General features: G+C 31.5%; 8 protein-coding genes, 1 long non-coding RNA gene, 1 other non-coding gene and 1 pseudogene across 10 annotated transcripts in view; 8 read left to right on the forward strand and 3 right to left on the reverse strand.

Annotated features, from left to right (window-relative positions):
• LOC130812853 (non-specific lipid-transfer protein-like) overlaps positions 1 to 369 on the forward strand; it is a 1,213-nt gene extending 844 nt beyond the window's left edge. Inside the window, exon 2 of the mRNA XM_057678471.1 lies at positions 172 to 369. Within this exon, the coding sequence (XP_057534454.1) occupies positions 172 to 181 (10 nt within the window). The 3' untranslated portion in view covers positions 182 to 369. The remainder of the gene's footprint in view (positions 1 to 171) is intronic.
• A 1,100-nt stretch (positions 370 to 1,469) lies between these two features.
• Positions 1,470 to 4,240, forward strand: LOC130812855 (non-specific lipid-transfer protein-like). Its single transcript, XM_057678474.1, has 2 exons — positions 1,470 to 3,160; positions 4,022 to 4,240. The coding sequence occupies exons 1-2, from the start codon at positions 2,814 to 2,816 to the stop codon at positions 4,029 to 4,031; spliced, it is 357 nt and encodes a 118-aa protein (XP_057534457.1). The 5' UTR covers positions 1,470 to 2,813; the 3' UTR covers positions 4,032 to 4,240.
• A 1,150-nt stretch (positions 4,241 to 5,390) lies between these two features.
• On the forward strand, positions 5,391 to 7,706 carry LOC130812854 (non-specific lipid-transfer protein-like). Its single transcript, XM_057678473.1, has 2 exons — positions 5,391 to 7,218; positions 7,440 to 7,706. Exons 1-2 carry the CDS (start codon positions 6,872 to 6,874, stop codon positions 7,447 to 7,449), a joined length of 357 nt encoding a protein of 118 aa, XP_057534456.1. The 5' UTR covers positions 5,391 to 6,871; the 3' UTR covers positions 7,450 to 7,706.
• Positions 7,707 to 16,527: 8,821 nt separating this feature from the next.
• Positions 16,528 to 17,968, forward strand: LOC130813164 (non-specific lipid-transfer protein). The gene is made up of 2 exons (XM_057678923.1): positions 16,528 to 16,975; positions 17,682 to 17,968. The coding sequence occupies exons 1-2, from the start codon at positions 16,605 to 16,607 to the stop codon at positions 17,689 to 17,691; spliced, it is 381 nt and encodes a 126-aa protein (XP_057534906.1). The 5' UTR covers positions 16,528 to 16,604; the 3' UTR covers positions 17,692 to 17,968.
• Positions 17,969 to 19,759: 1,791 nt separating this feature from the next.
• Positions 19,760 to 20,577, forward strand: LOC130813269 (non-specific lipid-transfer protein-like; annotated as a pseudogene).
• Positions 20,578 to 20,808: 231 nt separating this feature from the next.
• On the reverse strand, positions 20,809 to 32,096 carry LOC130813268 (uncharacterized). The gene is made up of 8 exons (XM_057679067.1): positions 31,821 to 32,096; positions 24,029 to 24,643; positions 23,771 to 23,920; positions 23,487 to 23,621; positions 23,055 to 23,255; positions 22,649 to 22,843; positions 22,093 to 22,361; positions 20,809 to 21,865 (listed from the first exon to the last, which is right to left on the reverse strand). Coding segments are annotated over exons 1-8 (1,698 nt in total). The 5' UTR covers positions 31,953 to 32,096; the 3' UTR covers positions 20,809 to 21,864.
• On the forward strand, positions 27,999 to 30,572 carry LOC130813270 (uncharacterized). Its single transcript, XR_009042198.1, has 3 exons — positions 27,999 to 28,310; positions 29,169 to 29,244; positions 30,468 to 30,572. It is a non-coding gene; the product is annotated as an uncharacterized LOC130813270 (long non-coding RNA).
• Positions 32,097 to 36,989: 4,893 nt separating the features above from the next.
• LOC130813679 (secreted RxLR effector protein 161-like) lies at positions 36,990 to 37,442 on the forward strand. Its single transcript, XM_057679520.1, has one exon. The coding sequence runs from the start codon at positions 36,990 to 36,992 to the stop codon at positions 37,440 to 37,442; it is 453 nt and encodes a 150-aa protein (XP_057535503.1).
• Positions 37,443 to 38,918: 1,476 nt separating this feature from the next.
• LOC130813363 (trans-resveratrol di-O-methyltransferase-like) lies at positions 38,919 to 41,622 on the reverse strand. Its single transcript, XM_057679196.1, has 2 exons — positions 40,669 to 41,622; positions 38,919 to 39,858 (listed from the first exon to the last, which is right to left on the reverse strand). Exons 1-2 carry the CDS (start codon positions 41,458 to 41,460, stop codon positions 39,559 to 39,561), a joined length of 1,092 nt encoding a protein of 363 aa, XP_057535179.1. The 5' UTR covers positions 41,461 to 41,622; the 3' UTR covers positions 38,919 to 39,558.
• Positions 41,623 to 51,738: 10,116 nt separating this feature from the next.
• Positions 51,739 to 53,011, forward strand: LOC130812865 (RING-H2 finger protein ATL74-like). Its single transcript, XM_057678491.1, has one exon. The coding sequence runs from the start codon at positions 51,947 to 51,949 to the stop codon at positions 52,562 to 52,564; it is 618 nt and encodes a 205-aa protein (XP_057534474.1). The 5' UTR covers positions 51,739 to 51,946; the 3' UTR covers positions 52,565 to 53,011.
• A 17,183-nt stretch (positions 53,012 to 70,194) lies between these two features.
• TRNAS-GCU (transfer RNA serine (anticodon GCU)) lies at positions 70,195 to 70,276 on the reverse strand. The gene has a single exon. It is a non-coding gene; the product is annotated as a tRNA-Ser (tRNA).
• Positions 70,277 to 72,089: the final 1,813 nt, after the last annotated feature.

A 72,089-nucleotide genomic window follows, 5' to 3' on the forward strand; every position in this document is an offset into this window, starting at 1 on the left:
TCTTACTATTAACAAAGAAGTTAATCTGTAATTTCATACAAACTAGAAATGCAAATGATATAATGAGTTATTTTGATATAATATCATCGAAATTGAAATCAAAGAACTAAAAATATGTGGATCTATCCAGTATCTAACTTTATTCTTTCTACTAATTGTCTGATGATGCAGGGTGAACTAGCTTGATGAGGATATCTCCAAGAATAGACATGTCATTGAGGCAGTAGCAAAGACAATAAAAATCGTCGTCAGGACACTTAATGTGTTTCTTTTTCTTTATATGAATCCATATACATCTGTATCCTAAGTCCTGCTCTTATGTTCAACTATTATTATCAATCTATCATCTTCACACGAATTTGAACGTTATTTTCTACGAGTTTTCTCAATTCCATTAGTTGTGTACTCGGTTCAAAATTAAGGCAATAAATACTTCTAGGGCGAAAAACAATACAAAAAATACAATATAAATTGATAAATAATTTGATCTTAAATTCTAGATCAATTGGAAGATGATTTTAAAAATATAGAAACAAAAGAAATATTTGGAACTTCAAATGATACACAAACTTGTCAGTTACTCCTATTAACATTCAATGTTCTTCCATGGTGAAATCTAAAATGGTCCAATGAACATCAAGCAGTTTAAAACAATGCCTATGGGCTGTGACTTTGGAAAAGTTAATCATTCTCCAATTTCAACTGCAAACTCAGAAGACAAATCTCAGTCTCCCAACCACAGTAATGGACAGTTTAAGAGATGGAAACAGTGAGCCACTATTATCTACCAACGATATATGACATTACAACTAAGTTAGCCACTATCCACTGTTAGTTACTGTGCATAGCCACTGTCCAGGACATCTAACCCGACCTAAATCTAAATCGAAATGAGAGAATTTGGGTTGAGACTATTGATCCAAGTAAGTAAATGGGTCGACCCGACATGAGTTTATTAAATGGATTAGATTAATGCCAAAATTGTCAACCGGAAACAAACTCACTCGTTTAACTAAACGAGTTAGTCAAATCAATATGTACAACTAGAACTTAATTCATTTAATATTTTTTTTTATTTTTCATTGTGAATACAAAATAAACAAGTCGTTAATTAAAATTTTAAAACTAAGGCTTAAACAAACAAGTTAAGCAACCTTTTGAAATGTCTTAAGTTTGTCTATTTATATATAAACGGGTTAAGTGCGTGGGTTGAAATCAGGTTGACCTGATCCGCTATAATATTGTGATTTTTAACCCCATTAACTAAACGGGTTAGTTCAGGTCAAAGGATTGCTCATTTATATATGACCCAAACACGAACTCAACCAAACTTAATTTGTTTAACAAGCCCATATATACCCTATCAGCTTTACTCCCTCTTACAAAAGAGCTCGGAATCCATTGATACTTATTTAACTCAAAAAACTAGTTCAATCAACGTTAGAAAAAAAGACTATTCTTTGAGAAGATTTTAAACAAACAAATAATCCAAAAAAATACACTATTTTATTTGAAACTTACCGCATTATATTACTTGTCATATAAGTCTTGCTTTCGTACGCCTACAAGCTTCACTAAATTCTTAAGACATATGACCAAAGACCTACAAATATATTTAGTTAACCTGCTGCTCATAAATATAACTTCATCAATGAAATTAGGACAGCACTTGGACCAACTCAACAAGTAACACCAATATGACTAATATGATACAAAGGTGGCACGCATTGATAACCCATAGAAATTATAATTATACTATCTTTATGTACACATTCGGACAAAATTACTTTCACTTAACATGCAGATTACCCGGTTACAATAGAAGAAAAAAAAAAAAAACATTTTATAACTTGAATCACCAAATATAAGCTCTTTCTAATTCATCACTTAATTTGCATCTATCTGATATGGTAGATACAGCAAATTTTATAATGCATATACATCTAAAACTTAGTCGCAAGCTCCAAAAAATCATGATAATTTCTATAAATCATTTGATTGACTAAGGTTAACCCATTGACATAAAAAATCATGAAAAATTTTCAATAAAAAGTATATAATTCAAATGTATTTTGAACCATAATTCATAGATAAAAACGATTGTTAAAAATTTGTTAATCTGAATGTAGATGACCGAGCTCTTAGCCTCTCACTAAATGAACAATATGCAATCCCTATATATGTCATATAGTCAAATAATAGATTGTGTTCTCTATAAGAGGTTTAAACGATGTATGATGACAAATTAATTTTAAATGAAATAATAATAATATTCATCCCTACAATGTCATTAAATAGTACTTGAGTATTTATCTAAAAGTTCGTAAGGACTAGATAAAAACATGTAACACTATCTTACTATTGGAAAAACAAAAAAGTCGTTTTCAATTGACTTTTATTTAAGATAAATAAATATAATCTGAAACTTCAAAGAAAAAGTGTCGATACATCAATAAATTAACCTTGTTACTATAGACCGCATGTAGTAATTAAAGATGATCCACTAGTAAAAGTTCTATTTGTCAATCCTATTTGTATGTTTGTTGAAATAAAAGAGGTTATCCAAAGGCAAGGCTAATACTCAGTCAAATGATAAAGGACGACCTGGATCTAAACATAACAAGTAATTACCAACTATTCCCCATACACTTGCATTGCTAAAGTTACCAAGTTATCAAAAATCATACCCGCAAAACTTCTCTATATAAAGAACCAAACTAGGTAGAACGAAAACCAGCAATAGCCAGAAAAATCCTTATAACACACATCTACGTACTCTGATCCTATCCAGATTTTTTAACCAAAATCAACCCATGGCTAGCTCAGCTTTTTGCAAATTTGTGTGTGCAGTTCTTATGTGCATGGTGGTCGTTGCACCGTATGCAGAGGCAACCATTAACTGTGGCACAGTGACCAAAAATATTGCACAATGTGTTACCTACTTAAAGGGTGGCGATGAACCGTCAGAAACATGCTGTGATGGGGTTCGGACCCTCAGCAAATTAGCGTCTACCCCAGAAGACAAGAAAACTGCTTGTGGCTGCATAAAATCAGCAGCTAGCTCTGTTAAGGGTATTGATAGCCAGAAGGCAGCGTCTCTTCCTACTAAATGTGGTGTCACAATTTCCTATGCAATCAGCCCCAACACTGATTGCTCTAAGTATGGTTCTATTTCTGTTTCTCCAATTAAAACGCTTCTTTAATCAGAAAGACCACTAAGCAGTAAACAAATAATCAGTTAAATAAGAATACGCGACATTTAAATGCCTTTTAGGAAGGAAACTTGTACTTTTGGCCTTTGTCACAATGCCACTATAACTCAGTTACTTGTGTCCATATTCCCACACAAGTATGCGTCCAAACAGAAGAAATCACTAAGAAATAAGCAAATTATAATACAGTTAAACATCATACAGATTAAATCCACCACATTTAGTGGCGTTTTAGATAGAAAACTAGTATTTTAGAACTATGTTACAAGGCTACTAAAACTCAGCCGCTTGTCTCAAAGTGGCATAGGCCACAAGGCCACTCGCTCAGGTGTTTGTCTCGTATGCAGGATAAACTTCCAAAAGTTCAACTTGCCTATATTTTTGAAAGACTTCCACAAATTAGCCTAAAGCAAGTGCTAAAGTGTCCATGAGCATATGAAAGTAGATGTCCATAAGTTCAACTTGCCTAAATTTCTAAAAGACTTCAAAAATTAAGTGTTAAAAGTGTCCATAACTAGGTCATAGTATAAACGACTGAAACAAGTACATAAATTGAAATTAAGAAATCCAAGAAACATATCTTTCAGCAAGGTTTATTAAAGTGCGGCCATAATAAAGAGTAACCTATCATATATCGCAAGAGCCACATATGACATACTCCTAAGTGATATGATAAAATTCTACGAGAAAACAATGTAGTCCATCATTAAATTGTAGCTATAAGAATTGAGACATCCGATATTAGTTGACATAATTTGATATTAATTTCCACATAATTAACTCGTGTTCCATTTGTGTCATGTCTCCAGGGTGAACTAGATGGAACAGTTTCCAACTTTAATGAAGTATCCAATTATTGGCCATGAAGCTTGAAGAATAAAGAACTCGATAGACTTCTACCTACAGATAGTCATTTGTATTCTATTTAATTCGTATTTGTACCGGGTTTTTCACTCATACGTCATTACAATTATCTATATATATGTATGTATAAGCTATTTATTTGTTAAAAATGAGACTTCTTCTGATGTGTTCATGTGAAATGTACCTTAATATGTTGGACTAAGTGTAAGGCAAAAAAATTTCACCGAAACATCCGATCAACACACCTATGAAAAAATATGCATCAGAAAAAATGAATATCTATAAGTATGAGTAAATTATAGTGAAATCAATCATAAGAACTTGGCTATGCCATTAGATGGTCATTAAAATTTCCTCCTGTGATCCAAGCAAGCCCCTAAAACCAGGAGATATTACTGCATGGAGTGCGATCCTATCAGGTCATTTATTGATGCTGATCTTACATTCATTAATAATGTTCTAGTTGCCTTTGAAGTAGATATACACAATAGACGCTGATTCCAATTAAAGGACATATCCGGGATTTTGAATTTTAATTTTCAGAGGCTATTCAATGTCAAAAATTGACCATCAAAACAAATTACTAATGTTGCCCGTCATCAATTAAGATTAATGTGTTCTTCAAGCAATTCGGTTTGCAAAAAAAAAAAAAATCATTCAGAACCATAGTGCGGAAATATGACACAAACTGAAAGTGAAATGATGAATACTCTCTCAGTCCCAAACTAGTTGCAGCCTACAGGCTTGCAGCATAGTTTCATGCTCAGCAAATTAGATTTTAGAGGAAACTTAGACTTGAAGTCAAATAGTTCAAATGCAAATTTTAGGGGTTATTTTTGTTAAAATCCATAATGTTAACACATTATCGTAGTATTGAATGAAATATAGCAGATTAGGTTTTAAGGTTTAATAGGTAAAGTTTATCATATAATTATATACCGCAACTGATTTATAACAGCCCAAAAATACTTTGCAACTAATTGGGATGGAGAAAATATAACATTCGCATTCGTAAAAGCAATGACCCTTAATAGTAGTCAACCCTCACGAGCAAACACAATGTAGGGAATGCTAGCTCTCATTCAAGTTGAGCCCAATGATGGGCACACGTATCTAATTCATCATAAATTCATAACTATTCATTTACAATAAACTCTCAAAATAGAACATAAACTCAATCATTTCAAAAAGAATTATGAATATTCCAACAATGATTCATATTTAATTATTACTCTTAAAAATGATGGAAAAAAATTTCAAGACATTTTGAAAGGACCAAAGGTGATCATAAGAGGCAAATTTAAGCTGCTAAAAAGAAAAATAAAATTGAAAATGCAAATGTTGAAAGTGTACTAAAAAATTAACCTCCAGTATTCACGTATGTTAACTAGAAATAACAAAGTATTCTCTTTACTTAGAGTTATTGTGAGTTAATAGTGTAAGTTGAATTAGTATGTGAGAAGTATATAAGATGGTGAGCCATTCATTGCTAATCCAGCGGACCAGCAATGTAAACTGGGGCCATTCTAGTCTCTAAAATGTAACATTATAAAAAATTATGATGTTCCATGTGAAACAAGACATGTGATCATTGATAATTCTACCAACTTAATCTTCAGACCCACTAAACAAGTTGAGATGTTGTACACAAAAGTCTTAATGTCAACTCAAATAGAGGGCCACTTATTTAATTGAGACAATAAAATTTAGATTTGAAGTGGTTGGCAGCAATGACTTAGCTAAGTGGTAGTAATCAAGTAAAATTCTAAAATCACAAAAAGAATGTCAGAAAATCCATGGATCACTGACTCTGTAATCTAAAAAAAAATTAAAACAATGTCAAACCCCTAATCTCAACATTATAAAGCCGACTAATTCAGCCTGTAACATAAGATGTGATGGTGCTTTACATTGATTGTTACAAACAAACTACAGTTTTGATTCATTATCTGGACTTGTGATCGACAATGAAAGCAAGAGCAATAACAATAGAGTTACATCAAACAAGTAGAGAAAGTAAATACACCATTGAACTCATCTGCCATTTCATTAGTATTCATTCACTTAGCAGTAGCTTGAACTATCGCATGTATGCATGAAATACACTCTCATGTGAGATTGTCTCCTACCCTTTCACTATGCTTCATTATAAAAACACAATCATACAAAAGGACGAAATAAGCTAAGAGATAAGAGGAAAAGACTCCAATTGTGCAAATGTAACAATCTCATATGGAAATCCAAAACAGTAACCGGGGCAATCTCACAGGGACAAAGGAACTAATACTTAAAAGAAAAGAAGACTTGACAAGTGAACATCAAAATATCCATGTCACAAATGTATGAATATACAAAATATAGCAGAAGTTGTAACTTATTTAATTTCAAAATAGTTGTGGCTTTTCTCCATACGCAAACTTATACTCAAGATTTACCTGGACTCAATGAACCCGAATTGAATAAATTTTACAATTCAGCATCAATAATAAGACCTAAAATCTCAATTAATTTTGAAGTAACAAAAGCATAATGTAGGCGCTTTCTCAAATGTGCAAAACAATTCAACAGATCAAGTCACTCAAATAATAGATGTGACCCCCGCATTCAAGACTCAACTGCAAACCCCAGACCTAAGTAGTTACCATTAAGCATTACTAGCTCCCTACTCCTCGTACATTTTAATAAATAGCACAAAATGGAAGCGTTTATTCCATTCAGTGTTTTACCAAATCCTTCCCCTCTATCTCTCTCTCTATATATAAACCAATTCTAAAAGTTTGCAAACAAATTATAGCATGGCTAGTCGAGCTAACCTGAAGCTGTTATCTGCAGTTGTCATGTGCATGATGGTGGCTGCACCATATTCACAGGCTGCAATTAACTGTGGTCTGGTCTCTCAGAGCCTTGCTCCATGCCTTGCCTTCCTAGAAAATGGTAATGGACCATCAGCAGCTTGCTGCAAAGGTGTCAAAACCCTCCAATCTTTGGCTAACACTGTGCAGGATAAAAGAACTGCTTGCAGGTGCATGAAATCAGCTGCCGCAGCCATCCCTGGTATCAATCACAAGAACACAGCTGCACTTCCTAGCAAATGTGGAGTCAGAATTGGAACAGTTGCTGGTCCACAGACAGACTGCAACAAGTACAACTCCTTCTTACTTGTTTAATGGGTTTTGAGATTAAATTTAGACTGCAATCAGATAAATAGCCGACAATATCACTACTCCTGAAAAAATTTATAATACAAAACAAAATAACAACAAATTCACAAGGTCAAGGTCAAACAAGATAGCTTTACTATGCTCATAGTACAAGGCTATGAGTTTTCAACTGCTGAACATTTTTACTGTGTTTATGTTACAGGATAAACTAGAGCTGAAGCTTCAAGGAGCCAAGCACCAGAAAAATCAACCAAAATGTATTAGTGGGGTGCTTAAGTTGAGTACAATATACAAATATTTCATTAAGATTTTCTCATCGAATGAAGGCTTATACCTACTTTCTGATGATCAGGTTATCATTACGTACTTATGTATGCATGTGCCATTGTCATCATGATTTATATTATCTTCGATCATAAGCGAAGGCATTGCAATGATAATAAAAAAACTCTCTTCTTTTTTAGCTCAATTAATGATTGCCTAAGCAAGATATTCTAACAATTTTGGGCAAAACTGAAGTTATCATGATTAAAATATCATATGGGCATCTATTCAGGAATACTAACTGATGATTTAGAGGCAAAGAAAAAACATACTAATAAACCTGCCTTCAAACAGAAAAAATGTTAAATCTCCAAATGAGGCCACAAATCCCACAAGAAGCAACTTTGTTGACTCTTTTCAAGAAACTAATCAGCCGCAAAATAAAGTTCTACAGGTTGCATGTTACATTAAATGAAGTTGCAGACTGTAAAGATGGAAACTCTGTACAGGATTGAACTACGAAAAATGAAAAAAAAAATGGTGAACAGTGAATTTACTCCTTGCTGTCTCAAAAGTCAAAAAGGGATGCCAGCTTCAAGGGCTGTAAATATTCCAACACTATTATTAATATTGCTATTTCTTAATTATAACCTTGAATCTCTAAACAAAAAATTCAAGGTAGTCTTAAAAAGAGATGGATTTTAACACCCCTTACAACGTCGAACATGCTACAACTATAACATAGCTAGAATTGAAGAGTCAAGAGTGCAATCCAGGAAGATCAAAACAAAATTGATTCATCTATTATAAACATTCACCCAAGAAAGACTACAAGCTTTTTTTACTTGAACTCTTTATTTGCTATTTATTTCTTGTAAAAACTGTATGCAACAGCTTGAGTGTAAAAGATAATTAACCCAAAAAGTATTGATATTTGATCCTCAAAATTGGAACACCAAGATAAAAAAGGAAAACTTTACAAAATTTCTAATGAGGAAAACTTTACAAAATTTCTAATGAGTACAATACTGACCAACTAAAATAGGACAGTTGTATTAAATAAAATTAGGTGTGCTGTGCTTATAAACTAAATGAAGAAAAGGAAGATTACACAGCGCTGTGATGGTAAACGAAAGAGCCAAATAAAGATATTCTAAATGTTTGCTAAGTTTTATCATCACAAGGCTACATGTTGATCAAATGTGTTAATTGCCATTTTACCAATGTGAATCTAGCGGGTGTAGGAAAGATGTCATAGACATGTAACACCAGACCCTAAAGAAAATTCATTTGTTGAAAAACACTCGATGTATTTATCTCACTAAACTGAAACACTGTCAAAGATGTTTGCTCATACAATACATCCATACACTATTTTAGCTCACTAGTTTTTGCTCTCTCTTCACAATAGTTTGAGCAAGCAACTTAGCTTCACAAAGCTCTTATCCCAAGCTACCCTCACTCATCAACAAGAAAGAAATCTTCCTTGAAGATTACGCTGTTGGAAAATAGAATAAAATATCGTTAGAATTATAATAATTAGTTATTTCCTAAATCCTATATTATATCTTTTAAATTAGTTAAGAAAATAATTTTTTTATTAACAAGAAATTACTTACAACTCTCTGGCTATTAAATGTAGATCAAATACATAGGAATACAAGCAATAAAAAACCTTTCAATAAACCTGTTTTCTCTATCTAACACCCACTCTTTGGTGGTGCTTTCTTCTCCCTACACTCCAGAGCTTCTCATGTAATTAGATGAACTTCAACAAGTTCACACATGCTCTGGCTTCAAAAGGCGTTCTTAAATCCTTCAAAGGTCAAAGGAATCAATCCTAGAAGACCACAAATACATTCACACATACTAGGCCTAGAGCACGAAGACTGACGCATTGTGCTCATCTCAGCGTATCACAATTATCGTCTGAGCATTAACAATTATCATCCAAGCAGACCACCTCTGATCATGCACTAATGCACAATGCTTGCTCGAAAATATCCCCCATGTGCTTACACAAGCAGTAGACCGCTCGCCCCAGCATACTCACAGTTCATCATTCTGCCATGACGCTCGGAACTACACGCTAGAGCTGCTACATTGCTCGTCCAAGCAGTGGCTCTCCTCAAAATTCTGCCGAACACGCCGCTAAATGGACGTGTGAGCTGCTACTTGCTCATTCAAGTATAAGCCCAGAGAATGCTGCTACCATGCTTGCTAATCTAGGGTCACCATTCCTTCCAAGCTTGATCAGATGAGCTGACCAATAGCTCATCTGATCTCCTCCACTTCAGTCCTTTGGCATTTAGGATTATGAATATAATAACATGCAGAAAGATGTAAATGGCTAGAAGCATTTTAAAGGCGTATACTTTCCTAAAGAATTATAGAAACTCAACACAAATATTCTAATGATTTCTTCTCATTCTTCCACTCTCTATATAAACTATTTTCCTAAACCTCTTACCTCCATTTTTCATTAAATTCCAATTAATTTTTCCTTCATTAAATTCTCTTTCTATATTGTTCCTCTTTTTTTGCCTGACAAACAGATTTCTTTACTACTAACAAAATTCTGAAGATCTTCCCAGAGTGACAGTACCATTAAGGGGACCATTACAAGGTAGGATAGGCATGTAAAAACATAGAAAATACTCCTATCAGGTACCATACTAGCATCAAATTTTATCATGGTAATAATCATGATTCATCTCTTTACTTAAAGATGAACAGGTTTTCAAAGCCATTCAACTGCACCTTCACCAAACTAACTAATCTGCACATTTATTCTCTTCCATAGATGTTTCAATGGACTTCCACTCTCTGCTATTATCCATTAAAATGAAGCCTTTACCATGCATCATCAATGGTAAGGCTCTAACCATCGCCGTATGATACTTTCAGCTTCTCCCTTAAGAGCCAAAAGTGTTCTTTTCTGGAATTTGAGGTTTATTTACCATCATCAAATAGAATCATAAAGACATCAGGGATCCAATAAGGGCCTGTCTTGGTGAAACATAACTTAAGAATAAGGCTACTACAAAATATGACTCGAAAAGCTTGCTATACAAAAAGATTCAATCCTCAAGACAAAAATAATAGGAGACAGTGGACCGGAATCAGTTGTACATTGACATGAAGCCTACTACAGTGAAAATAATTGCAGACAATATTCTTTTTACAGTAGCAGTAGTACTCAAAAAACATTGCTAGTAGAGTAGATGAGGATATGAGTCCTTCTCGTGAACTGGTTGTGTTTTCTCTCAGCTTTTGAGGTGTTTAGGTTTATTTTCCTTCTGTTGCCTTTGTTGTTTTAGTGTTGTTGCGCCCAGGTAGTTCAATTACCAGGCCAATGTTAGGCTATAGCCTTTTCTCCATTCATAAGATTATTAAATTGTCAGGGGGAAAAAAAAAGAAAAATTATAAACTTTATAATTTCACTCCACAACTAATACTCAGTCTAATAAGTCCTCTAACTAGTCTACCGTCAGCCTTGACAAATGCACTACAGCACTAGGGCCGACAACCATTGCAATTAGATTAATTTGCTTTCACATTTTTAAAAATGGAGTTATAACGACAATGGATGTAAAGGGAAGATGCTTTAGTGTGTCGTGATAGGAAACCACTAACATCATCATCGGGCAGTTTGCTCGTCAAGGTTTAACACACTAGTGTCGAACCATCACTATTCACACAAGGAAAATAAGGGAGGAATAAATAAGGGTGTATAGATGATCATCAAAAGAGATTATCATATATAAGGAGTGAAAAAGTGAAACCCCCTTCATCAATGTAATAACCTCCCATCCCTGAAAACGAAAGTCTCAAAGAGGTTCAACAATGAAAAACAAATGAAAAATATAATGCAAAAATGAACATAAGTGTTTATGAGGTATCTTAAATACTTCCCCCTCAAATATAGTTTATTATAATGAATTCAACAATTACAAGTACAATAAACCTCCCTTATCTTGAGAACAATCTCTCAATACCACAAATACTAAAGCAAAGTAAGAACACTCTCAAGTTTCTAACAATGCAATAGCCCTCTCAACAATATGTGTGTTTTGTAGTGAATGTTACTATGAGTGATGAATCCTATTTATAGGCAAGATATTCATCACTCTTAGTATTCCCTCATAAATCACCATAAACTGTAACATCCCAATTAACACCCTAATTAACCATGACAATAAACATTACAATAAACAATAGAGTAATGCATCATATTATTGCATAGTCACTACAAATTCTGACCAAAAACAGGATCCAATGTAGTCTGTTGGACTTCCGCTCGACCGAGCCACTACCTCACTCGGTCGAGCAAGCTTCCAGTAAAGCTACTGACCTGTTCTGGACACCTTGCTCGACCGAGCTAACACCACTCGACCAGTCGAGCTAGACTTTACTCGATTGAGCGGTTGGTCGAGCCACTCACAGTCTGCTTCTTTCTTTGTTGCTTTGATCAAGCAACTCTTATCAACCGTTCCAAACCTTAAATTACCCATATCCGACACATCTTTATCGACCCTCTCTAAAGTACAAGACAAATCATGTTCGATTATATGTTTAAAGTTAACGTCATCATTAAGATTATTGGCACTTGCTTTAACAAAATTCAAGAGAATGTAAATTCTCATCTTTGGGGTTGTAACCTGCCCTCGTCACTGGAGAGTTAAGACCTCCATCATCAATAGGGGATGACTGTGGAGGGTGTGAAAGGTTTAAACCGTCTATATGATCTATTCCAATATAAATCACTTCATTTAGCATCAATTCTAGGCGAAAACCTAACCAAAGAATCATAAATTTCAAGCAATCATATGTACAAACAACTAATCATTTTATGATACTTTATGCATCATCTTTGCTCGAAACCTAATAAAATTTTCAAATAAATTTTAATTTCTGCAAGTAATTTACATTTCAAAAAACTTCTTATCACGTCAATTTTTCCTCAAACTCTAAATATGATCGATCAAAAAAAATAATCAAATGATTAAAACAATTACCGAATGAATATTGGTAAATCCTTCAATTTGATGATAAACAAATTTGCCGCAATCCTAATTTTATCGAAATTGAAATGATCCCCTACGAAAAAGTTTCACAATTTGAATATCATCTGATCAGATAATTTCTTCAGACAAGAACGAGAAAGAGCAAAACTCAGAAAAGAGAAACGAAGCGCGAAAAGTCGGATTATGCACATATATTTGTTGCATGGGTCATGGAACCTTTAAAAACAACGGGGCCAACGTTTATATACGTCCCATTCCAAACTTGGGTCGGTATTCAATTGGGAGCAAACTTAGATCACTAATTTTTTATCATATGAGATCGGTTTCATTGTAAAACAACTTTTTGAAAGATTGAGTAAAATAAACTTTTTTTTTAATAGAATCTCAAAAGAAATTTAATTTCCACAATAAACTTCAGTTAACTCCCAAAATAAGCATCATTGTGTTCGCTTCTAAATTTAGGTTTGTTAGTTGTTACTAATAGCAATTAAGAAAAAAAAATACGTTGTTCGTAACTAATAGTTGAACAAAAGAGAGACAATATTATAGCGTTAGAAGGGTAAAAAACATTAAAACATGTTTCTTCGCACAAACGTGTTATAATTTTTTTTTGTCTCTTTCAATGTTATAACATTGTCTCTCTTTCGTTCGCTGTTATAATAGCGAATAAAGAATTTTGACTTTTTTGATTACTTTTTTTGTTCGTTGTTAGTAACAATGGTCAGCGAACATACCTGACCTAAGGCTCGGACACGAAGAGGCTTAATATGGGAATCAAAATTTTCGAAGTTATTTAGGAAATTTTTTTTTTTGATGATAAGCTTATTTTTTAATCTTTTCGAATTTAATGGGTCCGCCCAAATTATTTAATAAAAAAATTCATGTACAATTGTTGATTCAAATTTCAATTTTTTTAAAATTTTTTTTACTAATAGGCCTTTTGTATTGACCAATCTTACGGCGAGACGGTCTCCTACAAGACTTAACTGTCTCATATAAGATCACTTGATGGTCTCACAGTAAGACTATCTATATTCAATTGACTGAATCATGCTTACAATATTAAAAATGATTACTTATAACCTTAAAATGATCACTTACTATGTTAAAGTTGCTAATTATAACCTTAAAAAGATCACTTTTTATTTTGTAAATAATTAATCGCTTATGAAGTATAACCAATCTTAAAAATTAAAATTATCAAATTTAACCATAAAGCGATCATTTATAATTTTGTATTTGTCATTTTATAGTATTAAAGTAATTACAAATAAAGAATGTGAGAAACTGACTATTTTTATATTTATATGATCATGTCTCATTAAACATGATCATTAATTGATAATTTAAAGCTTTGGGATATTTTCTACAACTCTATGTCATCGTCTTACTATGTAATAAGACATACATGAGTTCTTGTAGACACATCAAATAAGCTTTAAATTATCAATTAAATGACCACCAAATTGGTAAATAAATTTTTTTTTTGCCTAACTTATTTGTTGTTTTTCTAATGTTTAATTAGTTGTGTCAAATTGCAAAAAATTTTATGTTAAGTGACTTCTATGAAAAGTTTATTTACATGAAAATGAAGCTACTTTGATTAGTGTATTAATTTTTAAATTTCCAGCTCATTTTTCTCAAATAATTAATCAATATAACAAAATTTACCAAAAATTTTCATTAACAGTTGGGTTTACAGTTAACAAAAATCAATATTATCAATTAGTCAAATATAAAAAATTACATATACTTGAAAATTACATAAAAAATTATAACTAGTTGAAGCTTATTGTTCTTAAAAATTTAAAATATTTACAGTGAAATTGATCATTGAAAAAATAAAAAATTTAAAGAATGGAATATTAAGTTTTGGACGGAGTCGTACACTTATATCAAATAGCTAGAAGCTAAGTATATAATTCTATGATGTAATCCTAACCTTTAATTTTTTTTTAATCACATTTGTTTTTTGTACAATATAATTTGAGTTTTAGTATTTATATATACGTTATAAAAAGTGTTAAGTATTAAAATTTTATATATTAAACGAATATATTAAAATGTTACATAATAATTAGATTTCATCATCATATCCAATGTATCCCGCTTAAAATTATGGTCAGGGTCTGGCGAAAGAAGGACGGGGGCAACTCATACTCATAAAAGGAGAGTGCGGCTAAAGAGTCACTCGACTCGAGAAAAAATAGAAGCAGTTTCTGCAACAGCTAGGACTGAGTGAGGCTGAAGTTGACTCCGTATGTTCGCGTTCAATTTTTATGTCACATAATAATTAGATTTATACTTGAATAAATTAATGGGTGATTGGTGAAAATATTTCAAATGAAGTATAATACTAAGAGCGTTCAATCTTCAAAAGACCAAACGTAATAAGATGCTATATATAGTCCAGAAAGGTGCCTGAAATATATCTTCTTAAGATGACTGTGCAGCGTAGATTATTGAATTTCAACAAAGAAAAGCAATCTATAATTAGAAATAGTAGTATGGAAAACTTCAATTTCAATATTTTTACTTATTTGTAAAAAGTTTAATACAGTGTACAGAGCTTAGGTTTAACTATTCATAAATTCTCAATTAAAATGATGTCATAGTAACCGTACACTATTTTTATTGGCCGATCACTTATAATGTTAGAGTAATTACCTAGAGTTTTAAAGTGATTACTTTTTATAGTCTTAAAGTGACCATATTATCATCATCATCATTTCCAGTGTATCCCGTTTATAAAAAAAATGATCAGGGTTTGAGAAGGGAAAAAAACGGCAACTCATACCCATAAAGAAGAGTGCGGTCAAAGAGTTCATGGGCTTAAGAAATAATCTTCAATAAGAGTGAAGCTTGCAACTACCCTAAAGTCTACAACGTACAACACACATTTACCCTTAAAAAATAAAAAAATAAAATAAAAAATAAACATAAAAGTAAAAAGTAAAAGGAGGTAATAAGATAAAAACGAGTAAAAGAGCGATATATAAAGGCAAGAAATTATACCAACGACGTTCAGTAATCTAAGACGATACATAACTTTAAATGAATCGTGTATAATCTTAAAATGATATCATGATCAATTAGAGAAATGAGCTATTTATATGAGTTCGTCTCATGATAATACGGTCTCATATAAAATTTAATGATAACTATTTATTGCAGAGTACATGGTTTCAATCTATTGACAGATCTAAAAATTTGGCAAAGTGATAGCATAAAAATATTATGTGTACTACAATTTCAATTGAGATCGTAGTTTTTAATATGATCAAAAGACGCTATAAAAGCCAAAGTCTTTAAGCGCTTCAAACATCAATTTAGTAATTACTCTTATAAGATCACTAATTCTTCTTAGGGAAAAAAATGTAAAAATAAACAAAAATAATTTACAAGCAAAAAACTAAATCAAACTTTGAACGTGAATTTACTTCCAATGCACTACAAAAGAATAATAAAATGGCGATTATACATTTCATCGCCATATGATAGATAAATGGTCAAAAAGTAGGATGGGCGATGGGCCTTAAGGCGGTCGCCTTTTTGTTGGTCGCTAAATTAAATAAGTAGATGCGATTTCCTCGCTATTTTTCATAAACAGAATGCAAGGGCGACCACTGGCAATCAGTTCTTCCCATCGCTTTTTTCCCATTGCTATTTCTATACTTATTTGTAGTGACGTACCAAAAACCTTAAAATATTTAATAATATTTGCATTTGATATAATTAATTAGTTACCTTGAAGTCAATAAATCACTAAAATTTCTTGACAAAACATGAATTAATGGCCATCCAGACCAAAATTTCATAGGCAATAACGTTAGATAAAGAAACAAAGTTAGTTTTACGTACAACAAACCTTATATATGATCATTTATCACAATAAAATTTGCAAAATTGGACACGTAAAAGCCTACAAAATTTACACTCTTCTTTAACATTGAATTATTTCAACAACCAACCACCTCCAACACCTCTATAAAATCATACACAACTTAATCCATATAATAATTTCATAAGTTATTTAATTGATTTAAAGGAAAAAAATCTTTAAAATATTTTTAAAAATGAAAGTAAATGCAATAATGCTAAAGAAGTTAGTAAGTTTAATTGTGATTGGTATGGTAGTTTTAGCCCTAGCCGCCCCTCGGACAGTGGAGGGGGCAGTGACATGTACGGTGGTGACGAAGGCCCTAGGGCCATGCATGACGTACTTGAAAGGTACGGGAGCGACTGCACCACCGGCTAACTGTTGTGCTGGAGTTCGATCACTCAAGGCCGCAGCTCAAACCGTAGCTGATCGTAGGATGGCTTGTAATTGCATGAAAACAGCAGCACAAAAGACTAAATCTCTTAATTATAAGGTTGCTGCTAGACTTGCTTCTCAGTGTGGTGTACGCATGTCTTACTCCGTTAACCCTAATGTTAATTGCAACAGGTACTTTTCATAACACTTTCAACTGTACATTTCTACTAAAGTTGAAAATATTGAGCGAAATTCCAAAAATTGACAGTGTTCAGAAAATTTCAATTTAAAAATACTAAATGAAAGTTAGGTTCAATAGTGTTTTTTCAATAATTTTAAAATTAACAAGTTCATTATTTTACAATCAAATCTTCAAATGCCGAATAAAATTAGGAATCAATTTGATATGAAAAAATATATAAATTAACAAAATCAATTAGATTTTAACTGGGTCAAATCTAATATTTTATGGGTCCAAAGCAAAATGAAAGAAATAAGTTAGTTTTATAGAGGGTCAATTTCGATTTTTAATGGGTATTTAACAAAAGCAAAGTTATAATTTTACGAGCAGTGCACTACATCCTACATGATAATATTGTTGAATTGTATTGTTATTAGACCCCTTTCTAGCTTTGGACTCTAAGCAAATATCTAGTGTATTATATGACCCTGAAATATACTTTATTGAGGTAGGATTTTGTTGAAAATTTTCCATTTGATGTGTATTATTACAACAATTTCGCCTCCTAAATTTTTTATATGTTTTCATTATTTTGAACCATGCATACTGTAATTATAATCAAGTCAAATTGATATTCCTAAATCTTAATTAATAGTTGTGCATAATTCTATATTAAATGATATAAATAATTAATCAGGTTATTCTTGTGTTTTGCAGTGTTCAGTAAAGCCTAGTGGCTAGTGATATGTGGAAGGAACGAAGGATAAGGTAAACCTGGAATTCACAGAATAAGAAGCTCCAAATTATGGATAGTGCCATCTGAGAGTTAGCCATATTTCATATTTAACTATGCTACCTTTATGTGATTTATATTTCCATTAATAAATTGAAAAAGTGGAGAAATATAATTTTCCTCTTATTTTAATGTATTTGTATTCTCTTATTTTATTTTTCCATCAATAATATGCATAATGACAAATTACAAACTAATTGAATTGTCATAAGTCACGACTCAAGATATCAAGATATTTTAAATCAAGGCGATTAAGTCATTATACCTAGTTTGCAACTAAAAATATCATTATTTCAGTATCATTTTACGCCATATTAATATAAATAAATAAATAAAATAATTAAATATAATATATCAATTGACTTAACAGCTAATAAATCAATCATCACATTCAAATAATCAAATTAATTAATAAAGTCATTTGCTAAATAGACACAATGTATTAGTTTTCAACATAAAATGTTGTGGTGATTTGCGCTAGAGTGCCACACAAATGTAAAATCTAAAGCAAAAGAGGTACTCCAAAATATGGATCCACAATTTTCAACTATGCAACATTTACAATAATTTTCGAAAGTGGTACAAATTTGGTTCCCTAGGAAAAGGTTGAGAGATATCATGTACCAATGCCTAGTTTTCTTTTTCCTTAAAACATAGCTTTTCTTTTATTGTTTATACAATAATATTTTAACAAAAATTATAATAGTAGGTCTGAAAAAAATGACGTTTCTATCAGAGATGAATGCAAACTTGTTAATAAGTATATTGGTTAATAAGTGCATTTAACAAGTGACATCACTAAATATGTTAATAAGTGTATTTAACAAGTGACATCACTAAATTAACATTTGACATTATTAGTCTAGGTTCAAGCCTTAAAGATCAACATTTTTCAAAAACAAAACTTAATAAATTCACATCATTTGATTTTATTTTAAACCCGCTCTTGTTTTCTACCCTAATTGATTGCTTCTACTTGCGAACTTGACGAGGATTCGCATGTTGGGGGTATGTGCTAAAATGATTTACACTACATTAATGAATTAAAGATGGTGCTCACTTTATAATTCATTAAAGTCCTCCCTCCTATTGTCATATGATTTTAAGATGATATGCATCTTAATTTTTCGATGATATATTGACTTTAATAATAATTTTTTCAATATTGTATCTTCCTTTTCCATTAACATTATTATTGCAATATGACAAATATCTCGAAGTAACAAATTATGACAGATATGCTGGATGAAGTGGGCGTTATTATCTAATAAGTACTCAACAAATTATGATAGTTATCTCATCTGTTGGCACAAACATACAGCATTAACTCATTCCCATCCAAAACAATTCATGTGTCAAACATGTATCTCCGAGTTACAACAGCAAAATATAGATAAGAAAAAAAATTGCACATTTCATCGGGAATGCGTGAAAGGTTGTGGTATCACAGGCGCGCCACGTCTTGCACAATATGTATTGTAAATTTTCATGATATGTATTATGTCATTTCCATGGTAACGAAAAATTAATCATAAGAAAATTCTTTTACGCATAATTTTTCATTACCATTTAATACCACATATTTAAATGATAATGTATTGGAATGAATTTTATGAATAAAATGAGATTGTTGAAGAAGATAAGCATGAACATTAAATTTGTTAATAGCGATTCCTACTAAAATTACACTAACTTTTCATTACCATTCTCACTATTTAATACCGATTATCAAATGGGCCGTTATCACCGGCGCACCACCTCACGGTGTTACAAATCGTACATATCCCCATGTGAATTCTTAACTTGAAAGTATCCATTTTATCATAGTAATTCCAAGTTTCTGAAACTTTTTGGAAGTTAAAATATATTAATTAGAGCTTTTAAAACCAAATACATACTTTTAGAGAGGCCTCATTTTTTTTTTTTTTGCATGATAGGTAAAAACTTAATATCATCCTTCCCTGCAGCATTAAACCTGACAAATCCCAACCATCAACTGATAAGCATTCTTGGTTTCCCCCCATTTTAATCTACTTATAAACTCCATTCCACTTATGTTCAACATCTAAAAATAAACCCACCAAAATAGTAACTTAGCCTACATGCTGTCGAAAACAATAGTAAACTAACCTGAAGAAAAATGGCGGTTGTCTCACTTCTTCTCAAGCTTGCTTGTGTATCGGTGGCTATCGTCAGTGTTGGCAAATGTCACGCGTCCAACTGAAGCAGCCGTTATATCATGCAGTGGAATTAGTGACAGTCTGTCACCCTGCAAACCACACCTGACCAGCAGTAGGCTCACTCCGAGTACACCACCAGAAAAGTGTTGTGCCGGAGTCAGGTCAGTTAAGGCTATGGTACAACAAACAGGCGAGCATAGGGCTGTCTGCGAGTGTATGAAATCTCCCGCTACTGAGATGACAGGGTTTAACTACGACCATGCTGCTAAGCTGCCTGCGCAGTGTGGGGTTAGCATGTCTTACACGTTCAGCCCCAAGACTGACTGCACTAAAATTTATACTATCTGACTCTTATATTTCCATAGACTTGCATTAGAAGTTTTCTCGAAATTGTACTTACTATCTGAATATCTAACACGATTATTTCCTTTGTTTTCTTATCTTGCAGTATGACTTGAGGTTACAACCTACAAGAGAGGAGATTTATAATAATGATGGTGTAAGGGACTCCAAAGTCTAAATAAGTGTCTCCTTGTTTCATACTAGTATAATGAGACTGTTTATGTTACTTTGTAGTGGAGTTGGATATCTAATTTTGTTAATTAACCTTCAATAAATTGCAGTTTAATGAAACTTAAACGACGCCTTTGATTCTATGTTACTCAGACTCGATCATAATTTCACCTCAACACCTCAAACAACCGTGTCAGATTCTAGATACTTGATGCTTACTGACGAGGGTATGAACAATACAAAACTTCATTCTATTCCATAGCATGACTGCTAAAAATATTTCAAATCTGAGTCCATCTCAAATACATAAGAATGTTCCATTTTAATAAAATGATGATTAATTACTCATCACAGAATTTTTTAACTGGTAGCAATCAGTGTAAGCTTTAACACAAAAAAAGTACTATCACTCGATCAGATTATCAAGAAACAAGCATCCCCAGCATACTCCACAACTAGCAAAATGGAGGCAAACAGACATTCATACTTCATAGTAAGCAAAAGTGTAAAGATGGTCTCACTGACATCAAGCCCCGATAGTCCTAATTAATTTATTTCTTCATCATTTTATGAGATGTTAATGACTAGCTTGAGAGCAATTAAGCTTCATATAAATAAAATCGATAAAATCAGAGATTTTCTGATAATACTATTGATAGCATATCGACATCACAGATTGTCTATTATTCTCCATTCAGAACATTTTGGTATAAATCAGATGAGAACAGCAGAACACCTCCAATAGCTTAGGTTCTACTGTCTACAGTTTCCAATTTGTAAGGTCATTCCAAACAGTTTATGCACCTTAGAGTAAAAAATATTCTGGAGAAATACAAGAATGCTTGCTTCACTATCACTACATTACTGTAAGCATTCGCCAAAAAATGTAAAATCAATTGTACTATCAAGTAACAAGAATCCCAAGCAACACTCCACTAGTAACAAAATAGAGGGCAACGAGAATTTAAAAAACAAGTGTACAATATGGCCTAAAAAAAACTGCCAAACACCACAGATTGTGCATGAAGACGCTAAATTGTGAAACAAAGACAATACATAAATGGACGCTAAAAATTTTCACTAAACATATACATTACTACTATTATTACAGGCGTGCAGCTATTGGAGAAACAACAACTGGTCGCCTCACATTCATGTCTGAAGTTATATGTTACATAAGAGAATGTGAGAATAAGGTGATTGCTGAAAAATCTCATAATATTTTACTCTAATATTATAATAAACTTTCAAAACTATTACTTACAGAACGGCACTAGATAACTTTATCATACCGGCCAAGTGCAATCCATTCTACACTGATCCCAGGTGCTGCAATCGAAAATTGAATACTTCTACACTAATTAAACGATAAACATCGGCCAAAGCAGCTCCTACAGGAAGATAATTGATTTCATCTGCCAAAATACAATGATAAGATAATAGAATTAGACTATATTTTAGATTGAATTGATGAACTCTATCTTACCATCATATCTTGTATCCCACCCGTTAAATCAGATTTTAATGAAGCATAGATATGTTTGGATTATGACAAAATAAGACAATAGGATTACAGAAAGTGGTATTATAAGATGAGACGCCAATGGACAAAAGATCAGAAATGTCAATGGGGTTTTCTTACCAAAGCAAAACCACTTCTGAAGCATCCGTAACTCCATTGAAGTATGCATCAATAAGCCGCTCTATATTGTCCGCAGGTGGAGGAGCCCTTAAGCGTAGGTTGTCTTCTTTCAGTTCAGCCACTTCCTTTCTTAGGTTGTCTTCTAGATCTTTCAAGTTGGCCACTTCCTTTTTCAAGTCCGCCACTTGACTTTTCAATTCAGCATTTTCATTTTGAAGCTCAACCAAATGATTTGGCTTTGACTTCTCAAATTCTAAAACATCTTCTCCCTAAATATTGCACATTTATATAAGGGTGTCAAAGAAAGAAGGATAGGTAAAACCAAAATGCAGAGCTCCTGCTTTAGAGCATGGAAGGCACATCAAGATATAGAAAACACATATTTGTTATTAATAAAATGAATTATATATTGCAACCATTAGTATCACTAAGAGATTGATGTTATCTGTTCTGCTTTGATTTCTTGAATGTGTTTCTATCTTCAACGTAATATACAATTCAACCTCATACTTAAGAAGATAAATCATTAGTGAAGATAAGCTTTTGTGTATATAACCTTGACACAGTGAGAGTTCTCTTCAATCTGGTCCTCTTGCAAAACATAGGAGGAACATTCCGTATAATCTTCAGTTATCACTGACAAATCTGTTGATTGCCTAGAATCCTCCGGGATGTCAGCTTGAATATCACCCTGGCCTCTTCCCATACCTCCATGCGACTCCTTGTCCAATATTGTATGCCGGCTAATACTCTAATAAACAGCCAACAAAAAAATGAAGTAAAAAACTTCTAGAATTAGAACTCCAGACATTGCAGCTCAATGGGTCGTGCTACAAATATTAATTAGTAAGTTTATGATAGATTATCTCCAATATACTCATAACATCGCAAAAGAAAATCTTTATACAATAATCAAGTTCCAGTTTAAATAACTGACGCTTAAATGGCCTCATATTTCTAACCTTTGGTGGGAGCCCCACTGTTTTGGAACTTATTTTGGAGCTTCTCCTAGTTGATACAATCTCTTGTGCCTCGGTTTCTTCTACAAGGGTTGACACTTCAGAGGATTGCCTTGAATCCTCACGAAAATCATCCTGCGGATTATGCTGGCATATGCCCACACCTCCATTTGTTTCCTCATCCAATATACCATCTTTGAAATCCTGATCAGAAGATACAAAGATCATGTATAACCGCAAAGAAAAATACAATTACTTTGAATTTTAATTATAAAATGACTCAATTGCCAATTATAAAAAAGTATTTTTTTTCGTATATTTCTCATGTTATATCATCATCACTCATCGTTGGATTTCTTTTATTAACATATGTGGGTTCTTGCAAGCAAATAAGTTCCTCTTTGAATTGCAGCCTAGTCGAATATAAATATTAACCTTTGGTGTAATGGATGATGTTGTGGTATTTGTTCTCATTGAAAGTTTCACTTCTCCTTCCGCCTCTTCGACCAATAGCTCTCGTATGATATCAATATTCAACTCAGCTGCTATTGGCTGCAGCTTCCAGGTTACCTAAATGTACCATGTAAAATCAAAAACAGCAGCATAACACATTAAATATTCTGTGTATGTTGGGTGGTGGCTTCAGTTCATAGGACAGAATATTGTTAGTAGGATAAATTTACAACTAGCAAGCACAATACTGAAAGAACAGCACTCACTTGATTCTCTTCAAGCTCATTAAACTTAGTTGTGAACCAGTGCCTTTGACTATTACACCTACTACTTTCCCAACGGCAAGCTCGCGGAAAATTTGAAGAATAACTAAGGGAAATTGGGCGCCCAATGTCTATATGCTCGTAGGACCATATCTGATATCAAAATATTCAACATCTCTAATCATTAGACCCAACATTTCTATGTTGATGGATATGTTGATATTTGATGTAAAACTGAAATATAACTACTTGATAACTTACTTGGAGAAGAATCAAGCAACCTTCAATGCTTTTGGTCTGCTCTTCTTTTCTTTTAGATAGCCAATTAAAAAGGTCCTCCACTACTGCAACTCCCCAAGCATACTCACACACTCTATCAAGATCTTTCAGAAGGGAAAGATAGCGTGAGTCTACCTTTGCACTTGAACTTGGGAAAAGAATTGTCCCAAAGATGAACAACAAGAAAGTCCTCACAAAATCCTCATTATGAAGATCACCAAGAGACTGCAATCTTCCCTCGATTGCAGATATACTGATCTTTCTGTTACTTTGTGTGGCTCCATACTCTTCTTCCAACTTCGATAACTGTTCATCTTCGTGCAGAATCACGGGTTTACCTGCAGCACGCAACCCTAAGATTAGGGCAGCCTCAACAGAAGTGATGGTAAGCTCCCTTTCATTAAGCACAAAGACCCTTCTATCACTATCCCACCGCTCCATCCATTCAACCAAAAGGTTTTTCCGGAGGGTATGGTGATGAATACGAATCAAATATCCAAATCCTACTTTTTCTAAAGCAGTTCTCTGATCATGAGTTAACTCTTCCACTTTCTTAACAAATGATGACATCGAAAACTTGGTAGTAAAGTTTCCAGCCTGCCAAGTTGGAAATGAAAAGAGACTTCAACAGGTTTACAAAACAGACTTTAATCCATCAAGTTCAAGCATGTAATCATCAATTAGCAAGCATGAATCCATCAATTAATTTCTGGACTTAACTTATTCCAACTAAATCAAACTTTATAAATGAATTCATGTAAGCTTCTTTATACCAAAGACACTAAATTGTAAATCCAAGTTAATTACAAATACTATCATTTTGGAATTGACAACAAGTAAAGAGTGGAAACGAAGGAACATGTAGACTTTTGTGATTTACATTTCATGTGTTTTGTTATCAATTTGCAAACTAATAGTAATCTTATGAACCAGGTGTTCCACAAAACTAAAATATAAGCACTTCCATTTTTCATGAAATTATGATCTTTTTTAGGAGAACAAAATGCAATTTACTTATGATACACAATCCGTTCCATACACCTAAAGTTTAAACATTATTCAAGGAATTTAAGATATTTTACTTCCGTGGTTTTTGCAATCACTACTGACAGATAAGTGTAAATAAACATATTTATTAATTTTTAAGCAATTGCCCAAGAAAATCCCGGTAAAGGATTATTATTTGTTTGCTTTTACATACTTCCTTTTCTTAATCAACATTCTAAAACCTCACATTTTCTCCTTTTCATAGGAAAAAGGGCACTCTTATTTCAATCTTTCTTTGTGTAGTTTTTTTTAGAGATAGTCCTAGCTTACCTTTAAGGGAAAAACTAAAAAGAAACATTTTTTTCAAATTTTCAACGGGGTAATGGGTGTACAGAAATATAGATGCATGGCAACTTTAACCTTGAATTAGGCATTTCCAATTCTACAATCACAATTCATATTTGTTGGTATTTGTTGAGAATATAGGGCATCAATTATCTAAGGACACAGGTGCAGTTGATGATTGTTGATGATTGAGCAAATGCAGATGGTGGAGTGCCTTAATGTACAGCTGTCAGAAGGATAAAGCAAAAAGATGAGTGCACTTAATACAAGTGTGTGAGTGTTATATTTCAAGAATGATGACTCAGCAATAGTTAGTTAGAGACTTGTATTAGGTTGTTACACTATATGTAATTGATAGAATTTGTTATAACTGAATTTCTTTTAGTTCTTCTGTATGTATATATAAGTGTACAGCCTTATTACAAATCAATACAAGAAAAACATTCTTCTTTATCTTTTGTTATTTTCTTGATGCAAAAGCTTTATCCGCCATACAACTTTGCCTCTCCAATGAAATCTTGAGTGTTGTAAAGGAGGTGACTTCAAAAGGGATTTGGGAGAAGTTGGAATCACTCTACATGGTCAATAGTGTTACCAATCGATTACTCTTGAAGAGTAGATGGTAAGATCTCCGGTTGCAAGAAGGTAAGCCTGTGAAACCTCATCTTGATGAGTTTTACTCTATAGTTTTGGATTTGCAAAATATTGAGGTTTCACTTGATGATGAAGACTTGGTCATTCTCTTATTATGTTCTCTACCCCTTCTTATAAGCATTTTAGAGAGACTTTGTTATATGGTGGAGACACTTTATGTAGTGAGGATGTTAAAAAGGCCTTGACACAAAAGGATCTTATTGAGTCTCAATTTGCACGAAAGTTGTCCATTGAGTCAAATGATGCATTGCTTGTTAAGTAGTCAAGTAGGAACAAGAGAGGCATGACTTGCAATTATTGTAGGAAGAAAGGCCATCTTAAGAGAGATTGTTAGAAGTTAAAATCCAAACAATCCGATGATTGCAAGTCCAAAGGAACTAGCTCCGCCGAGGCTAGTTATCTTGAGGAAGAATATGATATAGTGCTCTTGTTGTTACTCGCGAGTACAAGGGTGATGATTTTTGGGTTTTGGATTCGAGATGTTCTAACCACATGACTTCTAACTCTAGTTTCTTCTCAACTTATCAAAAGGTTGATGGAAGAAAAGTCACTATGAGCAATGAGACTAGTTGTCCGATAGTTGGTGTTGGTGTTGGTGATGTTAGGATCATTATGTTTGATGGTGTTGTGAGAACATTATCCAGAGTCCTATGTTCCAAGCATGAATAGGCACTTAATTTCCCTTGATACTTTCGATAAAGAAGGTTTTGTGTGCATTGGTGAAGGTGGAGTTATGAAGGTTGAAAAGAGCCATAAGTTGTTTTGAAAGGGCTCATTGATGATGATGACTTGTATAAGCTACTTGGTTCAACCTTAGTTAGTTCTGTTTGTAAAGCCACTACTTCAACCAAGCATGGTGATGTTGATACTTCTTTTGATGACTTGAATGTAATTCCAATATCCACAACCAAGTCCATGGGTTGTATGAACTTGATTGATGTTTAATCATACTCTTTTGTAAGCCCTTAGAGGGCATTGTAGTGCATGTGCTTTTGTATGTTTCGTGCACATGTTTAATTTGTTTTATTGAGTATGTTGTCTAGCTAGAGATATTTGTGAGTGTTGTTGGATGAATCTTGAAGGTGATGTTTTGTGACTTGGAGAACACAAATCAAAGTAGAGATTGTTAGGATTATTAGTAACTTTTGTTCACCAAATAATCACAACAAGATTAACATAATTAATCTAGATTGTTAGTGTAAACAAGAAGGGGACAAAGTACCATTCTTGTGATTGGGTGATTGGGTATCGAGCAAGTACCATTAGTACATTGTACTAATAGTTAGTGGAGGCTTGGAGGTGCAAGAACTTGGCTTTGTAAGGCAAGTATTTCAGAAGCAAGGACAAAGTACTAAGTGCAAAGAGTATAGGGACCAAGGGAACAAGAGAACCCACTACAAAGTGATGACCTGCAGGTCGCTCGACCAAGCCCTGGTCGAGCCAGGGTCGAGCGGATGTTAATGCCCATTTTTCGTGACCTGCTGGCAGCCTGCTGCTTGCTTTAGGTGCTGCCCCATTCTTCACATGTTAGTCCCCTTATAAATACTCCCTCATACACTTAGTTATAAAGCACCAAAAGTCTCATTGTAATAGTGTAACACCCCGAGATTTTTAATGACGTAATTATTTACTATTTTAATAACTTTTGGAGATTTTATAATTATATTAAATTATCTTTTTGAATTAGTTTTAATAAATTTCTTTCATATACGAATTTAAATGTTAACGTATATACATATATTAAAAATATAGTTACGATTTCTAAAATAAAGAGGTTCGAATCAAAATGATTATTTAGTTAAAATGTTTGAGCACACAAAGGTGAGTTTCTTAGTTAAACCTCGCAAGAAAATGAATCTAGATAAATAAATAAATAAATAAGTAAATAAATAAAATAAAATAAAGGATGAATTAGAATTTTAAGTGAGATACCATTGCCCTCTCATTCAAAAACTCACGGCTCACCCATCCCTCTCTTCTCTCTTCTCTCTTCTCTTTCACTCCCCTCTCCCTCACGGCTCACAAAACCAGTAGCTGCCGCCTCCACCGTGGCCACCACCACCACCACCAGGTCACGTTGCTCTCCCCTCCACCAGCAGACACGCCCTCCTTCCACCTGCAGCAGCCGCGAGTCTCAATAACAGCAGCAACCACGTTTGTGGTTGTTTCCACGGCAACAGCGAGCCCAGCACCACCACCGGCTCCTTAGAGCTGCGTTTGGATCGCGCCACCGCCACAAAATCCTCAATCTCGTGGTCCATTCCTAGTTCCACCTATTGTAAGCCACCTTTCACTCCTCTTATTGATTAATTTCTCGTTTCTAATTAGAATTTATCAAGTTTATGAGTCTTGGGTTGGTTGTGTATTAGTTTAATTGATTCATGCTATGGATAATAGTCAAAAGTGCTATCTTTGAACATGAAATGACTAGGGTTTGAAGTTAGAGATAAAATTAATAATGATGTGTGTTTTATGCTATATTTTGGTGGTGTGACGCTTGATTGGAAAGTTACAAGTTGTTTTAAGACTTAGTTTGGTTAAATATTGTTGTGATAGATATAGATGTTAATGGTTATGATTAGAGTTGAATATAGAAGTGGTGTGGTTGTTAATTGTGTGGTTTGATTGTTGTGAATTACAAGTGCTCATATTAGGTTGTTATTAAAGTTATAATGCATAATTTTAGTAAGGCCAAAGGAATAATATCAACTTATTGTAGAAGGTTGCTAAGTTACTTGCGGTGATGCTCGATTGTAGTCTTCCTAGCTCTGGAGAACGAAGCGAAAGATGTCGCGATCCGATCGCTTTAAGAATTGTCATCATGTCATATTAGTGTTATATTTAACATTGTGAAGCTTAAGTGTGAATAGTTGTTTTATTTTAAGATAATGTGAATTGTTATAACTCAAAGTTAAATGATGTAAGGAAACGGTTCACATAATCCTTTTTATTCTGTTGTTGATGGAAAGACCTGTATTATTGTGGAATTAACGATTATGATTGGTGTTGAATGAGTTGCGTACGTGCTAGAAATAATTGAAAACTTATCGTGAATGGATGATTGTGGTTACTTTGGCTTTTAGCTGGTATGACAAAGTAGATAAGTTTACTTATTAGTTCTACTCCTAACTTATAGGCGCCCAATTCATAAGAGGAAGGTAGAACTTTAGTTGGGTGATGTTTGACTTTTGGTCGTGCAGTGACACTTACAGGTACGTACACGCAGTAACTAACCCTTATATGCAATTTCCCTTAAGACATTATTGTTTATTGTGATAATATGTAGTGTATCGAAACTATGAGGTTAGTGAGAAAACTTTATATATGAAGGGCTATCGATTATGAACTCCTTGAGCTTAGAATAGTTTAGAGAATGAGAGTGTTAGAAGAAGGCGGGACCACCCCCTTATTTATTTAAGAATTGGATTATGTCTTATTTGGAGTTAGAATGACTCCTTTATAGATGAATTTCATATTTTGTGTGAGTTGCTCAGTGGGTTTCAGCGTTCTGCTATCCCAGGGCACTTATTAATAGTCGAAAGCGAAAGTTATTCCCATTTGATAAAGTATTAGATTATGATTAGCTGGCGTGACTCAACTGGATTATGTCCGGTTGATTTAATAGTCCCGTAGGTGAGATACGACGGGATCACTGTATGGGGGGTATGAGCATACTTTTGCCATTAGGGGCCGGGTGGCCGATACCGCCCCTTGACTGGGTTAGTACCCCAGTGTGTTAGTTTTTCCCGAAGGTAGGACCTTAGAGGGTCAATTGGAGGGGTTATGAGCTCATACTTTGCCATGGGGCCCAGGTGGCCAACAACGCCCATGGCTGTGTCACTATGCCATAAAGTGGAGAAAAGATCCACTGATAGAATGTTACTCATTAATAGAAACTTTATTCCTTCATAGAAAGCTTACACATTGATAGAAGGTTTACTCATTGATAGAAAATTTATACAATGATAGAGTAGTTGATGTTAGTGAGCAGTGCGCCTAAGTTAAGTTACCATAAGGGAGATACCAGTCCCAAAGATAGACTATGATCACACTTATCTTAAGGTAGACAAGCTCTATAGGGTCATGTGTTAGGTAGTCAGTTAATGCCTTGGTTGAGTTGATACTACGCGTGTTTTACAAGAGTTTATGTTTGAGAAGAGGAGTGTGAAGACCTGCATTCTAACTGAGAATACATGGTTCGGTTTGGAAAGAACCTAATGAGATTAAGTATAGGTGGACGATAAACGGTTACTATTTGTGCTTGTGTCTTATGAAATCATCTATCTTGTATAACATAATGTTATCTAGTAGTTGGCCTTATTATATTCGATGCTAGTTATTGACGTGTTCGTGTTTGTGTTTATGTTTGATTGTTTGATGACTCTCTATGATTGTCCTGCTATGACACATTGGCCTTTGGTCTGATGTCGAACAGCAGGATGATCATAGACAGACGTAGCAGGTATTGGAGCTTCACTTGCATTGCATTGCATTGGGGGAGAGTAATGAGGGCGAAGCATAACCTGTGTCATACCGTTATCTTTTGATTTTGTAGTTTATATTTATCTTTTGTAAACTTTGGTTGTATACGTTTTGTTGTGAGGCCTTGTGTCGTCCTTTGTATATTTGTATTTCCGCTACGTAGTTTATAACTTTGTATGGTTTTAAAGAGTTAAGTCATTTTAAAACATAAGTGTTGACACTGGAACCACGATCCATGCTCAACGTGTTGATTTGAGAAGCCGGCGATGAATCATTCCGCCGTGGTGTGAGATTTGGAAGGCAATGATGCCTTAGATTAGTTTAATGTTTTATTGTGTTAATTGCTCTACCACATATTTGATGGTTAGTAGATGTTGCCAAAATTTTTACTCACATTTTTAAAGTTTATTATTATTTTATTTATTTTATTTTTAAATGTAACACCCGGAATTCCTTCTGTCATATGTGATTTTGGTTTTGTATAAGAGGTTGGAAATTCAGGGGTGTTACAAAGAGCAACCTTCTAGCTTATTTCTCACCCTATTAGCTCCTCTCTTCCTTACGCTAAACCTCCATTGTAATACCTATCAAGTTTTGTGTTCTCTCTTTTAAACACGTAATATTAATCCTAAGTTAGATGGTAAATGTAATCCATATTTGGTGAACCACCTTAAACTCTTTGTCTTGATTATTTACTTTATTTTGCTATTCATCACTAACTTGCATTATTTATTTCCAACACTTACATCATAAAATCAACTTAACTTCATATTTTTTATCCTTGTGTGAGGTTTTTACCTCTCCTTGCAAAACCCTAGCTTTTGCGCCTCTCTGATTGCTAATAAAGCTACATCCTTGCCAAACAAAAGCTTAAGCTACAATATACACCAAGAAATCCGTTGAGCAATAAACCTGCTTGTGTGAGCAATGCAGCAGCAACACAGCAACTCGGTACTACACACCATACACTTCTCATTCGCCATAAACATCTCAAGGCATTCCATCAATATAAACATTTACAGTGGTGGTAGATACAGGATAGTAGATAGTTCGTGTCGAACACTCACCTATAATTGTGTGCACAACACACTCGACTATCATTCTTCTATTAGATGTTACACAATTCAATAATAATAGGTTTTCCAATCAAATGAAACTAGGACCCGAGCCTAGACTTCCATCACAGAGAAGATCAATTTCTAAACAGTATAAATTTAAAGCAAATTCAACTCAAATTATAAAGTATAAACGCTAAAATTACAAAGTTACACAACAAAATCAGAAATTTAAAAGGAGAAAAAATTACCGCATTTCGCGTTTCTTCGAATTGAGGAAGAATAGAAGAAGATCTTCTGGTGGTAATTTTATTGAGGGAGTCAAATTCAAGAGAGTTGTGAATAGATACCGCCATTGTAGACCTTCTAGTGCTTCTTCTCATGGTTGAAATCCAGGGGAGGAGGAAGGAGAAAATCTGGGAATGAAGAGGGAGGACGAAAGAGAAAGAGTGATGAAGCTTGCGAGGGAAGATTGTGTGAAAATAAGAGTAGACCGATAGATTGTGAACAGAAACATTTAAGTACTCCTATCTAACATTAATCATTAACTGCAAATATAAAATAAAATAGGTAGAGCGGGAACGGATTACTACATGGAGTACTTATTTGTTTTTGAATATCATTATTTTGTCCTTTTTTAATTAATTTGTTGCGTCATGGGTCTTAGACTCTAAGGATTTAGACTCGACTCGATTCAACTCGATTCTAATTTAAAGATTTGGATTCACCTATTTTTGGATACTATGAGCTCGGGTCAAATTTGGGTCGGGTCTAGGTCTGGGTCTGGGTGCACACATTTGAAATTCAGATCCGACCATGTACACATTTATATCTTTTTTCAAAATTATTTATAAGCTATTATGTGTATTTAATTATTAGATTTGAAACTTTTATATTTTGGAACATTACGTGATTTGGAGCTTTGTTGGTTCGTGTTCGTTGTATGATTTTGTCTATACTTTAAAAATCAAAATACCTGATAAATATTTCATTATAAGAATTTAAAAGTCGAAAAACTTTCTAGATTTGGTCGCTCAATTAATATAAAGTATAAGAATATCCTTGTTAGGAGTTAGCGTCAGCCCCACTCAATTTTTTTCTTACAGGAACTGCTCGTGATCGTTTTAGAGTTGCGGGATTCTTTGGCCGCTCTCCTTTATGGGTATGAGTTGCCGCCTTCTTTCTCTCCCCAGACCCTGCTCATAATTTTATATGGGCAGGATACACTGGGTATGATGATGATGATAAGAATATCCTTATTAGATGAAAAGGTTTAAAAACATTTTATACGAATGTACGAAAATTATATTATATATTTGTAAAATTTTTCTGAAAAAAAAATATTGTTTTAAACCTAGATTCAGACCCTAGACCTGTAGACCCTAATGGTCTATGTTCAAATTTTTCAGACCCTATAAATCTTTCGGTTCTATGTCTAATAAAAAATAGGGTTTAGATCTAAGTCTTGCTGAACCAGATCTAGATTCGACCCTTGTCCATTCCTATTTGTAAAGGTGTTTTGATAGATGGTTATTGGCTTTTGGTGTTCGCCTTATTTGACTAACTTCTTTGACCTATTGAAATTGTTAGTTGTTTTTGTAAGTTTTTTTAAATTAATATGGTAGGTGCTGTTTGATAAATTAAAATATTTATTGTTAGTTGTCTGTTAGAGAAAAAAATGTATCAACAAGTAGAAAGAAACTAATGAAAAAATTAATAAGGATACATTGTTTATTTTGACCTAAAAGTTAACTATCTATTTGATCGAAAAAAATTTACCATAACTTTTTTTGACTTTTTAACAATTTAACATACTTAGAGGCAAAAACCAACCAAAAAAAGACAAAAGTCAATTAAAATGTCATTTACCAAATAATTTCAATGACAATCCTCAAACTTCAATATCACAAGTGATTGTATCCAACCATATGGAAATTTTAAAATTATGGGGAATTAACTATTTTTTATTTTTAGTCTAGTTATTTTAATCTAGGGCTTAACATCAAACCTCATAATTATGATTTTTTACTCGGCCTCCACACAGTATTTAAGTATCTCCTAAAACTTGTTGTATTACAAAGCAATTAAAAACCTTTAACATACAAAATTAAATTGCGAAAATTATAATGGATTAATGGATAGAGGAGTTTCTCTTGACACTTCTTATTCATGATGGCAAGGGGGTAAAATTTATGAGTTTTGTACTACAATCTTTCTAATGACACAAATAAGATATAAATCGGATGGATAGTGACTATATGAGCATAAGAAAAATATTATTAGCCCTGTGGAATAGATAAAGTTGAATCGGATTTGGGTCATATATAAACAGACAGAAAATGTTAAAATAATTTAGAAAAATCTAAGATTTTAAAATTATTAAAAATAAAAAATCTAAACTAAAGATTTAAAAAAAAATTAAAAATAATAATAATAATAATAATAATAATAATAATAATAATAATATTTAAGATATTATAATAGAAAATCCTAGAAAAAAATAATTAAAAAATAAAAATAAAAATCCTAGAGTATCATAGAAATTGCTAGAAAAGGTAAGTTTGTAACTAATATTGAGGACTATAAATACCCATTGATGTAATCAATTTTTGGCAATGAGAAAGATAGTCATTTTACATATTTGCTCACCTTCTCCAAATAAATTAATTCACTACTTTTCTATCTAAACTTTCCTACATTTGGTATCAAAAGCAAATTAAACCAAGACCTCTAAACAACCTACACACATTAAACACATTTGGTATCAAAAGAAAAATTTATCTCAATTAAGTATCCCGAACTGATGGGATCACTACTTGTACATGAAGATAGATTAAAAAAATTTAACAAAAAACCACTAGAACAAGCTTTTCAAACTAAATTAAAATTTTCTAATGGTGAAAATAAAAATGGTCATGGCAAAAATTATGAAAAAGGAGAAACATCATATAATCGTGGTAGGAGGAGAGGAAATTTTAAAAATCAAGGGAGTCGAGTAAATAATCAAAATGGCCATTATTGTAAATTATGTAAGAAAACTAACCACAATACTAATGATTGCCATTATAGATGTAAGAAGTGTAAAAAACACACTTACCTCGAAAAAGATTGTTGGTATCAACAAAAGGAAGAAGTAAACTATTCCGAAAATAATAAATCCGATGAACAAATATTTTACAATGGATTAAATGCACAAGAAAAAGTAAATGACGTATGATATATTGATAGTGGTTGTTCAAATCACATGAGTGGGCGATAAAAGTTATTTTGTCACTCTTGACCAAAATGTTAAAACACACATTACACTTGGCGACGGTAAAAAAGAAAATGTGGCCGAAAAAGGGATAATCGTCGTTAAAACAAAAGATGGCTCATCAAAATTAATTCATGAAGTTAATAATGTTCCCGGACTTGCACAAAATCTATTAAGTGTAGGCCAACTAATTAAAAAAGGCTATATGGTTAAATTTGAGAACAACAAATGTCAAATTTATAATAAAAATAAAGATCAGATAATAACAACTTTCGAAATGGCTCCCAACAAAAAATTCCCTTTAAAGATGTCGAAGAAAAAGTGGCCTTAACCTCAATAAATGATGAATCCGTCTCACCTACCATTTCCTGCAGCATCTTGGAGAGCCAAGTCTCCTCTATAGCTTGTTCATGCAGATATTTGGGGTGCTACCAAGAATCCATCTCTTGGCGGAAAAAGATATTTTCTGTTGTTTGTAGATGACTACTCCTGCATGATGTGCGTATATCTTCTGGAGAAAAAATCAGAAGCTTTTTCCAATTCATGCAATTCAAAACCCTCATAGAAAATCAAAATGGACATTCTCTTAAGATCCTTAGAACTGATCGTGGCGAAGAATTTACAAGCAACGAATTCAACAGCTTCTATAAGAAACATGGAATTAAAAGAGAACATACAGCAAGATGCACACCTCAACAAAATGGTGTCTTATAAAGGAAAAAATCGCAATATATCGGAGATGGCCCGCAGCATGTGATGTAGAGTAAACATCTACCCAAAAGATATTGGGCCAAAGCTGTTCACACGACAGTATGTACCCTCAATAGATCTCCCACAAACGGAATTACGGATTTTACACCATATAAAGCTTGGCACAAAAGAAAGCCAAGAGTAGAGTACCTCAAAGTGTTTGGGTGCGTAGCTTATGCCCATATCCTGAAGAAGAATTAGGAAAAGCTCGATGAGAAGGGAGAAAAATGCATATTCATTGGATACAGTCACGAAACAAAAGGATATCACCTCTACAAGCCCGAATCCAAAGAATTAATTATTTCAAGAGACGTAATTTTCGACGAGGTAGCAGAATGGACGTGGAAAGAAAAGAAAATTGAAGCTCGTGAAGGAGATACTCTCCCAAGAGATCCAAGTGAAGAAGACGGAGCAGACCAACCAACAAACTCATCATCTCTGAGTCCAAGCACACCTGGAAGTACAAGATCATCCCTAAGATCAAGAAGCCAAACACCACGCTTAACTCCTCAACATCAAGAAGCCCAAAGATCAACACGAGATCGGCAACCGCCAATATGGCTACAAGATTGCCATTATGACCAAGCAATGATGGGCGCTCTTCTTTAGTGAGCCACAAACATTTCAAGAAGTAGCACAAGAAGAAACATGGATCAAGGTAATGAACGAAAAAATTAAAATGATCGAGAAGAACCACACATGGGAGCTTGTAGACAAGCCACAAGACAAGGAAGTCATCAGACTCAAGTGGGTTTACAAGGTGAAGCATAACGATGATGGCACCGTCAACAAGTACAAAGCAAGGCTCATAGCAAAAGGATATGCACAAAAACCAGAAATTGATTTCAACGAAACATATGCACCAGTTGTCCGCATGGAGACAATCAGAACAGTTCTGGCACTACCAACACAACATCAGCTACCAGTCTTTCAGCTTGATGTCAAATGAGCATTTCTAAATGGAGAACTCGAAGAAGAAGAGTACGTCAAGCAACCGCAGGGATATGTCATCAAAGGCCAAGAAGACAAAGTATACTGCCTTCGAAAAGCTCTCTACGAACTCAAACAAGCACCTCGAGCGTGGAACAGCAATATCGATAATTATCTTCTTCGGCATGGTTTCATCAAGAGTCCGAGTGAACATTCACTGTACATCAAGACGCAAGGGAACAACTTTCTCATTTTATGCTTGTACATGGATGATCTAATCTATACAGGCACACATCTAACAATGATCGAAGAATTTAAAAAGGCTATGATGAAGGAGTACGAGATGAAAGACCTCGGTACAATGAAATACTTTCTTGGCATACAAATCAAACAAAGCCCAGGAAGAATATTTCTATCATAAGAGAAATATGCAGAAGACCTTATTAAAAAATTCAACATGAGTAAGTGTTAAGCACTGGCTACACCAATGGTAATCAATGAGAAGTTATTAAAGTACGATGGCAAACCAAAAGTTGACAAAGCAACGTATCGATGCTCGGTCGATTCTCTCATTTATCTCACACATACAAGACCAGATATAGTTAACGCTGTCAGCATCGTATCCAGGTTCATGAGTAAACCGAGCAAGGATCATTTAATAGCAACAAAGAGGATTCTTAGATACATTAAGAAAACGAAGAGTTATGGGATCATGTACGAGACTAAAAAAGATTTCAAACTCACAGAATACACCGATAACGACTGGGCTGGAAGCTTGGATGATAGAAAAACACAAGCGGGTACGTATTTCAACTTGGAACCAAGGTGGTCTCATGGTCATCAAAAAAGCAGGCAACGACAGCTTTATCATCAGCAAAAGCACAGTACATTGCAGCCACAAGTGCAACATGTGAAGCATTCTGGCTTAGAAGGATATTGATCGATCTACAACATAAACACCAACTACAATGTTCTGCGACATCATGTCAACAATAACAATGACGAAGAATCTAGTGTTTCATAGCAGATCAAAACACATCGAGATACGACACCACAACATTCGTGAGTTGGTAGACAAGAAAGAGATCGAACTACAGTTTTGCATGACGGAGGAGCAGCTCGCAGACATTTTCACAAAACTCATATCAACTGATAGATTTATCGAGTTCAGAAGACAACTTAGAGTTCAAGATTTTTCAGATTGAAGGGAGTGTTAAAATAATCTGGAAAAATCTAGGATTTCAAAAATATTAAACATACATATTTCTAAACTAAAGAATTAAAAACAATAAATAATAATAATATCTAAGATATTATAATAGAATTTCCTAGAAAAAAAGTAATTAAAAAATAACAATATCTAAATATTATCATAGAAATTGCTAGAAAAGGTAAGTTTGTAACCAATATTGAGGACTATAAATACCCATTGATGTAATCAATTTGGCAATGAGAAAGATAGTCATTTTACATATTTGCTCACCTTCCTCTCCAAATAAATCAATTCACTACTTTTCTATTTAAATTTTCCTACAGAAAACCCTTGACTCAAACCCAATTCTTTAGTTAATTGGGTCGAAAATCACAACCCTGACCCTACTTGCAACAGATCAGGTCGACCTTATTTCACTACAACAAATTTAACTTTTTGCGACATTAGATTTGGTGGCATTAAATGAATTCCACTGATTTATATTTTTAGTGTAATAATTATTGGTTTTTATTTTAAGTTCCACTATAAAGTGATTTAGCAATACTTAATTTAGTGGCATATGTAATTGTTACTATAGTCTATTGTGGCATTTGTGAGAAATGTCACTAGATCCTATGTCGCAAAAAACTTAGTATGATTTTTTATTATGCTGCTAAAGGGTCTAATAAATGTCACTAAAGCCTCTATATATACTAGTAGAAATTTGAATTAAATATCGCTAAATATATCCCACTAAAAGCAAATTATGTTGTAGTGTTTCGACCCACTTAACCTATTTATAGTTTTTTGTTTTCATTTTAAGTTTTTTAACATTGATTACATCGAATTTTTAGGCGTTAATTTAATTAATTGGAACAAAAATCTGAACTCAAATCCACTTATTTCGAATTAGGTTCAAGTCGGGTCAGCTTTTACTAGGCCTAAATATTATCATGGTCAGAACACTACTTGAGATGAAACCATATGATGTAGGATTAAATATATTAAGATATGAAATAGAGATTATTATTATTATTATTATTATTATTATTATTATGTATTTTAAGAACTAATGAAATATAAATCAGATTAAGATTCAAAGTTCACAAAGACACAAACCATCTTTAGAACGTATATTAATTGATTGAATATATATATATGACATACATGCAACGGAAAATAATTATTTTTCTATGAATTGTAGGAAAATTAATTGTTCAAGTCTTCAAGAAGCCAATGTATTATTATTTTGTAAGGAGGACAAAGGGACTTGCCCACTTGCACAAGTGCCCCGGCCCCTAATTTAAAAAGAAAGGATGATAACACAGAACAATGACACTCTTGAGTCACGATACAATAACAAAAAACAACATTACAATTTAGTGAAACTACAATAACACATATACATAAGAAAATAGAATCTTAAACGACAAATTTTGTAAATTTGAGTTATACTTTTATTTCTTGATGCTCAGATTCTACCTTGAAGCCAAATTATTTCATCACAAATAATTAGTTTGATGTCACACTTTTTACTATGTTCCCGTATTTGATTTCTAAAATTTTTAACGCTCAAAATTACGCTTTTTCTTGTAATATACAAAAATTATGTTATCCAAATTCTGAAAACTTCAAGTCTAAACTTATATTTAATTATATATATACTACCCGAAAAAGCGTTTTAGGCGTTAATAATTTCAGTGTAACAGTAACACAATAAAAAATGTGGCTCAAAGTAGAATTTAAGCCTCATATAAAAATTTATAACCCAAAATAAAGTTATATATTATTTGTGATTTAAAATTCTTTTATGTTATGATTTATGAATATGTAGACTTGTAGAGTTATATCCATGAAAAAGCATTCAAGGATAGACCATAATGACAGATTGTGGGCCTTGAATGGGAAGGATGTTATAGTGACTAAAACCAGCATTGATGAAAATGTTGTTCCATTCCTGCTCAGTTCTTTCCTTTCCACCAATCATAAGATTCATCATCTGCATGTCTAACAATAGTTTATTAAGAGATTCATTGCTTGTGTAATTGTTGGGATCCAAAACCATATCTATGATTATTATCTTCCCTCCTTTGCTTGGAATTGCCTCTTTGCATTTTTCAAGTATTTTTACACATAGATCATCACTCCAATCATGCAATATATTCTGCATACATGTTCATTATGATTAGTTTGTCATTCAAATTTATTTTTATTTATCAAATATAACATCAAGAAAAATATAATAAGTTCATATTTCAAAAAAGAAATTTTAATCATATGATTTCTAAATTCATCTTATTTTTTTAAAAACTAACTAAATTATTATATAGGAATCTCACTTTGATGTACTACTAATTGGATAGCATTTATGAAGTTTGACTATTAATTCATATGTAAAAATGAAAAAAAGAAAACTTGTTTTAGGTAGTCAATGACTCAATGGTCATATTTGATTGTCCTACTTCATCATAGTCATATTATATAATAAAAGTGTCACACCTTTAAATAATGGTAATATTAAATAAAAGGAAAGCATTTGAATCTTTTTGTTTTGAAAAAAATTAATGGATAAGGTGTGGTAACTGAAAATTTGTTGTCTTGATTAAAATAGTACAATTTGAAGGTATGATCATATGTAAAAAAATGGTCATATTTTAAATTTTCTACTTTATAATTAAAATATAAACGTATTATATTAAAATAATTAATATATAACAAAAGGACTCAGATCCGATCTAAATTATAAGATCTCAAAAAAAAATAAAACTAGAACAAGTGTAAGATAATTCACCAACGAGTTTAATTTTTGATCTTGTAATTTGGTCTAAATATGGACACAAAAATAACTCAAAGATTAGTGAATCTTTCGACACTGTCTTTAATCTTAAAAAAAAGATTGAAAAGGATCAAAGTTGATCAATAAGGTGTGAAACCATGACCATTCCTAGTTAAGATTAAGTACATATTTACGTACCTTGAGTAAGACTATTTGAGCCGGATGAACACCCTCAAACATATCACCTTCAACAAACTTCAAATTCTTCTCAACAGATTTCAATCCTTTAACAACTTGTGGAAGATCAAAAACAGTACAACTCACCTTAGGAAAAGCCCTAGCAATGGCGGAAGCTAGGGTTCCATCACCACCACCAACATCAACTAATGACTCAATCCCCTCCATTAATTCCTTAAATTCTCTATTATTCACCAAAGTATTTGCCAAAAATCTAGAATCACTTCCCATTCCTTCATTAAAAACCTCATTGTACTCATGAACTTGTGCACCATATTCCCAAAAACTCTTTTCATGAGCACTATGAAAAGGACTCTCATCTTCATTCTTAAACCAACTGCTTAGATAAAACCCGGGTTTGATCGAATCAGGATTAAACACAAAACGGCTTAATGGGGCTAAACTTAAAGGATGATCCTTTAACAAAATATGGGAATTTGGAGTAAGATCATATGCTTCAATTTCTTCCTCTTCTCCATTAATGGATGATGTTTGCTTAGTGAAGAAGTTACAATGAACTAGAAGGTTCATAATTCTAGATAATGAAGATGTTTTATTAGGATGAATAGAAAGTGAATTGGATAGCTTACTTAGAGTTATGGGTTTGCCATGGTTATGTATGACTTCTAGAATGCCTAGTTCAAGGGCACACTTTAAAGCCATGCCTTTTTGATGTGATAGAAAATGGTTTGTTAAATGTGTCTTTGCATCAACTAGTTCTTGTGATGCATGCTCATTGGCAATAGAACCCATTTTTCCGCAATAGGGTTAGTTAAATTTTTCTTGTGAAAACTTAAGGGTTATACTTAAATGTGGATATTTTTCACTAGCACTGTGTTGTACTCCTACTTATACTCTAGTTTGGTTTGAAAAGTAAAAGGTTGTGGTAGGCTAGCTAGTGATATGATTTGTTTTTTAAATGATTGTTCACTGAAATTGTTGGTTATGTTATTAGGTGTAAATATTAATTGATTTTTTAATTGTTATAAATATGTCGATATTTTAAGCTATTAGAGCTAATGTTTAAGTCAACTCTTATAGAGATATTTAATAAAATTAGTTATTAGTTATTTATAAAAGAAAAAATAAACTAAATATTGTTAGGGCTAGATATGGTAGGTTACTAATAATCAACAATTAATTTAAATATTGTTATATTTTTGTCGCGATTCAATTTAAACAATACATTTGTTAGTAATAATCTTTTGAGATATGTTTTGGTTTATTTAATTGGTGTTAGATATATTATTACCATTAAAATTTTGACATTGTGGAGTTGTTGTTGAATGTAGTAGTAATAGAAATTGCCCGTTAGTATGTTTCTTTATGTAGAATAAAAACAATTTTGAAGTTTCCCACAACTGATTAATAGCTAATACAGCAAAATAAGTAAAATTAGAGTTCAAAGTTGAAGACTTTGTTTATACTTTCAACTTGCATTATTATATTGCACTTAATTCTATTTAGAATAAAAGTTCCGGTTAAAAAATTGGGTTACAAATAGGTTAGTGATAAACAACATAAAATATTATATGGTTTGTATCATAAGTAAAAATTAAATTAAATATATATTTAACAATCCTAAATATATTGCATTGTTAGGATTAAAAATTTAATTTTGTTGTTTTAATTGACAAGTTGTAGTTGTATCGTATATGGAATTTTTTCGATGCTCAATAATAGTCAATTTAATTAATGTATCTCTATGCCGTCTAGAAGTAGTTTTAATTGACTATATTACATCAAGACTAAACAAATTTGGATACAAATTTGAAAAATTTGTTATGTATTTGAATTGTGGTATGTGATTCAGTGAAGTTTCAAAGCCATCAAGTTTGTCTAAATGACTGAATATTTCTACTCTTGACTCTTCGTTTTTATAGCTATTTTTTTTTTTTTATCAAAATTACAAAAACTGTAATCCTTAATATCATTTAAAATATAGTTAATTATTTTTTATATAGTTAGTAATAACACTAGTCAAAATAGCTTAATTAAATGTATGTAATCACAACTGAATAACAAAAAAAAAAAACAAAAAGAGCATTACTATTAGAATTTTTCACGTGTTAGTATAAGTACCAATTTACCGATGATTTGAGGTGATGTTGATCACCAAATATCTTAAGTCAAGAAACACCATGTTGAGAGAATTAATGGGTTGCAAGAGATTCGAGTACATTGATGGTGGGGCTTAGCTTTGAGGAAGGCCACTGCAGCAAACAAGTGAATGTAAATGAGTTGGTAGTGCTCGTTCGAGCACTCTGGTGTGGAGCCTAAGTCGGCCTTTCGTTTTCGCTTAAAGACAGTGGGCACTTTGAGCTTTTGGGCTATGGTTTATTCTAATATTTTAGGGACTATATAAATTTAAAGTTCCTAATAAATCAAGTTAAACTTATGGAGATGAGGCTAATACATAGGAAAATAGGGTTGTTGAATCCTAGAGTGTTCTCTTATATAGTTATATTAGTATAACTGAGCTCCTTTTAAGGTGAAAGTTTTAAACTTGATAGTGTGTTATCAAGCATTGTGAGTGGTATTTCATTAACGTAATTTTAATTAGTTAATGAAATATAATTCTATTTGCGAGAAAAGTGTACAAGACACTATTTAATCTTTGTGTTTGTGCTTTTTTTTTTTTATCAAAGTTTCAATCTTTTAATTGCTATTATTGCTACTTTGTTTTCTTACTATCTTCTCACTTTTTCTTGTCATTATTTGACAAAGCACCTTCCTCACGTAATATAATACTACCTCCTATTCAGCTGAATTGTCCTTTTTTTTGGCACTATTCACTTATCATTCTTAATTTGTATTTTACTCTTAATCTATAAGTTAAAACATAGTCATATGGGATCTTGTTTGATTTGTCTCAATACAAGGATTATTAATATCAACTTTTTATAATTTTTAATTAAGCATAATTTGAGATATTAAGAGTTAAAATGTTGCCTCGGCAAGTGTGAAAAGTCAAATGGGACAGTTCAGCTGAATAGGAGGGAGTATTAAAAGTCAACTAAATTAGTTATGCATTAATGATAGCCCGTTTTTTTATCCTTTCAATACATTCTTTTAGTTGAGATTTAATTAATTCTTATAGTTGGCATTTATTTTACTTTGACGTAACAGCTAGATTTAGTTTGAAAAATATTATTTTCCCTTGCTATTTTTGACCACTTGATCTTCGAATTTAAGATGTGATAGTAATAATTTTTTTTTTCGGGTTTTAACTTTTGACTAAGATGGAAATAGGTTTGATTTGAATCCCCAGATTTAGATTTGTTTTCTACAGAAGGATTTTGATCCGGATCTAAACGCGGGTGTAATTTGTAATTACCCAAATTTGAATGCACGGACCCCATGAATTATAAATAAAGTTTGGATCCAAAACGGATCCACACTTATTTACGCGCATGTGATTGAATTTTAATTCGCATTGCGATAGCGATATAATTTTAGACATTAATTAATGATAATAGTATATGAAACTATTAATTACAATTCGAAACACATACAATAATATTATACAAATTAAACTATAAATGTCCTTAAAATATTAACCTAGTTTCAATAGTTTCTTACATAAACAAAAGTTTTTCATAACGTGACATAACATCCAAAATAATGTTGCTTAACTAAGGAAGTATATATGTTATATATTTTTTTAATTTTTGAAACAAAACGTGTCTCCTAAATCCACGGCTCCAGGTTTGAATATTTTTCAAGATTCGAACATGGATTTATATTATATATAGATTCGAATCCAACTAATAAGATCCAAATCTGCCTAAACAAATCCAGGTCTGATCGGACTGGATCTAGTGTTCGTTGTCATCCTTATTTTTGACTATGATATTAGAAGGCAGAAGAAAATTTGAATAAATAAGATTATTTAACAACTTAATTCCAAAAATAAGCTTCGTGAAAACTTAATTCCCGAAATAAGCGTCCATACATCCAAACCTAGCTTTGGAGTAAATCGCTGTTACTAACAGCGAAAGACAAAAAAAAAAAAAAAAAAAGCCATAAGTCGCTGTTAGTAACAGCGACTTTAAGGTTAACTGTTCAACTCCTTAATCTCGTAGGTTGAAATGAGGAAGTAACTGAAAACTGAAAACTTAAAACCCATTAAGTTACTGTTACGGACAGCGACTAAAATATATATATATATATATATATATATATATATATATATATATATATATATATATGTATATATATATGTATATATGTATATATATATGTATATATATATGTATATATATGTATATATATATATGTGTATATATATATATGTGTGTATATATATATATATATATATTAAATATATATATATATTAAATATATATATATATATATATATATATATATATATATATATATATATTTTAAGTCGCTTTTAGTAACAACGACTTACTCCAAGACTATGTTCGGATGTACGGACGCTTATTTTGGGAATTAAATTTTCACGAAGCTTACTTTTGGAATTAAATTATTAAAACATCTTATTTTATTTAAATTTTCAAGGTAAAACTGGGTTTGTGTACTCAAAATAATTGTGGGCCATTGGCTTAGATAGTATCTTGGGCTATTGGCTTTAACATATTAGAATTACACTAATCTAATTCTTAAATAAGACGGTCTCATGATGAGATTATTTTTATTGGGTTGACCCAATATATTTTTTTTGTCTTAAAATGATTACTTATAATTTTAATATAATTACTTTTTGTATTCTTAGGATCATTACGTATAACTTTAAAATGATTACTTATGATCTTAAAATAATCAATTAAAAAATGGGTTATTATATAGACTCGTCTCATACAAGACTAGATGTTAGAATTATGGATAGTGTATCCGTTGGATTGGACCTATAAGAGATAATATCTTGGGCCATTGCATTGGACATATTAGAAAATTTGAAAAAAAATAAGATTTTTTATTAACTTTAATCAGAAAATAAAGCTTCGGCAAAACTTTATTTCCAAAATAAGTGTCTTTGGCCCCGAATCTAGGTTCGGTATGTAATTGCTGTTACTAACAACGAGTATAAAGAAATTGTCAAAATTTTAGTCAAGCTATATATCTCTGTTACTAACAGCGAAATAAAACTTTGACTGGTGAATGGTCTAGGCTTGTAAAGTTTTGACCGACAATTTTGATGGATTAGCAAGCCTGAAGCAGTTGAGAATATCACTTTACGGATCCATAAATTACTCTGAATACAAGAAGCTACCATCAAAGCTGGTGACAAATGGAATATTTTCGAGCCTTAAACTTAGAGAACTTGGCATGTTTGTATACCCTGGAGATCGACGTTGGACATTGAGTGCTTCAGGTATCACTAAAGAGATCAGTAGCTTAAAGCTGTCTTTGCTCTATTTTTGCTTTCCTAATGTAGATGATCTCGAGTATTTTGTGCATGCAAGCCAATCCTGGAAAGACAGAAGATTGAGTAAATTCAAGTTTATTGTCGGGCATGACTTCAAGCGCATTGTACCTTTGGTTTCAAATGAAGCGGAACTCTTCCATAACGAAAGTCTGCGATGTTTGAGATTCGTTAATGGGGAAAGCATACCTCCTTCTTTGGTAGAGGTACTAACACGAGCTACTTCTTTTTACTTAGACCATCATCTCAGCATCTGCTATCTATCTCAATTTGGGATTGAATGCTTTAATGGCTTGATGATCTGCATCATACAAGATTGTCCAGAGCTCGAAGGAATTATAGACTGTCGGGAACAAGGAAGAGAATTTCTTCCTCAGTACAAGCCTAAAGTCGCTGTTATTAACACCGACTTGACCATTAACCAGTCAAAGGACTCAAAGCCTTATTTCACTGTTAGTAACAGCGACATATAGCTTGATTAAAATTTTGACTATTTCTTTATACTCACTGTTAGTAACAACGATTACATACCGAGCCTAGCTTTGGGGCCAAAAACGCTTATTTTGGGAATAAAGTTTTGCCGAAGCTTATTTTTTGATTAAAGTTATTAAAAAATCTTATTTTTTCAATGTTTCGGACATATTATCAATAGTATCTTGGGCCATCGGCTTGGACATATTGTAAGTAGGAGCAATTCTTGTATAAAATCATCTCACACTGAGACGATCACAAGAAATTTATTTTTTAAAAAATAAATAAAATTTAAGATTTAAGTACAAAAATAAATGTTTTAATTTAATTAGTTGGGCTATTTTACCCAATTTAAAATTATCTCATTAAAAATATGTGTAAAATGAGAATTTGTGGGTAAGTAGTATGCTCTTATTTGGCTAAAAAGTATAATTGTTTGTAATTTTGTTGTGCGAATCTGTATAAGATTGTCTCATTGTGAATGCTTTGATTACGGTAATTGGACCATTTACCTCAATTCAGAACTGTCTTATAATGAGAACATCTTAAGTAAGCGTTTGTATTTATAAATGACAACTTTAAGCTAACTTGATGGTTGAATGATTTTTTCTCATTCATATGATTAGGATTTCATTTTCACCATCTACAGGATAGAATATTTCTCTTTCCTTCCTTATCTAAGATTTTTTGAATGTATAATTTTGTTGGTGATGATATGTACATTTTCAATGTATATCTACATGATCTTACTGGATTGAATTTTCTAGTATGAACTTGACTTGGCTGTGGTCTAAGAAATTTTGAAGTTCACAATTGGATTTGGGATCGGATCAATTTGAAGTGGTTTAAATTATAATGATTGCGTCAATTGGAGTTGATCTTTAAATTTTTATTGTGGAAGACAATTAATTTTTTATGAACATAAAAAGACATAAAAAGTTTAATAATTTTTAGTAACACTGTACTAATCTAGTAATTAAGTCATGTAATTATTTATTTTTTTTCTTTTGAAGATAAGCATTGATTTGAAAAATAAAGAAGTACAATGTTTTGTTTTAATTATCTTAATTGTATACTCAAAGTTAGAGTTGAATTATGCCCCCAAAAATTATTAAAAATGTTTGTAGTAATTGGTCTTAGAAATTTCATAGTAAAAAATGTCATAACGTTTACCTTTTTAGAAGTGGTGTATCCAACATCCATGATTCTCCATTTGTGTAATGGCATGTATGACAATTAAAGAAGATCACATTTGTCCCAATCTTGACGTTGAAGGACATTGCTAAGGAGGATACTAACGAAACGAGTCCCAAATTAAGTCACCCTGTTTTTGTCATTATTCATCCTTCCCAAATCCCAAGTTTGATACACCATTTTTTAATAACTAACTAAACCAATTAATTTTTGTAGTTGAGTTGAAATTTTTAGTTTATTAAATTAGTAGATTAGTCATCTAATATTGCAATAACTATGGGTGTAGTCCAATTACACCTTCACCTAAATTGATCTTATACTTAATTGGGTATTAAAATTTTTAGACTAGACGTATAGATGTATATCTATTAAATCTGAAGGGTTTAAATTCTAAATAGGTTTTAAATGAATTTCAAATCCTCAATATAATTATTCTTACTCTATTATTTTTCAATTAAATTTAAAAATGGTGTAAATGTTAGATTTTTCTAGGATAAATAACATTTGAAATTTTTAAAAGCTTAGCACTTAATGTGACTTTTAAAAGTACATTTTATTAAATTTTTGATTGAATTGATTTCGTCACTTGATATTAGATTTCAACCTAACATAAGGTCATCAATTCGCATCTAATCAACCCATTAGCTAGTTCAAGTGAAATATTTCACTTCGTGTATGGAAGATATGTGTTGCATCTACTAATTCGCACTTTTAACCCAACGGACATTATAAAAAGAAACTAAAAATATAATAAAAAATATAAAATATCGCAACGTTTTACGTATCGCATAAAATTAAGTGTTTAATTAACTTGGTTACTTAGCATAAAAGATTCACATGTGGATATAGTTAATCTCCCTTATCTCTTGGCAGTCCTCAGTACCCAGACTCCACAGTCCTCACATGACATGAATTATATTACCTGAAATATGTAAAGGTCCCCACCTTAATCTTACTACAAATTATCTATTGTATATGTAAAATATTAGTCATAAGTAAATTTGGTAGAAAATTATTTGAGAAGATTAAATTAATATTAATTTAGGAGAAAATAATAAGATTAGAAGGAAATCTGGCAACATTTATCTGAGAATATTGATGAAGCATTGAACGTGCATTAAGAATGTTAGGGCATGGGAAGGTTACGTGCGATTATGAGGACACTTGTCTATAGTTGAGGATTATTATAAGCTAGTGGGACACATTTTAATTGAAAAAGTAAATAGCGCCATATAAATTAGAGGAAAAACCACCAAAGTAAAGGAGAACTCAACATGTGAAAGACAACAACAGTGGCATGCAAGGGAATTTTAGGGATTGATGAAATAACAGAAGGAACATTCTTCGTGGACAATGATGTACTATAAATACACTTCATGGGGCATGTAAATGAGGCAACAAAATTCTACTATTGAGAGTGAGATACAAAGAAATCTAAATAATTTATTGCTAAGGATTTATTAAAACTGAATTTCAAGAACCCACATTGATTTTCAGAAGAACATTAATAGCACATTCATATATAAATTTAAGAGAGTAATTACAATTGTTCTAATTAAGCTCCAAAAGAACATTTGTCAGATATTAAGAATATTTTCTAATAATCCTAAAGACCTCACGTTTAAATAAGTTATAAGTAGTAATCCACCTTATAGCAACTGTGCTCCTGGAAGGACCTATAGGCAATTTGTCTCAGACTGATACTGATTTAGGCGTCGGAGTGGGTCCCCGAAAAAATATTACGGGCCATGCTAACCCCTTGTTGCATTTTACAAGCACAACCATCTTCTCAGTTGATCTTACTGCATAGCTTGGCGAGATAGCAAAGACAGACTTTCACCAGCATTTAACTCTTGATTAATCACAAATCAGGAGATTAAATTCTTAATTAATTATCCTACAAAACCAAACAGGAACATCTATGGTGTTTATGTAATAGAAATTTGATCATGTCATGCAAATAAATATTGTTCCTTTGTTTCTTTTTACTTACAAACCACCTTCATAATACATTATTTCATAAAGAGAATGGATTATGTGAATAAATATAATTAGCTAAAAAACTTAATTATAAATCAGAGAAATATATATATATATATATATATATATATATATATATATATATATATATATAGATAGATAGATAGATAGATAGATGTAAGGTTATTATGACTTGATATATAATTATTAGTCCATCTCTTTAGATTAATAGTAAAAAGTAACAAAATGACTGATTTTCGAGAAAAAGGTACGTGAAATTATGTTAATAAATCAAGAGAGAAAATTTATTGTGCCGTTAGAATTAATAGAAAGTAAGTATAAAATAAATGAGACAGATTATTATAACAAGTAATGCTAAATGAGTAAAACGGTAGAAGTAACATATAATTACTTCTTCAATATATGCATGCCTAAATATCAATTTGCAAGAACTTCACTTCTTGATTAAAGAAACAGATTAAATACTCCATCTAATTTACATTAATTGTCTCTTTGAATTTTTACGCTTTACTCCAATGTACACCAGCTTTCAAGACAAATTATCATTAAGGGTAGGTTCGTCCATAATCTTCCATTATACGTTATTTATCAAATGGAAGCATCTAATCTAATTAATCAAATAATTAGCTCATGGTTTACCATAATATACATTGATGATTACTTCAAATTTTAAGTTGGTTAATTAAATCAGTCTACACCTTTGCGCAAACAAAGATGGTCCAAAACTTTGGTGAGATTACCCGCATCCAACCTTCCCTTTTCCCAGCTTAAAGGAGGGTCACACCCTACTTGTGTGTTTAGTTTTGCTCTTCTTATTAATCATCACACCATAACAAAAAATGGAAAACAAAATAATAAATTCCATTTAATGATATTCCTATAAAATACCTCTTAAAAATTAATATTTCTTTTTATAATCACATATTCAACTTTGCCCACTTGCTTTTTTTGTTCTATTTTTTACTTACTATTATATGGTCAACTTGATCATTTTAAGATTTCGATACTAAAATTAAAAAATAGAGTCTCTAATTATGATCATATCACTCATTTTATGTCATTTTACTCATTATTCTTTTGTTTGTTGTGCTATACATAAAATTTACTAAGTCTTCCTCACCATTTTAGGGCCATATACTAAGGTTTCTCATATTCTTGTGAAAATTATCATATGATTTAAAAAATTCTCACATATTTAAGTAAAATTATATGTTACTTTCGCATAGAGAAAGAAAAGGTAAAGAAAATAAAGGATAATGAAATTTAGACTTTTCTAATTTTAGAATCTTGTATTGTAGCTCACTTTACGGTTTGCATTAGGTGAGGTCCTGCCACTTAATATTAACAAAAATACTCAAAAAATTACGCTTATCAAACAATCCTTCTCAAAATATGGCCATTAATTAATTTAGTCCCTTAAAATTTTAGTTGTCAAAATATTTACTTATAAATACTTATTATAATTAACCCAATTTAAAATATCAGTATGCACAAATTCACCTGAACACTGAAATTACAGTTTTACTTCTCTCATCTTTTGAATTACATGAAGATAGTTATTAGTTAATAATATACTTTATATCTCGTGTTTTGTAGTAGAGTGCTTGTATAATACTTCAAGAAAAATTGTCCCTTTCAAAGCAATACTAAAGAAATAAACAAAAGTATTTAAATAAGTTGAGCAAACTCCATTATACAAAATAATTACATAAAAAAATTTCTAGTAACATTTGTTTTTGACACCTACAGTATATCATATAGCATAACCATACCACTACCACTCACATCAAACAGACGTAGGTAAACAAAAATCTCATTATGTAGACTAGACCTTTTTCTTAGTGATATACTGATATTCAACTATTAGATATTTCGGATCAATTTAAATTTATATTTTTTATTTATATTAATAATTATAAATTAATTTTAAATTCAGTTAATTTTAATTACAAAATAAAATAAAAATCAGACTAATAAATTTATTTTAAACATCTCTTACTATTCGGTAAAAAAAACACCCAATTTTTAAGGGAATCATCAGCAAGCAAAAATAGCCGTCGGTCCCCATTTTGGATAACACATAACCAACCCTTTCAACAATACTTCTCTTTAGTCTTCTCTCCTAGCTTAGCTTATCCTTTTCCTTCTCTTTCATATCTCTCTCCACCACTCCTTCTTCCCATGATGCATCGGAAGTTGCTCGAGATGGCGGAAGTGGTGGCCGTGGCGGCTCCGACTATGGATGACCGGACAACGGGTATGGAAACACAGTTAACCCAAGCAAACTTTGACACCAATATGGTCATCATTTTAGCTGCTTTGTTATGTGCTTTGATATGCGCCTTAGGATTGAACTCAATGGTACGGTGCATTTTAAGGTGTGGGCATAGATTCGGGCTCGAGACAACGGAAGAAGCAGCCGCACAGATGTCGGCCACCGGGCTTAAAAAAAGCGCCCTACGAAAAATTCCCGTCGCTGTATATAATACTGCAGATCGGAAAGCAGGATCGAACACGGGTACAAGTCCAAGTGACATAGAATGTCCCATTTGTTTAGGAGAGTTTATTGATGGGGAGAAAGTACGGGTGCTCCCTAATTGTAACCATAGGTTCCACGTGTCATGTATTGATACGTGGCTGCGGTCCCACTCGTCGTGTCCTAACTGCCGCCACTCGCTGCTCGAGGTGGCTGGCTCGAGTTCAAAGGCAGCATTTTGCGGTGGCTTGACGCCGCGTGTTGGTGGTGATAATGGTAGCCGACAGGAGCACGTGGTGGTTGAGATGAGTGGTGGGAGTTAGTTTACAGCATTGGGATTTGTTTTAATTTTTTAGTTTTGTTTTTCTTTTTGGGTATTGGTGAAATAGGTGGTCCAGTCAGTAAGAGGTGTTCAATGCAAGATGGCTAAAAATCCATGACAAGAGAGGCTCATTGTACGTGAAAACACCTTTTTATTGTAAATAATTTTTATATGATTAATGCAGTATAAGATTTAATACTTTATGCGTTTCATATTAATTGCAATATTTGATAAAAGAATATTATTTATTTATTACTTTTAATTTGTGATTAATTTTTAAGCTATAAGTTAAAATATAATCAAGTGAGATCTTATTTAATTCGTCTCATTGTAAAAATTATTAATATAGTGCGTTGAACCGTGTAAAAAAACAAAGATTGTAATTAAATTGTAACGAAGGAAGTACATATTGCTTTTTCTATGCAATTAATTTAGAACGGTGGAAGTACTACATTATATGATTCAAAGTGAAATTTTATATTATTGAATAGTAAATTCAAAGGGGTTAATTAACCTCAATTAATTTTATATAGTTCAAAGTTTATCCTTAGAATATTTGAAATTTCGCATTTTATTTAATCAAATTAAATAGAAGTACTTCACTTAAACCCTTTAAAATTTTGATATATACCCATTATAAAATTTTCTAAATCTGCCACTAAATTTACCTAGGAATTCGAAGTCAGATAAGAAATTATAAATCTTGTAAAATGGAAGTTAGAATGGTTAAGTGTTGCAATCATATCATCATATATTCTAATAAAACTAAAGCAAAATGATAAATATCGCGATAAAAGTGATTCTGACATTGGATTAATTTGATTGGAATAGGTTGCTTATTAAGCAATTTAAATACAACATCTAATCTTATACTAAATAAGGAAATTTTATAATTGATTTGCAATAATTTTGTAATTAATACAATAAAATTTAGGAATAATTGATTCATTAAATAAGGAACGTGTCTGGTTGATTAGTAATAATTTTGTAATTGATGCATTAAAATCTAGCAATAATTTTGTATTCATCTCATCTACTTTATATACTTTATCCAATGTACTTATTCAATCCTTAATATATCTAATTATGTATAAATTAAAAATTATAAAAAGTTAATATTAATAAGCTTTATATTAAAACGAATCAAATAAGATCTCATATGATTATGTTTTTACTTATAAATTAATAATAAAGCACAATTTAAGAGTGATCAATGAATAGTGACCCTAAAAGTAACCGGAACACCTAAGTTGAATAGGACGGAGTATTAATTTGCAATAAAATGGTAAAAACAATTAGCACTTTGGATTTTTTACATACATAGTATTCAAAATTTACCCTAATTGGATTATTTACATGATTATTTGTTAATTAATAATAAAAAAAACCTTTTAAATAATATAATGATAAAATAAAATTTCATCAATTAATTAAAATTTAGATTCTTTATATTAATTTATACTAAAAAAATCATGCCATTATACGGTTTTATATACTAGTATTAAATGAAAGAGAAGAATTAGTAGCTTAGCTAAAGTAAGCTAAGCAAAAATGCTAAATTAAATTAACCAATCTTTAAAGTTCGCCACCCCTTTTCATTTTTTCGCCACCCCCTAAAATTACGTATTTGCCCCTGTAGTTTAAAAAATTACAAAAATGTCACTCCTTACAAATTTCTTATTTATAATAATAATAATAATAATAATAATAAAAACAACAATAATAAAATTAAATAATAATAATAAATAAAATTAATAATAATAATAACAGTAATAGTAATAATAATAATAATAATAATAATAATAATAATAATAATAATAATAATAATAAAAACAACAATAATAAAATTAAATAATAATTATTATTATTCAAAAAAAAAAAAAAAAAAAGTTGAGTCGCCCAAAATTAAGCGACTGAACCATGGTCGAGTCGCCCAGATCTGGGCGACTGAACCATGGTCGAGTCGCCCAAAATTAGGCGACTGAACCATGGTCCAGTCGCCCAATTTTGGGCAACTCAATTTTTTTTTTTCTTTTTGGAAAATAATAATAATAATAATAATAATAATAATATTAATACTAATAATAATAATTTATAGATTAATGTGGTCTATTAGCTCAGTTGGTTAGAGCGTTGTACTAATAACGTGAAGGTCACAGGTTCGAGACCTGAACAAGCTATTATTTAATAATTATTAATTTTTTATCATAAATATGGTAAAAAATTAATAATTATTAAATAATGGCTTGTGCAGGTCTCGAACCTGTGACCTTCACGTTAATAGTACAACGCTCTAACCAACTGAGCTAATAGACCACATTAATCTACAAATTATTATTATTAGTATTAATATTATTATTATTATTATTATTATTTTCCAAAAAAAAAAAAAAAAAAAAAATTGAGTCGCCCAAAATTGGGCGACTGAACCATGGTCGAGTCGCCCAGATCTGGGCGACTCGACCATGGTTAAGTCGCCCAATTTTGGGCGACTCAATTTTTTTTTTTTTTTGAATAATAATTATTATTATTTAATTTTATTATTGTTATTATTATTATTATTATTATTATTATTATTATTATTATAAATAAAAAATTTGAAATGAGTGGCAAAATTGTAATTTTTAAAAAATTAGGGGCAAATTCATAATTTCATTTGGAGGGGGTTGCGAAAAAATGAAAAGGGTGGCGAAGTTTAGCAACACCCTTATACGCCATCTTTTTAGTTGAGAAATTAATAAAAATACCATTTTAAAATGAAGGTACTACTTTCATTTTCTGTCTTTCTTCCATCAACTTCAAATTTTGTTTTTTTGTTTTTTTTTCTTTGCTTTTGTTGATGATTTTCCTCTAGACTTTGTTTTCTATAAGAAATTCATCAATAAATATTCTATTTTTCTTTGAGTTTTAGACAATTATTAGTGTATATGTAAAATATTAGCTAGAAGCAATTATGACGGAAAATAATCTGGAAGGATTAATTTAATGTTAATCTAGGAGGAATTAATAAGTTTATAGGGAAGTTTAGCAATATTCGTCTGGAAGGATTAGAAGAACATTAAACGTACAACAATAATATTAGTGCATGGGAAGGTCACGTGTGGTTGGAAGACATCTGTCAAATATAGAATATTATTATAAGCTAGTGGAACATGTGTTAGTAGGAGAAGCAAAGAGCGCCATGAAAAATAAAGGAAAAACCACCAAAGTAAAGAGAAACTTGACACGTCAAAGGCAACTACAGTGACATGCAAAGGAATTTTGGGAATTGTTGAAATGACAGAGGAATGTTCTACATACACAGATATAGACTATAAATACACATCAAGGAACTCATAAAAGAGGTAATTAATTTTTTACAAACAACTACTACTAAGAGAGAAAGAAAGAACTCTAAGTAATTTATTACGAAGGAGTGATTACACCTGATTTTCAAGGACCCATATTGATTTTCAGAGTACATTAGTTTCTCAAATCATAAAGTCTAAGAGAGTAATTACTATTGTCATAAGTAAATTTTGCTAGATATTAATCACATAAGACCTCTGTCAAAAGAAGTCCTAAGTAGTAATCCACCTTGTAGCCACAGTGCTCCTAGAAGGACCTATTAGGCAATCTATCTCAGACTGTTATTGGCTTGGGCGTCAGAGTGGGTCCCTGGAAAAACATTCTGGGTTCTGCTAACCCTTTGTTGTATTTTACAGGAACAACCATCTTCTCAAACGATCTTAATGTATAGCTTGGCAAGATATTAAAAACAAACTTACACCAACACTTAATTTCTGATCAGCTACAAATCAGAAGATTAAGTTCTTAATTAATTGTCCTAACAAAATCATACAGGAACAATTAGGAAGCAGCATCATGTTGTTCTTAATTTATCTTCGCAAAATATGAAGGTATTGTTAATTATATATGTTATTAAAAATTAAAAAACTCAAATTTACTCCCTCAAATGATAAAAATTTGATCATTTTTATATTATTTATTCATCTAAAACTATTTTATGGTCGCTTATAATTGCATTTTGAGGCTTGTATATAACTATAACAAAACTCTTTGTTATTGCATGACGTATCTGCATAAATAAAAAATTACAAGAACCAATTATATCAACACATGAGACAATTAAAAAGTATTTTAAGTAAATATGTAAGTCACATAGAGGTAAAATTTTATATATTAATTAAAATGTGGAATTTTAATTATCAAACAGGGTAAAATGATATTTTTAATTTTTAATGTAGTTAAAACAAAATGTATTTTATTATAGAAGTATATTTATTATAAGGCTTAAGCCCATGTGTCATTTAATTAGAGTTAGTCAAAACGTATTTAGCTAGAAAAACTATCGTGTTTCATAATTATATAATAATTAGGGCTATATTAAGTAAAAAAAAAATCACCTCATTAATTATATTTGTAATCAAAGATCACTCGATAAAACCTCTCTAATATAATAAATGTATTTGTATTTTGAATTGTATATGTGAAAAGCTTTTGTACGTAATAAAAATCACCAAAGGTCTAATTTAATTATTTTTGTCTAGGCCATGGGCCATGGTAACCCAACTAATTTGATTTAAATTTACTTTAGAAATACCGTGGCACAAGCGTGTTTGATGAACGTATGCTTGTTATAGAAATAGTATTTTTAATATTATATTTTGAAGTGGGATTAGAGAGTAACTTAAAATAATAAGTGGGTATATTACTAATTACAATATATAATTAACCAAAAGTACTATCTATCCGCATTTCCTTGATTAGGGTGCGAAAAGTGAGAGTAGTACTCCATGTACGATAATGGCTTTTAGTTGATGACTTGATTCCATATAAGTATATTTGTTTGTGTCAACTACCAAACTCAATAAAAAAAAATTTTGAATTTTTGAGCCATTTATAAAAAAACCTTGATAAAAAATAAATTAGTTTTTCTTAAAATGTTGAATTATCAATATAATATTAAAAGTTAGTTTGATACTGGACCTTTATAATTAGATAATAAGTTTTTTTATCGAGTTGGTTTATAAATATCTTGATTTCCTTAATATAGTATCAAAGTTCAATTTTATGTTAAACCTTTATTACTAGACATTTAATAAATCACTGTCAAGAGACATATATTGAATCTTGATTCATGAAGAGGTTTACAGTAGCCGTTTGGTGGGTTAATAACTAGCTCTAAGGATTCTTAGGGAGAGGCCGGCTCAAATTGCTCCTTGTTGTGCACTTGTGAGTTAATTTACATTAAAAAATATATATATATATATATATCACTTTATAAACTTGAGGATTAAGTCTTACTAACTAGCTAGTACCAATTGCTGAGGATGAATCTCAAGCCGGGAGATCTTTTAGCCGCATCCTCATTTATGAATATAAGTAGCCGTCTTTCTTATCTCCCCAGACCTTAATCATAGTTTGTATAAGCGGAATACACCGGTTACGATGACGATGATGAGCTAGTACCAATTGATTTTTAGTAATAATTTAGCTTTAAGCTTATTTGGGTTATCCATACCTATTTCTTAAATTCAAACAAATAAAACTATAAAAAACGATAAAATAGTTGTTATATTATTATAATTAATATATTTCGGTCATAAAAATTACCATTAAAATCTTAACCATCAATTAAGTTTTTTATTGAGTTGACTTTTTATTAATATGGTATGAGACTCAGTAAGTAAATAAATTATTTGCTATCAAGTTGGATCAGTTTAATGAATTAGCTACTAAACAATGATTAAATGTAGATAATGATGAAGTTGATTAATTATATCAAGTAGTGGGTTGATGTCAAGCTGTTGAAATAATTGAATGGTGCAGTTGGAGATACTGCTACTACTTAACAGCATCTCTGGATTATGCAAGTTTTCTGTGAGTTCGTCATTAACTTGGCATCTTTTGGCCCACAGATATCGAGTTTTGGAAGCATTCTGTGACAGTTTAATTAGTGATTACTTCATCATTTGCAACACTTTTTCTTTTTGATATTTCATGTTGTTTTATATTATTTGCAATATTTTTTATTTTTGATATTTCATGTTATTTATAATATTATCTTTTTCGGTAAAAGGCAACAATACAATTCTCTATTTAGAACACTATAACAAATTTAACTTCAAATGACATACAATTTAATGACATTAAAAAAATGTCACTGATTTATATTTTTTGCATAATAATTGTTTTTTTTTTAAGTTTAACAATAAAGTGATTTAACATTACTTTATTTGACCTTTAATTAGTGGCATATGTAATTATAGTTTATAGTGACATTTATTAAAAACGTCACTAAATCCTATGTCGCAAAAATTAAAGCTTTATATGATTTTTTATTATACTCCTAAAGGAAATAAATGTCACTAAATTCACTATATATATACTATTAGAAAGTTAAAGTAATGACATTTAAATGTCGCTAAAGATATCCCACTAAAAATAAATTATGTTGTAGTGGAATGATAGATGTATTTGGAGGACATGCGTTACATCCACACTTCTAACCTTATAATGGGCTCTCATATGAAAAGACTTATCAAAATATATAATATATCTGGATCTCAACCATATACTTAAACTTCTAATTGAGTTACTCCCTTTAACAATTTTTAACATTCATCGGAAAGTTTTGTTTTTATTTAATTTTATCAGGGGTAAAGAGGATGCAGGTAAGATGTGAGGGAGAACTGATTTTTTTATGTAATAGGAATTAAGCTTCGAGATCTTTATTAATTATTAAATTAAATTTATAATTATGGTTTGATTTTTTACTTATAGAAGGTGTTTACATGAAACTATATATTAAACCCAAAAATCGATCAAACTCAAAAAACATTTTTTTTTTCACCCACAAGTAGCTGAAGACTGAAGATACAACGTGATAAAACAAGTAAACCCTAGCAGTCGGATGGGTGGTACAAGGTTCCACAAATGTCTGGAGGAGAGACAGGCAAATTTTTAGTATGAAAACAACAGAAATGGATCCATATATTTAAGTAGAGTATAAAATAATACAAGTGACGAAAGGATAATTAGACACGTAAAATATAACATTAATACAAGAAATTATGGACCACTTTCTAGTAATTCGTAGATCTACCAGCAAAATCAAACATTTTCCAGGATCATATTACGTAACAAATGACAATGCCCTACTAAGTTACTTCAGATTTAAGGACTCTAAATTCAATTAATTATCGTCTGATTTTCTTAAGTTTGACTTAATTTTGTCAAGTTTTAAGTTTTGTTGGACTTATCAAAGATTTGACTTATATTTATTTGATTATAAATTAAATTGAGTAAGACCCTATATTGAATTGCCAAAATCATGTCAAAACAAATTTAATTTTCAATTTTAAATTGACTTCGATTAGAGTTAATAATTATATTGATCGTATCATTGCATAGTATACATCAAATGACAATGACATTAGTTCATTACTATGTTGCTTGAAATCATTTCTTAAAGTAATAAAACTACTACTAATTTTATTACTCCCTTCTATTCAGCCGTTCTCATTTCCAAATATAATCAAATCACCCTATTAGTCCAATTTCTATTTTTAGTATATATTTTTTACTCTTTTACCCTTACTCACATTACTTTTTTTACAATTATACCTTCATTAAACTCTATCAACTAACCCCTAATATTCCTACATATTCTTAATAAAACACCTTAATTACATTAACCTACCCACGCACAATTAACCCTTCCCTCTCTTTTTGTAAACCTAACCCTAATATCTTCATGCAGTCTCATTTGACAGTCTTTATCTACCTTCAAACCGTAGATGTTCTTCATACCTCATTTGTTACCCATTGTTTTGGATTATTCTATGCCTTTGTTCTTCAAAGTTTGGGTTTGTTCTTCGATTTTGTGGGTTTGTTATTAGATTTTGTGGGTTTGTTCTTTGATTTTATGGGTTTGTTCATCAAAATCTGAGTATTTCCAAATCTGAGTTTGTTCTTCGATAATCCGGTTTTTTGGGTACGTATTTTATGATATTCATGTTCTTATGTTCTTCGTTTTTTTGGTTTGTTTTTGGGTTTGTTCTGGATTATTCTGTGCCTTTATTCTTCAAAGTCTGGTTTTGTTCTTCGATTTTGTGGGTTTGTTTTTTTGATTTAATGGGTTTGTTCATAAAAATCTGAGTATTTCCATATCTAAGTTTGTTCTTCGATAATCCGGTTTTGTGGGTAAGTATTTTATGATATTCATGTTCTTATGTTCTTCGTTTTTTTGGTTTGTTTTGGGTTTGTTCTGGATTATTCTGTGCCTTTATTCTTCAAAGTCTAGGTTTGTTCTTCGATTTTGTGGGTTTGTTCTTTGATTTAATGGGTTTGTTCATCAAAATCTGAGTATTTCCAGATCTGAGTTTGTTCTTCGATAATCCGATTTTGTGGGTAAGTATTTTATGATATTCATGTTCTTATGTTCTTTGTTTTTTCGGTTTGTTTTGGGTTTGTTCTGGATTATTCTGTGCCTTTATTCTTCAAAGTCTGGGTTTGTTCTTCGATTTTGTGGGTTTGTTCTTTGATTTTATGGGTTTGTTCATCAAAATCTGAGTATTTTCAGATTTGAGTTTGTTCTTCGATAATCCGATTTTGTGGGTACGTATTTTATGATATTCATGTTCTTATGTTCTTTGTTTTTTTGGTTTGTTTTGGGTTTGTTCTGGATTATCTGTACCTTTATTCTTCAAAGTCTGGGTTTGTTCTTCGATTTTGTGGGTTTGTTCTTGATTATTTTGTGCCTTTGTTCTTCAAAATCTGGGGTTTGTTCTTCGATTTTGTGGGTTTGTTCTTCGATTTTTTTGTTTGTTTTGGGGTTTTCTTGATTATTTTGTGCCTTTGTTCTTCAAAATCTAGGTTTGTTCTTTGATTTTGTGGGTTTGTTCTTTGCTTTTGTGGGTTTGTTCTTCGATTTTTGGAATGTTGTTGATGATTTGGTCTTTTTTTTTTTTTTTGCTATTTCAAGGTCTGGCTTTGATGAACACTACTAAGATTGTTAATGATGATAGCCCTAAAAGGGTTGATCTTGATAACCTAAAAGGGTTCGTGATGATTACCCTAATTATCCTGATGAATCTGAAGATGACTATGAATCATCTGTTGAGACTAAACCATGTTGGGGTCGAGAACTGGATTCTGAGGGTGAACCTATCTACACTCCGGAACCGGATGATCCTAACCATGTGTATAACTCGATAGATGTTATATTTGCTGAAAGTGATTGTGAGCAGGAAGAATGGCTTGATAGCCTTGGTCCATTTACATGTTCATGGTCATTGATTGCATATTTTTCTTGACTAATGATGAAATGAATTTTTGGGTTGTTGTTTGAATTGATGCATTATTGAATACATGCCCAATGAAATTATGTGAGGGCAAATATTCTAGGCCACATTCGTAGCATTATTATATGCATTTGTTGATTTTAGAAGGCTTGGTATTGGCACTAGATTTGATCTTGGAGGCTACCAAATGCCACCAAAACCAAATGATCATATAAATAAGGCTTTTTAACACAATGATAAACAAAAAAATTAATCCTGAGAGTAACTACTAAACAACCACTGTTTTAATTTAACTATAATTCCAATACAATTGTTTCACAACATAAATTTTTATACTTGTTGTTTGAATTTGAAACAAATGCTTCCCAAAATGTATCCAATAGTTGTCAAAAAACTGTCCAAAAGTGTGATTGATTGCTGTGTTGTTGGCTCTTACTTGCTGTCAAAAATGTGCATTCCTCCCTTGATACTTTATGTGATGCTGGTTGTTTGGTTGTTGTTGTCCATGCTGATTCTGCCTTGTGTGACTTGAAGTTGTGGTTCACTGAACCCAATCATTTGGACCAATTCATTAATTGTTTCAATGCTCACCTTAGTTAGCAAGTGTTGAAGTGAATCAACAACCAAGACTTTGTCAACTGACAAATAATCTAGCAATGTTCCTTCTCTTGCTTGTTTGGTTTTGTTCATGTGTGGTATGTGGTAGTCAAAACCACCTTTTCTTTTCATTACTTCAATCATCCAAGCTTGTAAGGTTATGAACACATATCTCAAAGACTGAGGATTTAAATTCTCAAATGCCAAATTTACAGCTTTTAATAATTGTCTTACATTGTATGCTGCCTTTTGAAATTGTAATGCTTGAATAGATCTAAAGAAACCAAGATCTAACACATTCATGTCAGGTGAATTTGGTGGTTGTTGCACAAGTTGTAACACCCTCAGAATAGGTCGAACTTTTGAAAACACCTTTAACGAAAACATGAACCAAAACCTACTCATGGGAGTGTTACCGCCACATCTATTTCTAATAAAATAGATGTAAGGCTTAACGACTAAAAAAATAACTTAATAACTTTAAATCCAAAAGAGGGTTTACAACATAAGAGAACACTGAAACGCAATCTATGCCCATATAAAATTTAAACAACTTAAGGTAAAATTTAAACTGAAATACGACTCTAACAAAAGCTATGTTTCTAGGTGATCCTCACTCCACGATTCCCACGCAATCAATAACCTGCAACATAAGAATGCAAGAAAAATAAGGGAAAAACTCCCAAAATCAGGAAATTGAGTAATTCCAACTCCATCCCGTAAAACGATTAAGTTTGAAAATGATTTAAGAAAAAAAAATATAATCAAATTGAAAATAATTTTAGAAAATAATATATAGCTGAGTTTAAAAGAAAAACAATTTCAGAAAACAATATGTATAATATAACATAAACCAATTTATTAATTTGATAATTAATAATGACAAACACATAATCAATTTTTAATTTGAGGGAACGAGAACGCCAGTAGGCCGAGGCTTTACCCCTATACCTACTTCATCAAGAGGTCGTCACCCCAAATAATTCAAGGCCAGCAGAGTAGTCTCAGGGAACCCTAGTGTGCACACCCCTTCTACTTGGATCACAACAAATAGAAGGAAGACCAAACATCGTATCAAGTATCAGAAATAATAATACCTGTCGGCAGCTATACTAACCAAACAGGGCAACCTGTTCATCACCCTTATACTTGGATCACAACAAATATAAGAGCTTCATTTCCCTCGTGTTACACTTTACGTGATTTAATATATTTTAATAATTAGTTGCGAGCACACAAACTTATAATCAAACATACATTATACATTTTATTTTATGATCATAAATTTTTCCCAATAAATATATATCTCAGGAATATCCAACTGAAATCTCATTTTTCAAATTACCATTCTAACATCAATTGGTGGCAATAGGAATTAATATCATAAATATTTCTCTTCCAATTTAAATCGTATCTAATTTCGTTATTAAAATAATAATATAAATTTTATCGAACTAAAAATTATAAATTCAAGTTTGACCAAAAAAAATAATAGTAAATATAATTTGAGAATATATAAAACATAACATCATATAAAATAATGTCATATTAAATCATGCACCCATTTAAACACATTAATTATCACTTAGCACATAATACTAACGGGATAGTCCTAATTAGATGGACATTGAGAATTACCTTGTCACGCGATCCTAGACAACGTACGCTCCTAATAATCTCGGTCTAAGAATTCACTGTCGTTAATATCGAAATCTTGCGTTTTCTTGACTTGAATTTTTTAAGCAAATGGGAGATAGAGGAAGAGTTTGTAGGAGAAAAAGGAAGTGTGAGTAATAATGTGAATGAAATTAAGGATAATTGATTTGATTTATAAGAGGTAAGTGAGGTTAGTTATGAGGTTTAGTGGGAAGAGTGGGAAGAAGAGTGGGAAGTTATTGTTAATGGGGAGTTATGTTTTCTTTTTTTTTTTTTTTTCTGAAATTTATTTATTATTATTATTATTATTTTAAAAAAACGGTTATTACACAAGTTGTATATTAAATCCATCTTTTGTTGCTTCATCAACAAATCCCTTGTCATTGGGTGCTACGTGAGGTTTTGCATTATCTTGTTGAACGATAATGTCTTTTGAAAGCATACTAGGCCATTTAGCTCTGATTGTCAGTATGACATTGGTTATTAGCATTGCCCTCATATGCTCTTTAGTGATTGATTGAATTGGTTTAGTTTCTAATTCTCCCCTCCTCCTGTTCTTTGTGCTGCTCTTCGCAGGTTCATGACTTATAAAAGGTCACATACCTATCTTTCCATCAAAAATCACATCACCATTAGATGAATATATTGGTTTTGCTACAGCACACATAAACATGATCTTAGGAATAAACCTTTTCGATTGAATTTCCCTATGTGGCTCTACTTCACCCGGAGCAACATAGTAAGTCTGTGTTGCACGGGTTAGATAGAAATGTTTTTCATCTATGTGAATAATGTTATCTTGTGATTTGAATTTATATGCATCAATTTGTTAATCATAATAACATTTAGAAATCGCAAAAAATAACCTGTGCAACTTATTTTTTTCAGTAAGGGCGGGTTTTAGAGGATTTGTGTGCTTCCTTATGATTTTCTTCTTCTTTCATCTAAATACAGTTGATTGTGAGACCCCCATTTGTTTTGCCATTGAATGTTGCGTTGTCTTGAGTTCACATTTGATTGCTTTGAATTTGTCATCATCGAATTGAATCTTGTTACTTGGTTCTCTTCCAATCCTCTTACTCCCCAAGTTGATTACTGTTTGGTTGAGTTGATTTGACTTTGAACTTCCTTCCATAACCTTATTTTGGTTTTCCTACATAGTTGAAGTTCAATAGCTAGTTTGTTGATTGTGCCAAGTTCTAGTCTTCCTTTTTTGTTGATGGATGAGAGGAGTTTTTGCAGAATTTGAGTTTTTTGATGTGGAGTAACATCTTTTGTTTTACCCATTGTGTTTGTTTGGTGTGCAATTAATGTGTGCAATTGATAGAGCATATATAGAGGATTTTTGATTTTTTTTCCTTCCTGAGTTGCTGTTTTTTGTTTTCAGTTTTGGATTTTCGTTTTTTCAAGCTTCCCTCTCAAATTCTGTGTACCCTATATTTGATTTTTTTTCCCTCTTGAGTTGCTGTTTTCTGTTTTCAGTTTTGGATTTTCATTTTTTTCAAGCTTCCCTCTCAAATTCTGTGTACCCTACATTTGATTTTTTCCCTCCTGAGTTGCTATTTTCTGTTTTCAATTTTGGATTTTCATTTTTTTCATGCTTCCCTCTCAAATTCTGTGTACCCTACATTTGAATTTTTTCCTCCTGAGTTGCTGTTTTCTATTTTCAGTTTTGGATTTTTATATTTTTAAGCTTCCCTCTCAAATTCTGTGTACCTTACATTTGATTTTTTTCCCTCATGAGTTGCTGTTTTCTGTTTTCAGTTTTGGATTTTCATTTTTTCAAGCTTCCCTTTCAGTAAATCTGTTTTCGGTTTTTTGAAATTTTTGAACATTTGGATACTTGATGAAACAAAAAGATTTGACAAATGTAGTTGTTTGGCATTAATTTTGTGGCCTAATTTTAATGCATCAGTTTATGTTTTAATTTTTTTCTGAAGTCGATGAAAGAAAAAAATACGCAATCACATGATCAGCAAAGACTACGACTATCCCGATGCTGTTGAAGAGTTGAAAAGGCTTGGGGAAATTAAGTAGTCGATCCTTATGTAATTTTATTTTGCGTTGTTGGAACCATTAATTTTAATCAATGGTGAACTATGTAATGTATTAATTCATGAATGTATTAGTGAGGACTTGTATTAGATTTTCTATATTCAGTATTTTTAGAATTATTTTCAATTTTCAGAATTTTTCTGTTAATTTTCAGATTCATAATTTTGAAGGGAATCATTAATCTAATAAGAAATCATTAACAATTTACTAATTTATATTCTCTCTTCTATTTAAGTGGTCTCATTTTACCCACCTAAAAATTTGTGAAAAGTCAAATTGGACTATTGGGAGGAATAGGAGGGAGTATTATACTCCCTCTGAACCATTTTAGTCGTCTCATTTCTTTATTTGGCAAAGTCATTTTAGTTGTCACATTTCTATTTTTGTCAATCTTTTTTTACCTAAATATCCTTAGTTCATAGACGTAATTACGAATATTTAGTTCACAGACGTAATTACGAATATACCTCCATATACCTTACTTACCCAACTACCCTTTACTACTTACCCTTCACTATCTACCCTTTTTAATGGACCCCATACCATCCTTAATAACCGTGCCCAAGTAAATGGGACAACTAAATTAGTTCGGAGGGAGTATTATTAGTGTAATCGCGTGCATTCTATATTATTGCTTAATTATGGTTTCTTACAAGTAAATGCAAGTTAAAGAATACTGTTTGGTAAGAACTAGGAAGGGAATAGCATAAATTCATAATTTTGCTTTTTTTTTTTTAATGAATTATGGTTTCTTACAAGTAATTGCAAGTTAAAAGTGAATATTCATTTCATTACACTAATATTTTAACACGAGACAGGTCTCATTATGAGATCATCAATTTGATTTGCTCAATTCGTGCGTGAAACAACATTTTAATTTTCTAGACATTTATCATTTTTGACCTTAAAAATATCAATTTTGAAAATTAATATCTTTAACATCAAAATTGATACCTTTAAGATCAAAATTGAAAAATGTCCAAAAAATAAAAAAAATACCCAAGTTGTTGCACGTCCGAATTGAGCCGGTCCAAATTAGCGATCTCATTATGAGACCGTATCGTCCAGAACGAGCTGATATTTTAAATTCTTCCTTGTATAACTATGTATGGTGATTGGTGACAAAAAATGTTTGTAAAATTTTATTGTAGAAGTTGCGTATAAAACATTAAAATTTAAAACGAAAGATGATGTGAGTTACTCACTGTGTATTACAGTAATCAGATCAATATCAAAGTATATTGCTGTCAATTATCAAATTTGCAGAATTAGTTGCATGGTGGGGTAAACCTGATGCTCACATTTATCATCCTTCTACTTAATTTCAATTATTATGGTAATATAGAGAAGTATTTAATCAGCCTGATCATTTCATTTATTATGGTAATAGAGAGATTTTAATCATAAAATGTCATTTTATAATCATAATAAATTAATTAAATGTCATTAAAAAATTGCACATTTTTAAAATCTTTTTGATACTTTTATATGTCAAAGTCTTGTTGTATAGGAAGAAAAGTTGGTATCATAAAACCTTAAAAGTAAAATTAATTAGAACAAAGAAATCAATTAAAGGTACGTCTATTGATTGCATTAATTTATTATTGTTTTTTTTAAAATTTGTATTTGATTGCATTATTGATATTAAATAGTGGTTATTTAAATAAGTTCTATTTTGACTTAATTATAATTTATGAAATATGATGTCTCTCTACACAATTTTGACACAGTCTACTTTCTACATAATGAAGACCGACATATCTAGACTCTTCTAAATAATATACTTTAGAGTAACAAACTATTTAACATTAAAATACAATAAAAATAATTATTTGTGAAATTGGTTTTGTCTAAAATAAAGTATATACCATTTTATCTTAGTAACATTTTAGGTTTGATTCTCACTGGTCTTTACTATTTTTCTCATTCTACCTTGTACTTAAAAAAACATATTCACTTATAGAAAAGATCACGGACTAATGTGTTAAGTATAAATCTATCCCAACTAGATTTAATTAATTAAAATTGATAAGACCTAAATTCAAAATTAGGCCAATACAATCTTAAAAATTTTAATTCCAATCTATTTATTTATAATTCATCCTAAAATAAATTTCAACCTTAATCCCTAATCATTCATATACAAAAATGATCATTGGAGTGGTGGTATTGGAATCAATAAGAAAATCCACTTATCACCTAACATGTCCATTGGGCCTTGCCTCTCGACCCACAAAAACCGTTATCCATCAACATATCATGAGCTGGTTGCTTTTCGGTTTCACAAATTCTTGTGAGAGATGGTCTCTCTTAAAGATCATTTTTAATTGAGCCAACGTATTATATATTATTTAAAATATTGTAAGTAGGCATTAAGAATGATGTAAGTAGACATTTATTAAAAGTAGGCATTAAGGATACGATAAGTAGGCATTAAGGATAATGTAAGTAGACATTAATCTTTGATGGGTTGAACTTGAGATATGTCTCTCAAGAGATTATTTGACTCTATGTCATGTTTATTAAGGCTTTAGCATTACAACAATGGGCTGGGTCGTGGTGGGCAAGGTCAGCATGGGTGGGTCAATTTTTTGAATGAGTCGGGCTGCGCTGCATTAAATAAAAAAAGATAATCGACCAGGCTTTACATGACCCAATTCGAAAATTTGAAATACTTAAGCAAAAAAAAAAAAATTAAATAAACTAAGTTGTAAACTTATTTCAAAAGTAAGCGTGAAATTTCCAAACCTAAGGTTTGGGGCTGTTCGCAGTTACTAACTGCGAACTGGTCAAAAAAGACAAAAATAGATGTTCCCACTTTATAGCTGTTTCCACTTAGTAACTGGGAACAACTATTTTGTCCTTTTTTTGTGCAGCATGCTGTTCGCAGTTACTAACTGCGAACAAGTCAAATAGCTGTTCGCAGTTAGTAAGTGCGAACAACTATTTTGTCTTTTTTGACCTGTTCACCCCAAACCTCAGGTTAGAAATTTCACGCTTACTTTTGGAATAAGTTTAGAACTTATTTATTTATTTATTTATTTTGCTTAAGTATTTCAAATTTTCACCCAATTCGACCCATTACTTTTACAAATCTACCATAATCATAAATTCTTGTATAAGATGGTCTAGCCGTGAGTATCCCGTAAATAGGTTAAATATAGCTTAATAATTAAAATCAATAGCATATGAACACCTAATTTGCGATCATCTCACCACTAAGAAACGATTTTTCATAAGAGTAGCTCTACCATAATTGCATTGCCTATTAATATTTTAATTGTATATTAAATGTAACATATAACTCATAAGAATGTCAATTGAGTTGGTTCAACAATAAGCATAAATGAGTGTTCGAATTTCGATCTATGATATACGGATACCCACCCGAGGTTCGCCACGGCTAATACTAATACTCTCTATAGCTAGGCAAACCAACATACGGTAGATGAATATCACGTAACTGAGTACACAACTCTGCTTATCAGACACGTGAATGAACGCTTCAATATATATCAATAATCCAATCACGAGAACAAAACATAAACATTTTGTCAGCAGAATTGGGCCCTTGGAATCCTTCCAACTTCCAACATTGTTTATCATCAATCAATGTAACTAAGCTGCTGACCTTCGATCTGAATCAGTAACTTCATGTGAGCCACTTACGCAGATTTTACTCATGAATTCATGCACAAATTGTTGTGAGAGACGGTTTCTCTAAGAGACACATTAGATATATGGGCTAAATAGCCCAATTAATACAAATTAAAGAGAAAATAAAAATGTGTAATTCTTGGTTTTAAAGTCGTTTCTTTGAGAGACGGTCTCACGAGAGTAGCTGGAGTTGATGTCTCCGTGACCACAGCTATTAATGGTAATTTAGAGCATTTCTAAGATGTACCATTATATGATTATATCCATATAGCCTCAAATCATAATTTAGGAGATGAAAAGAATGTGGCATACACAAGAGGTGTCCTAGGAGCATCAAAAAGCATAACTTTAAAAATCTCGTCGCCTGAGAGATTCGAACTCTCGCGGGGAAACCCCATGTACTTAGCAGGCACACGCCTTAACCACTCGGCCAAAGCGACTTTGTTTATCTTGAGCTAGTTCAAGATTTATATATCTATTAAAAAAAATACTTTTTCTTTTTCGTTATAATACTTTATTACTGTTAGCATTTAATCAATTAACAACTACATAATTGACTAAAGTTTGAAAATATAGACTTGATAACGAACCCCTCTAGAATCATGTACTATTATTAAGCTTATTGTTAGGTAAATGCAACATCAGATATTAGTATATTACTTATCTATTTTGATTTTCCTTGCTTTAATAATTAATTGTTTCTTTACCAATATGATTCAATTATTTCACTTTTTCTTTTTTAAAGTTTAATACTCTCAACTTGGTTGCAAATTTTAATAATGTTATTTTGAAAAAATTGATATTAATAATCCAACATTTTACTTATTTATTGTGAATAATTATATATTTGGATTATTTTTAATAATCTACCATTTTGCCTTTAATTTGCTATCAGAATAACTTTTTATTTTTTAATAATTTAACCTTTGTATTTAGTTTGTTATCGGTATACCCTATTAGTATGCTGACAACAAATTAAGAGTTAAGGTTGATTTATTAAAAAATAATTTAAAGTTAAAATTATTCACAATAAATATATAAAAGATTGGATTATTAATATGAATTCTTTCTATCATTTTTTATTTAATCATTTAAAATTATGCTTATAAAACTATGATTAAAGTCCAAACCAAGAAAAATTACAGTAAATGTTATTCTTATTAAAGGCGATAAGAAAGTCATAACCCCTCAACGATTTCTTTTCAAGATCAATTTCATATTACTCCCTCCGTTCTTTTTTAATCTTCCACTTTGAATTTTTTTACACATATTAAGGATGATAGAATCTTTGGGTTGTAGTGGATATTATTTTAATTAAAATAGTAGTGTGAAGTAATGATTGTATTGGAAGTATGAGGTTGTAGTGAGTATTAATTTAATTAAATAGTAGTGTGAAGTAATAATTGTATTGAAAGTATGAGAGAGAAAATAATTATAAATAAAAGAAAAGGGGGGTTTAAAGGGGTAAGAGGGGGGTTTTAAGGGGTAAAAAGTGGGATAAAAACTTTTTAAAAATAGAAAGTATTCTAAAGTGGAAAAACTTTTAAAACAACCCGTTATAGTGATGTGGAAGATCAAAAAAGAACTGAGGGAGTATCTAATTTTCTTTCATATTATTAGGGTATTTGTGTCGCAATGTATAAAATCATTATATTCTTTTGAATGATGTACAAAATAGTAAAATATTAATAATCAATATATGTATTAAGGTCAGTGCCGAATCTAATATTTTAGTAATAAAAGGTTCGAAAATAGCTAGTATGTCTTATAATTTATAAACATACAAAAATATTCAAAATGTTCATCAAAATGTAAATTATGCATTGGCATAGTGGCAAAACTGGCAATTTGTTATTGATTTGTTACTTTGTCTAATTTGATAATAGAGTAGTACTTGGTTTTTTGTTAGCCGTTAAATAAGATGTATAAGTTGTATGTTATTGTTAATAGATGTTTAGTAATAATGGTTATTATTTATTGATTATTTACTGTATAAAAATAGGTCAACAAGTTAAAAATCAATGAAAAAACTGTTTAAAAAAAGTTTTTAGTTTTGACTTAAATTCACTTACTTTTCAACTGATTAAAAAGCTATTTACAAAAAAAATTATTTAATTAATCACACATTTAAGATCAATGGTCAACCAACAAACTAATCAAAAAAATCAAATATTAAACTAGACTTTAATAGTTTTAGTACTTGTTTGCCATATTAATCTATTTGCTAACCAAAAGTTCATTGCATAAGTGTCC

This window comes from Amaranthus tricolor, chromosome 5 (assembly GCF_026212465.1).
Source record: "Amaranthus tricolor cultivar Red isolate AtriRed21 chromosome 5, ASM2621246v1, whole genome shotgun sequence".
NCBI classification, from domain to species: Eukaryota; Viridiplantae; Streptophyta; class Magnoliopsida; order Caryophyllales; family Amaranthaceae; genus Amaranthus; species Amaranthus tricolor.

What these genes read in the sequence shown, in the direction of transcription:
- LOC130812855 (XM_057678474.1), top strand. Translation starts at nt 2,814, where the DNA reads ATGGCTAGCTCAGCTTTTTGCAAATTTGTGTGTGCAGTTCTTATGTGC.
- LOC130813363 (XM_057679196.1), bottom strand. Translation starts at nt 41,460, where the DNA reads ATGGGTTCTATTGCCAATGAGCATGCATCACAAGAACTAGTTGATGCA. An exon ending in CTCAAATAGTCTTACTCAAG is followed by an intron (nt 39,859 to 40,668) that starts GTACGTAAATAT and finishes ACATGTATGCAG; the next exon opens with AATATATTGCATGATTGGAG.
- LOC130813679 (XM_057679520.1), top strand. Translation starts at nt 36,990, where the DNA reads ATGGTAATCAATGAGAAGTTATTAAAGTACGATGGCAAACCAAAAGTT.
- LOC130813164 (XM_057678923.1), top strand. Translation starts at nt 16,605, where the DNA reads ATGAAAGTAAATGCAATAATGCTAAAGAAGTTAGTAAGTTTAATTGTG.
- LOC130812865 (XM_057678491.1), top strand. Translation starts at nt 51,947, where the DNA reads ATGATGCATCGGAAGTTGCTCGAGATGGCGGAAGTGGTGGCCGTGGCG.
- LOC130813268 (XM_057679067.1), bottom strand. Translation starts at nt 31,952, where the DNA reads ATGAGAAGAAGCACTAGAAGGTCTACAATGGCGGTATCTATTCACAAC. An exon ending in ATGAGCTTGAAGAGAATCAA is followed by an intron (nt 23,622 to 23,770) that starts GTGAGTGCTGTT and finishes TGGTACATTTAG; the next exon opens with GTAACCTGGAAGCTGCAGCC. An exon ending in CATCATCCATTACACCAAAG is followed by an intron (nt 23,256 to 23,486) that starts GTTAATATTTAT and finishes TCTTCTGATCAG; the next exon opens with GATTTCAAAGATGGTATATT.
- LOC130812854 (XM_057678473.1), top strand. Translation starts at nt 6,872, where the DNA reads ATGGCTAGTCGAGCTAACCTGAAGCTGTTATCTGCAGTTGTCATGTGC.